The sequence below is a fragment of the Electrona antarctica genome (genome assembly GCF_951216825.1).
Source record: "Electrona antarctica genome assembly, chromosome: 11".
Classification (NCBI taxonomy): Eukaryota; Metazoa; Chordata; class Actinopteri; order Myctophiformes; family Myctophidae; genus Electrona; species Electrona antarctica.
This window is the reverse complement of record NC_136792.1, coordinates 25824609-25896697: the sequence shown is the minus strand read 5'-3', so window position 1 is coordinate 25896697 and position 72089 is coordinate 25824609. Positions and strand designations below refer to the sequence as shown.

At 43.7% G+C, this 72089-nt stretch overlaps 2 protein-coding genes across 2 annotated transcripts; one reads left to right on the top strand and one right to left on the bottom strand.

The window, feature by feature from the left end:
* Window positions 1–12884: 12884 nt before the first annotated feature.
* LOC306932068 (uncharacterized protein) lies at window positions 12885–16346 on the bottom strand (the record flags this gene model as incomplete). Its single annotated transcript, XM_079513773.1, has 1 exon — window positions 12885–16346. One exon carries the CDS (start codon window positions 16344–16346, stop codon window positions 12885–12887), a length of 3462 nt encoding a protein of 1153 aa, XP_079369899.1.
* An 18735-nt stretch (window positions 16347–35081) lies between these two features.
* On the top strand, window positions 35082–63764 carry clip3 (CAP-GLY domain containing linker protein 3; the record flags this gene model as incomplete). The annotated part of the gene is made up of 13 exons (XM_079513636.1): window positions 35082–35484; window positions 44495–44634; window positions 52348–52441; window positions 52692–52853; window positions 54924–55042; window positions 55724–55960; window positions 58580–58715; window positions 58813–58956; window positions 60271–60405; window positions 60756–60879; window positions 62531–62607; window positions 63135–63210; window positions 63710–63764. 13 exons carry the CDS (start codon window positions 35082–35084, stop codon window positions 63762–63764), a joined length of 1902 nt encoding a protein of 633 aa, XP_079369762.1.
* Window positions 63765–72089: the final 8325 nt, after the last annotated feature.

Here is a 72089-nt window from a genome sequence, read left to right as displayed (position 1 = left end):
GAGTCTTTCTGCTGTCACTCCTTGCCATAGCAACAACATGAGCTGAGAGGGGTGGAGCGACAGAGACACCTAGTGGTGAAAAGACGAACAGCAAACAATAAAAACAAAAATCTTTATTTTGGTCTTTCTGTTAAAATCAGTGTGTGCCATGATTCAGGATGATTATGATATGCCTATCATGTATTAAGGCTGCATTGTGCAATATTCCTGACACTGACAAGGCCTGACAACAATACTTAGTTACTGTATAGGGCATCATTGGGACTAATACTGACCAACTTGCATAATGACCACACTCAGGAATGTTGATGACCAAACAGTGGTGAACTCGAGGAAAATGTATATTTTGGGGGGGGGGGGGGTGGATTTCACAAAAAGGCCTTTTTGTGAAATCCACACCCTCCAAAATATACATATACAATGCTTTCACATGTAATGTTTCTGCATAATGTGCCAGATCTGACCCGGCCTTCCAGCTGTCAGATGATCACAATGCACAATCACTCATTCTTGGTTGCACTTCAGAAGCCCTGCCTCTTGGTAGGCTACGAGCAGTGGTGTAAAGTAACTAAGTACATTTACTTAAGTACTGTACTTAAGTACAATTTTGAGGTACTTTTACGTATTTCCAATTTTCACTACTTTTGCTTCTATACTCCACTACATCTCAGAGGCAAATATTGTACTTTTACACTACATGTATTCTTAACTTTAGTTTTAGGGCGAGGTCGCGTGCACGCATCTGCCTGGGTGACCGCAGACTGCTGAGCGACTGGGCGAGCGCTGGTGCTTTGGCATGGGGGATCAACATATGGAATGAATTCTGTACTGGCCATATATGGAGCGTGTCTTGAGTGTACAGGGTTAATGAGGTCAGATCAACATATGGAATGTCAGAACAGGAAGGACAGGTGGGGAGGATCAACATATGGAATGTCAGAACAGGTCAGCTCAATACTGTATATGGAGATAATAGGTCAGATGTAGGGTTGCTGGCCGGCTCCCTACTGTATATGCAGATCTAGATGATGATCCAGTCTTCTCCATGTATGGTTATCCAAGGTTAGATGAGGTCAGTGTCTTTGACCGAAAAATGAAAAATATCTAAAGGTCTCCATGATGTCACGAGGCGTGACCATATATGGAGGCGTGATGTTACCAGGTGTGACCATATATGGAGGTGTGATATGGCCATATATTGACATTCCCATATATGGGGAAGGGCCCCTGGCGATGTTGTATACGTCGTGACTACAAATATGCCCATGGAGATCCCTGATGATGTCGAGGTCGCGCTGCTGGGGCAGAACGCTTTGGCATGGGATCAACTTTGACCAAATATGGACAATGAAAAACAGGTATGGCCAGGGTGCATGGCTATATACAGTATATAGCGTGTCTTGAGTGTAAAGGGTTTGATGATGTCAGACTGACATGATGGACTGACAACCATGGAGATCTAAGGTTCTCCATGTTACGAGATGTCACGTGGTGCGATACCATATATGGAGAGGTATGGAGAGACGTTTTCATAGTAAGCGTGACCTTCGGTCGCAATGATACATAGTAAATATAAATTGTGAGGACGCGTCAAAAGGACATACACACATCAGCAGAAACATAGTGTCTTCAGCTTTGAGACTTAATTCTCTAAATCACATGAATTAAAACATTTGCATAAATTTGAATCATTTTGTATAGAGTAGGCCTAAATATAAACACATATAGGAACAACCGATCAACATTTGGATGACCATAAATGTCCTTCTCAGTAGAAACATCTATTAAAGTTTATGTTACATTTATTCAGTTCCATCAGTAATCCATTCAAATAGTTACAATCATCGAATCTGCTAGCTTTGACCAATTTGAGTTTTAAGGTGGAGGTTTATCCTGTCCATCCTGAATCACTGTCCCAGACAAACACAACGGCACCACCAGGTGGAGCAGCAGAGTAACATCAGCCTTCATCCTCACCTGCTCTTGTGGTCGATGTAATGTAGCAAACAGGTCGGTTCATATTTGTATCAAAGTTTGTGGGAAGGTTGTGCGTCCAGTGCCGTCCACCAATAAGTACAGAGTAAACAACATGTTAAAAATGTGAATATGTGGCACTGAAGGGGAAAAAAAGGGGCTTTTCTCAAAAATTAAATTCTGAAAATGCACATTTGCATTCAACAATTGCTAGTAAATAAACAAAATGGTGTGTGTGTGTGTGTGTGTGTGTGTGTGTGTGTGTGTGTGTGTGTGTGTGTGTGTGCGCGTGCGTGCGTGCGTGCGTGCGTGCGTGCGTGCGTGCGTGCGTGCGCGAGTGAGTGAGTGAGTGTGTAGTTGGGAGGCGGAGGCGTGGGGGGTGCGCTGCCCGGAGGGGTGTAGAAACGAGTGCTTCGCCCCCCATAGCATCTAAATCAGCCTACGGTAGGCCTAAATACATCGGCTATTTGAGAATAGCCGATCTACTTTTTTTACTGTAGGCCTATTTGGCCTATATGTAACATGTATTTCAATTTCACATATAGGGAATTATTATCAGAAAAATGTCTAATCTGAGAATAATTTCCTTATTTCTTCACCAATGTGTTTGTAAAGGTGTCTAGTAACACATCTCACAAAGCTTGAAATTCAATTTCTCCAGGGGAGAACAGCTGCTGAATATCGGGGAACCATTAATAACCTATGAAGGCACAATTTACAAAAGTGTATTCTGCTTTAAGTAGCATGTATCCATTGGAAGCATTTGTTTCGCACAGAAAACACTTCTTGGGCTAAAAATGGCAAGTGGTTATGGCAGTTTTGTAAGAATGCTAAAAGCCTAGGCTAACCAAATCTACCTTCATAGATTGCAACTGGTACAAAATGCTGCCGCACGCCATCTAACAGGTATCAGAAGGCGTGACCACATTTTCCCCGTTCTGGCTTCACTTTGCTTGCTACCTGTATGTTTTCGGATTAAGTTTAAGATTTTTAGCATTCGTTTTTAAATCTTTTCATGGGTTAGCACCATCTTCAGTTGTATGTCCCCACAAGGACATTGAGATCGGTAGGTCAGCTGCTACTTGTTGGGGATGGAGCCTTCATGTGGACTGTGGCTGCCCCTAAACTCTGGAATGAACTCTTGAAACACTTTCCCAAGCAGTGTGAGCTTTATATTTATTTTATTCGTATATTTATTTGTGTTGCTTGAGATCCTATTTCATGCTTACTTGTGTTTTAGCAATAAAACCATTGTTCTCTGAATAGTTTTCTGAATAAACAGAAAAGTTTTCTGAATAAACCTATGTTGCTTTCTATATATATTTATACTGTACTATAGTTAAAATCTAAAATGTTAGCCTTTCCAGGTTTTAACGGGGTAATGTACATTATATCATCGCACCGACATATGTCATATGTAGTCTACATATGACGTGAACTCTCATTTCATTGTCAATGGCAAATGTCACAAGAGTTCAGGACAAAAAAGCTGTATATAGGAGGGGCTATATAGCGCACATAAAAAAAAATGATAACGAGTGAAAAAAATGTAGGGAGTTCCTTGCATACTAGCAGCAGCATGTATTGACCCACATGGCTCTCTCTGTTCTTCTATACATGGTCATGTATGTCAAATTCTGGTTGACAAGTTATCCTCCTTCCCAAATGTGTCCCCTGTTATCAACGGTACAATGTCTGCGTTCATGCGCGTCACCCGGGCTCGAATGACCTCAGTACACACACATGCATACTTCAGTACACACATATGCATACTGTACATACATGTACAGTAGACATACACGTGACACACATGCACGCACACGTATACCCTTGCACAGAGGAAGACAAAAAATGTTTACAAAAATTTGATTTTCGAAATAATGTAAAATGTGTGGTTAGTGGTTAATGCACTTAATATCATATCATCATTATCGTGTCTTAGCTATCACATCTAACAGGGGCTTCACCAGACCATGGTCCCCCTCCCCGCTGATCAGGCACCCGACAAGGGTGGCACACCCGCATTACGGCCGTAGGGGGAGGACCTCACTGTCCGCCTTGTCAGAGCGTGCCGAGCACGTCTTCCACTCCTCCACGTTGAGACGCCAGTCACCACGAAGCCTTATGGGCCTGTTGCTGAGGATGTTCTGCACAGGCACAGAGTCATTGAACGCTACAAAGCCACAGTTAAGGACCTTCCCACCACTCTTGATACTTACTTTCAGGACCATCCCATACTGCTCAAAAAACTTCTTGAGCTCGGCCTCCTGCACGTCGTAAGGGATGTTTCCGACAAACAGTCGGTTGGCGTCCGGGTATCTGGCTCCCTCCACATGTGGCTCTCTTGTCTTCATTGGCTCCACGTTGAGGTACACGTCATCGCGAAGCTGTATTGGCTTCTTGCTGAGGATGTTCTGTACAGACGCTGAGTCATTAAAAGCCACAAAGCAAAAGTTAGGGACCTTGCCACCACTCTTCATTCTAAGCTTCAGGACTGTTCCATACTGCTCAAAGAACTCCTTGAGCTTGGCATCATCTACATCATGAGGAATGTTTCCCACAAACAGTTGGTGGGCATCGGGGTACCAGACCCGTCGCACTTGTGCCTCCTCCTTCTTGGGTTCCCGCAATGGCCTGGGGCCCCTAAGTACAGGTGGAGGGCCTTCAAATCTCTGTGCTAATGACCTCACTGCCCCGCTGGGCGGGAGATGCCTGGCAAGTGACACCGGGCTGTTTACCTTTGGAGCAAAGGGGACGCGAACAGCAGAGGCAGTGGAGGCGGACTCTGTGTTGGAAGCGGGCTCCTCAGCTAGCTGGGGTTCTAGAAGGTTGTCTGCTTTAATTTCCATGGCAGCAGGCTCTACTGCCTTGGGCGCCTCCGCCTCAGGTTCAAGGCTCGTTGCGGCCTTTTTGGAGCGTGAGCGGGTCATTTCCTCCACGTTGAGGCGCCAGTCACCTCGAATCTGTATGGGCCTTTTCCTGAGGGTGTTCCGCACAGATGACGGGTCATTAAACGCCACAAAGCCAAAGTTAAGGACCTTCCCACCATTCTTGATACTGATCTTCATGACTGTCCCATACTGCTCAAAGACCTCCTTGAGCTCTGACTTGAGCACATCATGAGGGATGTTTCCCACAAACAGCTGGTGGGTGTCGGGATACCTGACTCCCCATGCCTGTGCCTCCTTCTTTCCTTCTCGCACTGGTCTAGGGCCTCTAAGTACAGGACGGAGGCTTCCAGGTCTCTGTGCTGCCGTTGGCTTCAGAGCCCCGCTGAGGGGGAGGTTCTTACTGGCGATTGTCGCCCATGGCACTGGGCCGTTTGCCTTTGGAGCAGAGAGGACCTGATTCTCATCTTTGGGCTCCTCAGCTGGCTGGGGCTCCAGTAGGGTGTTTTCGTTCATCTCCACGAGAGCAGACTCAACCTCCTCCTTGGCCCCCTTAGCTTCAGACGTGGCCTCTGACCGCAACACTGAGGGCCTTCTGTTTGCTTCATCCTCTTCCTCCTCACCTGGAAAGTATTTTTCTGAACAGGTTGTCTGGCCATAGACATGAGCAACCCTCTCTTCATTCTGTTCTACCTCTGCCTCAGACCTTTCAGGGGATTCTGTGTCAGAATCCTGGTAACGGGACAAATCGTTGTGAACATAGCACTTGAGCGCTACAGTATCCTTGGGTGCGAGCATGAATGACTGCTCAAACTTCCTCATTAGCTGTTCATTGTTAGAGAGCTCAACCATCACCTGCACGACTTCACTTCTCTCTTCCCCTCTCCTATCTCTCTCCTTTCTCTCTCCTCTCCTGTCATCTCTCTCCTCTACTCTCCTCTCTCTCTTCCAGGTCCAAAAGAAAAGAAAAAATGCAATGAATGCAACTACTCCACCAATAACAGGCGGGGTCGTGTACTTGTCCATCTCTATTTTCTCTCTCCTCTCACTCTCTCCTTTCTTTATTCTCTTTTTCCTCTCTTATCCCTCCCTTGTCTCTCAGTCTCAGTTCTCGTATCTATCCTCTTTCAAATGTTCTCTTCTCTCGTCTCTCTCCCTCTGTGTTGTCTCTGTCTTCTCTATGTCTCTCTTTTTCTCTATCTGTCACTTTCTGCCTCTTTCTCTCTTTCTCTTTCTCCCACTCTGTCTCAGCCTCTACACTTTCTGTCCTGCTCTGTCAGCTCTGAAAGCTGTATGGCTGCCTTTAAAAGGACCACATTCATCAACATGTGATGTCACCACCACCATACGTCACAAAGGGAAAGTTGTGGCACGTGTAACTTCCAAGTCCAAAAACGGTGGCTAAGATGGTAGCAGCATGGTAGATGCTTTTATGCAAGTAGTATCAGTTATTGTCTCCACCAGGCTGAAGGCATGGGGGAGAGTATGCATTGCGTATGCTTTCCATATGTGTGTGTCCCACCGTCTGTGTACATAGTTAGGGAAAGTTAGCGAAATTTGTAAAATAAATACCACTAGCTTTATTCACAAATGTGTTCATATTTGTTCCAACCCAATTTGTTCCAACCCAACTCCCTTTGGAAACATTGTGACAGCTGCTGAAAGTTGGGGTACCATTAACAACAAAATATGTGACGTGTCAAACTAGGGTTTTTGTCTCATGGGGACAGGCATGGGGAGAGAGTATGTTTTGCACTGTGTGTGTGTGTGTGTGTGTGTGTGTGTGTGTGTGTGTGTGTGTGTGTGTGTGTGTGTGTGTGTGTGTGTGTGTGTGTGTGTGTGTGTGTGTGTGTCCGTCCGTCCGTCCGTTACCAGCTAATCTCCGGCACCGTTATCCCTGGATGCAAATGATGAACCTCTGCCCCAAACTTTCCAGAACGGACTGTTATAGCGCCACCAGGAGGCCGCCTTTTGAAAAAAAATTTTTTTGATATTACTCCTCCAGATTCTGTCCAAAAATCCCACAAATCGTTACACACTATCTCTATAGTCATGTGTTCAAGCCGGATCTGTCCGATATTTCATATTCCATCCTAATTGGATTTCAAAGTTTGCAGGATTGGACCGTTTTGAACAAAAAGCCACAAATCATGAAAGCAGCGTGAAATTTACGTGGAATCTTTCACAGACTTTCCTACTAGTCTGAGGAGTATATCCTCAGCCTAGTAGAAAAAAATGCCTCAAATCATCCAATTGCCATCCAAGGCGTAAGAAGAATTGGCACCCTTTTCACATTGGCCTATTATAGCCCCACCAGCAGGCGACAACCTGACCTGCCCTGGTGGAGACCTGTGCCCCGAGGGGCACTTGATCTAGTCATGATTCTGAATCCATTGCGTTTTGCATGAACACATAGCCACACTAGCAAGTGGCTATGGTCACGCACTGGGGTTGTGAAATGATCTGGCGTCACATGGAGAGAAGACCAAACATTTATAGAATGGACGCGCAAGACAAGGAGCAACCGCTGGAGAACATCGGTGAACCTACTGTATGAGCTGTTATCCAGCTCCTCAGCAGGAAACAATGCTGGTTGGTAACCTAAGGACAAGCCACATACTACTACTATGGTGAGACGGAGGGAGCCCGGCTACAAAGTCCAAAGCAATATGGGACCAGGGCCGACTGGGCACTGGCAAGGGAGGGAGGGCAAAATTCAAAAGACCCGACCACCGCGTCAGTCGGCAGATCGACCGACTGGTCGGTCGGTAGTCCGACAGGTCGGTCGGTAAGTCTGACGGTCGGTCAGTAGTCCGAATGGGGGTCTGGAGGTTCGGGGACCCCTGGGGACCCCCAGGGTAACTCTGTTATTTCTCAACCGTTTTGGACGGGGGTGGGCTTGTTGGAATCGTGTCGCCTCTCTGGGTGCGTTTTCTGGGTTTTGGAAGTTCGGGGACCCCTGTGAACCCCCAGGGGGTCATGGTAACTGTCATTTCTCAACCGTTTTAGACGGGGTGGGCTCGTTGGAATCGTGTCGCCTCTCTAGGCGCGTTTTCAGGGTTTTGGAGGTTTGGGGACCCCTGGGGACCTCCAGGGACCCCCACATGGTTGGTAACTGTCATGTCTCAACCTTTTCGGACGGGGGTTGGTCAGTCGACGCAGATTTATAGACAGAAGTTACTGAAATACAATCTATATTATGTTGTAACTTGTACAGTAGCTGTAGCTTTTATTGTTATAGGCTACAATAGTTAGATGATTGGTAAATGATTAACCATGACAATAATGACAACAACATATGTGACCTGGGCCGATTAGAGTCACATAGAACTTGAATTACTTCATGAGGAACACAATATGTATATATTTGAGGTGCACTGTTAAAAGTGCAGGGTGCATAATTGTGAAACCCAATAAAGCTGGTTGTTTGCCACTACGCCACCTTTTTTAACGAGGAGGGTCCTCTGCATAACATTCTTAACTTCGATATAAAGATGCACACAGCACATTAAGACAGTAATATAAATGACACAAGGGAAAACAATATTACTGATTAACAGGTAAATAATAAGGCCATTATGCAACACAAAAAAAGAAAGGAAAAGAACAGTTGACCCCCGTCACACATACACTTTTATTTTGTACTTTCTTGAACCACAAGCACTGCACTAGTCTGATATAATGTAGCCTACATGAGAGACAAAGGGGAAAAAGTCATATAATATAATAGCGACATAATCTGTCTGCCTATTAGCTCTCTTTCAAATGTCAGTGTCAAAACAGAGTCTCGTTTTCTTTAGTTTTTTTTGCTATATTGAAGCCAAGATACTAATGTAATTTCCCATTGATTTCAGTGAATTGTGTTAGCTGTGTTGGTAGCTCTTCGATAGCTGATAGAATCCCGATTGTCTCTTATCTGTAGAGACCGACAGTCCAACAGATGCAAAAGCAGCAACAGGGACGGACCTCTGGTTCTCCCTCAGCGCGGGGCCGGGGGTGGTGGTGAGCAGGGCTGGTGTGATTGCTCCCGGTCAGTCGCTGTAAGCAGTGCTGTGGTGGTAGCCTACCCTACAAGTTTAGGCGTCCAGCCACGTCCTCACGTCGAAAATAAGTTTGCATGTGTTTGAATGTGGAATTCATGAATTATGATGTATTACAGGTCTTCTCCAGCCGTCGAGAATGGCTACAGATGTAAGATTAATCAACAAGGTATCCAAACACACCTTCAACACCCCCCCCCCCCACACACACACACACACACACACACACACAGTCACACACAATGGCAACGGCGTTACATAACAACAACCTTAATGTCATATGTTCTTACGAAAGCACGCAAAAAATAAGTGGACACAACCATAGCCTATAAAACGATCAATCATCAATAAGCTGCGTCGCATCGCGATCGCATGTATATAAATATTATATAAAGATCCTTACCATGGCTGCCTGCATCATACCATGGTCGACCCTGCAAGCTTTTCTTAAAAAGTCCTTCCTTCTCGAAAAAGGCTTTGACTGTAAATCCACCACTAAATCTGTTTCTTCTCCTCCTTTTTCCGCGTTTGTTTGTGAGTTAAATCCATGTTAAATCTGTTAATTTAGCTCCTCAGTCAACCCATAGATGGGAACTCGCGCAGAAAGTTTTAAACACCAGTTCTCTTTTCTCATTGGACAATATTTTTCCCCAGCGATGGGATACAGGCAAGACGCTAACGTCATCAAAGGCCAGCTAGAGTACCCTGGCACTTGAAAGAAACGCCCAGCAGGGCAAACTCGAAATCTGATTGGCTAAGGAACCTGTCAATCTCTATATCGCTCCCATTCAATTCAACAGCAAGGGCCCTCAGTGGAAATCCTGCAGGCCTCACGGTGGAGATTTTTACCCGGAGACAACACAAGGAAAAAATCTTATTGGTTAAAAAAAAACAAGCGCTGTTGTACCTGCACAGAATGGAAGCAGCGCGTCTAGCCTGTCTGAATGAGAGACAATGATGGCTGCAAAATAAATACAATATATTTTCGAAAAAGAAATATTTATTATAAAATATAATTTCTGCATCAGGCAAGTGCAGGGCCAGCAGAGAAGGCCTTGCTGGCCCTGACGGCGCACCACTGCCATAAACATAATAGTGAACAGCGACAAAGTCACGGCGGCCACTGACTGTAGTGGCTACAAAACGTAAACATAAAAGTAAGAGGTGTAGTTTTCACATTCACAGAATTTACCCTAATGGCATCATACCCCAATGACATCATATCCCAGTGACATCATACCAGTTGTGTGTCTTTTATGACAAATTGTGTAGCTGCCATAACAGCTCAATGAGCTCTTTGTGGTCGGAGTAGAGGGGATCTAGCCTTTTACTATTTTGAAAAACGTTCAAATAGACCAGAGGGTCCAGATCTTATGCCTTGCCCCTTATGCCAAAACTATTTAGACATTTTTAGGGGAAAAAGGCCCCTATTGTTTTTCTCTTTTTTTCCCTTATTTTTGCAGTTCTGTGCTGTCCCTTTCCACGAAATTCAGCAATATGGTAGAGGGTAGTCATGGGAAACGGTCAAGAACTGAAGCTGACAGTCATTCGTCAAAGGACCTCTGACCTTTAGATCTCCCAATTATATGATTGTATGAATTATTATACGATCCACTCTATCCACTCCTGGGATTTTTGTAGCCTGGTAACCACTCCCCCTTGAAATTGCATTTCCATTAATTTGTGCGTTAGAGTATGGACCCTGCTGATGCATTGTTGCCTGCGGGAGTACAGCGTTGACAGACAACCCCTTCAGCCAAACAGCGTAACAAAACATATCTTGTCATCTCCAGTCTCCAACCAGTGAACGACTTTCATGGCTTGGCCCCCCATCTTATCGCTGCATGCAGCTATATTTTTAAGGGGTGCTAGCCCCTCCTATGTCCAGCTTTGAGGGTTTGTGTAAACACAAACATTGTCCTAACACAAACATTGAATGCCATTGACAATGAATGGCCAGTTTTGAGTGTTTGTCCTAACAGAAACATCGAATGCCCGCATTGACAATGAATGGCCAGTTTTGAGTGTTTGTCCTAACAGAAACATTGAATGCCTGCATTGATAATGAATGGCCAGTTTTGAGTGTTTGTCCGCACTGAATGCCATTGACAGAATGGCCAGTTTTGAGTGTTTGTGTAAACACAAACATTGAAGTCAAAAGTGAGGACGCAAATTTTGATTGGCCGGAATGAGATGATGCTGATCGATGTATGATGATAAGAGCGGCCCTCACAACACAGGTGCGATTTTTATTTGCAATTTATATGCTGACATTTCACTGAAACACAGTGTACAGCAGTGTGATGCTGCAAGATAGATGCCGTGTCATTGTTCCGACGGTGCATTATTACTAACCCTGTCCCTAACCCTAACCGCATGCGAAGCCGCGTAGACAAAGTAATATAATGGGTTGTAGGAGTTACGGGCAGTCCCCGCAAGATATGTCATGAAGAGTGCTGCCTTCTGCGTCCTTATGCGTACATCTCTGTGATGACATTGCACAGAAACCCTACTTCATTTACATGAGTCCCCCAGCGCTCTATACTATATTGTTGTTGTCGTGCAGAAACCTCTGATCTCCATATTTTAACTCTTGTGTTTTTTCGTAAATTAACGCCCTACTTGATCATTGATTGGCATTGATCGAGTGGCACATTCAATGACGGACATTTGCTATATATTTCTTTAATCCTGAAAGGTAACAGTTTTGGACATGGGGTTTCCACCCGACCGCAACGATATACAGTACATGTAGGTCATCTCCTTTGACAGCAACTCTCAACATGTGCTGAAGGTAGCCGACCTACAAGCTCACCTGCAGCATATGTTGTGAAGAATTGTGAGCTTTTTAAAGTGTTGTGAGCTTGTAGATTTAGAGAAGATTGGCGCATTCGCATCCTATGGGTACCAAATAAGAACAAATGGATACGAACGTGGATATAGGAGAAAAAAAAACAGAGGAAATGTGTTCATACTACATGGCTTGGCAATGCAGCATTGCAGAGTAAAAAAACTAACAAAAACAAGTGGTTCAATATGAAGCACTTGTGGGCATATTGCAACTTTAGAGAATCCATACTTGGATGCATACAATGGGCATACTTGCATTTGACTGTTCAACTATTCTCCTAACTAGCCTATCCAGTGTTCTGCCAGCATCTTAAAATGAAAAGATGTTATCCAGATGGTAACTATAGATTGTATTCAGTCTCTTGAGGCTGAGTGCTGCATCAATTTTCAGTTTTCTGAATGAAGCCCATTGTCTGATGTTAACAGCAGTAGATGTGGGGTACTGGGGGGGGGGGGGGGGGGGGGGGGGATCCTGGCATGATGGAACTGGGTGGAACTGGGTGGAACTGAACTGAGCTGGGCTCGGATGGGCCAGTCCACCCTTAAACCAAGCAAGATACAATTCTACATCAATTCCATATGGAGGTCACATACGGGGGTAAGAGGCTTGGCAGTGGTGAAGATTCAAGGCGTTTTATTTGTCACTGATTTATATTATTGTTGGGACTTGTCCCGCAGATGTGTTGGTGGTTAATGTGAAAGGGGTACATGTCAAATGTCAGGCTGGTGGTGATTACCAGAACTGGCCCATTCTTGACAGCAAAGAGGCACTGGGAGCACAACAGCCGAAGAGACATCGTCAAAGTAAGATGATGGCTACTTCAATGATGAACTGAAAGGTCACTGGAGGTCACTGGTCACTGGAAAGGTCACTGGGTGCCTATCATTCCACGGCATATAAATCAGTACCTTTCTAAGACTTTCCTGTGACATGACACCATCCACCAAGGCAGAGCAGTGAGTGAGACTCCTACAGCTTAGCAGTACCTGCTGTTGTCTCCCTTGGGATGAGTCAGTGAACTGCGGGATTTGCAAACAAGCTTGTAACTATATACTAGGGTTTTAGTGACTTGATTGAGGGGTTTACAGTGCACACCACGTGAGCACTCGGTGAAACTCTTCTTTCCTTCACTCAGGTTGTAGGAAATTCTCTTCTAGCTCTACTATGCTCCACCACAACCTCACCTTCTCCCTCTCTCCCTTCTTCATTCCCCATCAGTTTCTCATCACACTGACGCAGCAGATCTAGGATTTCCTCTTCCTTAAACCATTTCAGAGGATTATTCATTGCCTTCTGAAGTGAGGGAACTTGCCCGAGGAAGGTCTGAAAGGTCTCAGACTGCAGTCTCTCATACTTCTCCAAAAGAAACTTGTCCTCTGGAGGGTAAATTCGTTTGTAGTTACCCAGATGTAGTTTTTCATGCTCCTCCCTGGAGATCTGCTTCTGAACCTGTGCCAAATGCTCATTTAGTTCTTTTTTCCTTTGTTCCAACATATGCTTCTGTTTCTCCCAGCCTGAGAACTGGGAGAACTTCTTCATGTAACCCTGTCCATAGAGCCTTGTCTGAGCCTCCACCTTCTGCTGAACCAGATTACGCTTCCTGTCACTAGCCTTAATGTTGAGCAGTTTAAGGCCATTGAGAAGCATCCCCTTCTTCACGTCATAATCTACCTTCCATTTAGTCCCAAAGCTCGGAGTTCGATTAATCTCCAGCAACCAGGGTTTGAGGTTACGATCCAGGAGGATATCAAAACCCAGCACCTCAAAGCAGACACTGTCACTCCCTGGTGTCTGACCAGGGCGACACATGCGGTAGGCGTGCAATACATGGGGCTCTGCCACAATCAGAGTCTTAACTACCAGTTCAGAGATGTCGACCCAGAACTTGGCCACGTCATAATTCTTGGCACGGAGGAACTCGGTGAACCAGCCAATGGATCTCTTGTAGCCTTTGTCTGCCGTCTCGCCATGCTTGAATTTTTCATTGTGTCTGTTGACCGAGTAGTTTGTTAGGTGCATGTAAAGCTGGCTCAGGTTGCCGTCATGGGGTGCTTGATACTTTTCAGTGCACATTCGCACCAAGCCGTCATTGTAGAGAAAGATGCGTAGTGGATCACAGGAAGTAACCAGGACGTACATGCGTAGGTCAAACTTGTAGCCCTCCAAAAGGAAGGGCTTTTCCAAGTACTCCTGGACAATTAAGTGCTTATGAGCAGGTATGTTAGCACAGTTACGGCTCAAATAGATCCCGCGACCCTCTGCTTCGTTGACAGGTTTGACAATTAATGTCTTCTTCTTGCCTTTCCTGCGCAAATCCATGATGTAGTTCTGGAAGTGATTGTACTCGGAGGGGAGGATCCACACCCTGGGGGTGAAGTTGTACTCATCAGGTTGACACTTGAGCATTTTGGCCATGTTTCTTGCCAGTAAGTCTTTCTGGCAGATCTCTCCCATGCCAGGATAGTGGTTAATTCTCTGGTAATCCTTGAGCTGAGCGATTGTATTCTTCTGCACCACTGTGTCTTTCCAGATGAGGTTGACCACCTTGTCCTTGTCCCAGATCTTGAGAAAATCCATTTCAGAGATAACTGTATGAACAATCTCGAATTTGGTGCCGCCCACATAAGCTGTGACAGTGCACTTCTTCTTGGGGATTCTCTGGTAGAACCCTGTAGATATCCCATTCACGAGGGATGGGCCACCACATATGCCTCCTCCCTGCTCCACCCCTTCCATCTCCTCCTGTTCTTCAGGTGATGAGTAGGAGATTTCACTTTCAGTGCTACTCCCACTGCTGAATTCATGGAGTTCCTCTGGTCTTTGTGTCCTGGTTGTCAGTGAGGCAGCTTGCTCGGCTTGGAAATTCTGATAGGCAGTAGACAGCAGCCCATCATACTTCTTCAAAAGCTTCTTGTCATCTGGAGGGTAAACACATCTGTAGTTCCCCAGATTTTGCTGTTCATGTTCGTGGATGGCCGCCATTTGCTCTGTCAATCTTTCTTTACTCCGTGTCAGCATGTGATTCTGTTTGGCCCTCTCTGAGGAAGTGGCTGACAGCTTCTTCATGGGGTCATGCACATAGAGCCGTTTCTGAGCCTCCAACCTCTGCTGAACCATGTAACACTTCCTATCGCTGGCCTTAAGGTTGAGTAGTTTGAGGGTGCTGAGAAGCACCCCTTTCTTGATGTCATGATCTATCTTCTGATGAGTCCTAAAGCTTGGAGTTCGATTGATCTCCACTAGCCATGGTTTGAGCATACTATCCAGCAAGATATCAAAGCCCAGCACCTCGAAGCAGACGCTGCCACTCCCTGGTGGCTGACCAGGGCGACACCTGCGGTAGGCGTGCAATAGATGGGGTTCTCCCACAATCAGACTCTTCACTACGAGATCAGAGATGTTTCCCCAGAATGTAGCCACATTGTAGTTGTTGGCACGGAGGAACTCAGTGAACCAGGCAATAGATCTCTTGCTGCCTTTGTCTGCTGTCTCGCCATTCATGAAGTTCTCGTTCTGCCTGTTGACTGAGTAGTTGGTTAGGTGCATGTAAAGCTGGCTCAGGTTGGCTTCGTTGGGTGGACGATACTTTTCAGTGCACATTCGCACCAAGCCATCATTGTAGAGGTAGATGCGTAGCGGATCACAGGAAGTAACCAGGACATAGATGCGGAGGTCAAACTTGTAACCCTCTATCAGGAAGGGTTTCTCCAAATACTCCTGGACAATTGTGTGGTCTTGAGCAGGTAGCTTATACAACTTACGGACCAGATAGATTCCGCGGCCCTCTGCTCCGTAGGAAGGTTTGATGATGAACGTCTTCTGCTTGCCTTTCCTGTGTTGCTGTTTGACGTAGTTTTGAAACTGAGTGTACTCATTGGTTAGATTCCACGTCTTAGGAAGGAAGTTGTACTCCTGAGGTTGGCACTTCATCATTTTGGCCATGTTTCTTGCCAGCAAGTCTTTACGGCAGATCTCTGACATGCCGGGGTAGTGGTTAATTCTCTGGTAGTTTCTAAGCTCTGTGATTTTCTCATACTGCACCAGTGAGTCAGTCCAGATGAGGTTGGCCTCATCCGCGCCCCAGGTTTTGCGGAAAGCCATTTCATTGACGACTGTATGAACAATCTCAAATTTGGCCCCAGCCACATTGGCGGTGATGACATTTTTGTTTTTGCGGGAAACTTTCCTCTTCCCACTGCTCTGGTAGAAACTTCCAGGTGGCCCATTCTCGGATTCTCCTTGATCCTCTCCATAATCATTGGGATGAGAGGGTATGTCAGAGGCCAGCGGAGGTGGCCCATTCTCAGATTCACTTTGATCCTTTCCATAATCATTGGGATGAGAGGGCATGTCAGAGGCCAGCGGAGGTGGCCCATTCTCAGATTCACTTTGATCCTTTCCATAATCATTGGGATGAGAGGGTATGTCAGAGGCCAGCGGAGGTGGCCCATTCTCAGATTCTCCTTGATCCTCTCCATAATCATTGGGATGAGAGGGTATTTCAGAGGCCAGCGGAAGATTGAAGTCGCAAGCCTCGCTCTCCCCCAGACTCAGCCGGTGAGTTGTCTGGTCCTCAGTGACTTGTTCAGGCATTAGCTGGCAGAGAGCATTCTAATGTATCGTACTTTATTCTGTGACTCTTGCACACATGCCTGTGCAAGTCAGCTGTATGGCTGTCACTTGCCATTGAAAAACCAAATATTTCGACACTGTTACATCACTGTTACATCACAATAGGCATGTTGTGACATGTGCAACCAACATAAAACAAGCTGTACCAGAAAATTAGTAGGGCATTCCTGCAATATCTGAAGCTGATTTATTACAGTTTCTTGGACCCATGTAATTTATGGTTGTCGGGACAGGTACCTTAAAAAATTAAGTATTTGCAACAAAACAAAGATCTATGCTATTTAAAGTGATCAAAACTGAATAAAAAGAGCCTAAATATAACCAAAATAATACTCTATTGTACTCTATTATACACAATATATACCTCTCCCAATTACAGGGTGGGAGACCCGAAATACGTATGTTATTACAGTATATTCAGTTAATTTCCCCAAAAGATAAAGGTTCAGTTTGAGTGAACAAAATAATGGTTGGTTGTTTATGTAAATATAACTTTATTTAGAAAAGTACAACGTATTGACATTTACTACATAAACACCTATATGTCCACTGTCCATATGTCACCAACAATAGATTGCAAAGGCCTCTAATAGACAGATAAATAGTTTGAGTAAATAGCTGCACTGAGATGTACTCGTTGACTAAATCCATATACACACGGTTAAACACACTCTGAGCCAAGTGCACTTGGCATTAAACACTGCAAAGATCACTGCAAATGAACACTCATCATGAACACCACACAGTAAAAGGGTCAGGTCAGTAATCAATTAAGTGCAAATCTGCAGTATAACCATTAACCAAGTATATCTCTGTCTTTGGCGGTACGTAGCCTAATTGTCTCCACCAGGCCGAAGGCATGGGGAGAGAGTATTTTTTGCACTCCGTCCGTGTGTCCGTGTGTGTGTGTGTGTGTGTCCGTCCTTCCGTCCGTCTGTTACCAGCTAATCTCTGGCACATTTTTTGATATTACTCTTCCAGATTCTGTCCAAAAATCTCACAAATCGTTACACACTATCTCTATGGTCATGTGCTCAAGTCGGATCTGTCCGATATTTCAGATTCCATCCTAATTGGCTATAATTAGCTTTCACAGTTTGCAAGATTGCCCCGTTTTGAACAAAAGCCTCAAATCATGAACGCAGCATGCAATTTACGTGAAATCTTTCACACATTTTCTTACTAGGCTGAGGAATATATCCCACCCTTTTCACATTGGCCTGTTATAGCGCCACCAACAGGTTGATTTTTGCAAAACACATTTTTGGAACAAAATGCCTCAAAAACATGTTTAAATTAATCCTAAACATTTTGCCAAACATCTCACACAGTCCTATCCTCCTGGTGGAGACCTGTGCCCAGAATGGCACAGGTCTAGTTAACCATGTAGTTAAGACAGCAAATGAGGACCCATTTTAAAGCCACTGGGGCTATGTCACTGTATGTATACAGCACAACAAAGGAATAAATAGACTGTCTGACTTAGACTAAATACACTAAAATAGACAACAAAATAAAACTGTTAAAATAACAGTGACAGTAAGGCACAATCTGTAATGGAACAAACAAACATTGAATTGGCCAATTTACCAAGCTATGGTGCTTGTCCGGCTGTCCTCAGAATCAGATTCTGAATACTACTTCGACATAGCCAAATATTCACAACAATACACCAGCACTAATAAACGGCATTCAATGTACTTTGCAATGTTTAGTATGCAAGTTAACACATACCCTGTTAACAGGTGATCAGGCAATCCCAGGTTGTTGGTACAAACAGTATGTTTGATCGGTCATAACACCGTAATGTGTAATACAAACATCATGAGGACTCATTCATTGCATTCATAAATGTGCGCACGTGTTCTCAGTCTCAGTGATTACATGCGTACATATGGGCTCCTAGGCACTGAACCGCCTAGATTCTAGGCATAGTCAGGTCTGAAAGACCCTCTTCTAGGCCCTAGAAGAGGGTCTTTCAGACCCGACTATGACTAGGCCATTTTCTAGACCCTTCTAGACCCTCTTGCATAAACTTTGACCCTCTTTGACCTGATTATAAAAAAATCACACTTGTGGAAAGTGAGGGGCGCTCTTATCATCATACATCATCATACATCACATTCCGTGCTCAGCCAATCAATCAACTGAGCACATTCGTGCGACAGACAGAGAAACAAAGCTGTTTTGAGGGGCTAGCGCCCTTCAAAAAAATAATCAATAATTTAATACAATTGTTTGAATTAATAATATATCCCTCTTTTGGGCATATTATTAGCACACAGCTTTGTGGGTTTGAACTTTGAACGGGCATATTATTAGCACACAGCTTTGTGGGTTTGAACTTTGAACCCTGCCTGGGGTCGATGTCAGCAAGGACACATGTGGTCGCAACGGATGGGTTCAGATCTGAGCAAAGTCTCCTGAGGTGGTGTGTCTGAAGCCTGTCCTGGACAGGAGTTTTGAGACAGATGAGGATTAGCTGAACATTTTCCAAATCATTTGGAAGTTATGAAAATAGAAGATTTGTAGTTGCAGCCCAAATAAATGGATTGTATGGAATGTCATGGGGTGGTGGTGCACTACGGTGTTGTGTGAAATCAGCCCTCAGCTATTCCTGGAAGAAAGCTACACACTACAACACACTACAATACAATTTCAAACAAGGGGGCACCGTTTTACCACTTATTACAAACTTGAAGTACCTAGTACTTATGCATGAGTTCATTTTTAAATAAAACTCTTTTGAAAATAGCAGATCTACAAGCTCACAATGCGTTGCATCGTGATGAATTCTGAGCAGTGAGCTTGTAGATCAGCTATTTTCAAATGGCCGAAATGAAGTGGTTAATGTATGTTTTGTAATAATAAAAATCAGTAACTAAAGTTTGCAGTAAAAGTACGATATTTGGATCCAAGATGTAATGGAGTAGAAATAAAAGTATTGCACATTGAGGAAAAACCTCCAGTAAAAGTACCTAAAAATGTACAGTACTTGAGTCAAATGTATTTAGTTACTTTCCACCACTGCTCAAGCTCCACTGCGGCAAGGTCACAGCAAGAGGAGAGGAGATGGCCCTTATAAGGTCGGACAGTTTGTTCACTCACGTGAGCCATCTATAAGAGCGTGTGTGTGATTGCCCGAGGTTACTTTCACAAGCTGTCACTGGACCGAACGGTGCCAAAGCTCTTCTGCATGCTGCCATTAAGACTGAAGGAATGCCTCCACATACTAGATTTCTTGTCATCACACATCCTTTTAATTATTGAACTCAAGATTTTAATAGATTTCACTGCGGGTCATTATTGTATATATGCATTGACATTGTTCCTGATAAAGTCAGGAACAATGGAAATAGGGAACACATGCCCACCCGGTTATGCAATACACATTATACCTGCTGTCAACGTACCTGTTGTACCCATCTGTCTGTGTCCCTTTTGTGTTCATACACGGAGATCTCTGTAGGCCTCTCTGTCTGTGTGACTTTATTATGGATGGAGGCATCGATCTGTCTGTCCCTATCTCTTTCATGCCCATATATGGAGATCCCTGATGTCATCAGTATATGGCCGTATATGGGCACATCTTTGGATCGGCTGGATCTCCATGCCTATGGGCATATTGACATAAGACATTAGACCTGCTGGTCTTTTTGTTTGTGATTGTTTGTTTCTTTAAAGGACTACTCGGGAAACAATCCAAATAGGGAAGCATGCCTGACCCGGTTATGCAAGACCTGTTGTCTGAGTAGCCATTGTACATGCCTGCCTGTCTGTGTCCCTTTAGTGCCCATGGAGATCTCTGTATCTGTCAGTGTGCCTGTGTCCCTTTTATTACCATATATGGATATCTCAATGCCCATGACCCTTTTATGCCCATATATGGAGATCCCTGATGCCACCAGTATGGCCATATCGGTTGGACAACCCTATATCCGAATGGGATTCATGCATGTGATTCTCTATTGTTGTCTCCACCAGGCCGAAGGCATGGGGAGAGAGTATGTTTTGCACTCCGTCCGTGTGTCCGTCCGTCCTTCCGTCCTTCCGTCCGTCTGTGAACAGCTAATCTCCGGCACAGTTAACCTGGTCGATGCCAAACTTTGCACACACACTCCCTGGATGCCAACGATGAACCTCTGCCCCACATTTTCCAGAACGGCCTGTTATAGCGCCACCATGAGGCAGCTTTCACATTTTTTACCTAAAACTGCACCGATCTGCGTGAAACGTTCCATGCACACTCCCTAGAGGCCAAGGATAAACCCTTGACCTGCATTTTCCGCATCTGCCTTTTATAGCGCCACCAGGAGGCCGACTTTTGTAAAACACATTTTTTGATATTACTCCTCCAGATTCTGTCCACAAATCGTTACACAGTATCTCTATGGTCATGTGCTCAAGTCGGATCTGTCCGATATTTCATATTCCATCCTAATTGGCTATAATTGGCTTTCACAGTTTGCAAGATTGCCCCGTTTTGAACAAAAGCCTAAAATCATGAACGCAGCATGCAATTTACGTGAAATCTTTCACACATTTTCTTACTAGGCTGAGGAATATATCCCACCCTTTTCACATTGGCCTGTTATAGCGCCACCAACAGGTTGATTTTTGCAAAACACATTTTTGGAACAAAATGCCTCAAATCATCCAATTGCCATCAAAGGCGTATGAAGAAATGGCACCCTTTTCACATTGGCCTATTATAGCGCCACCAGGAGGCCACAACCTGACCTGCCCTGGTGGAGACCTGTGCCCCGAGGGGCACTTTTTCTAGTTTTATTTTGTTCTTGAGGGGCACTAGCCATAGAGTTATATAAACTAGAGGACGGACTGCTGATGGAAATAATTTGATCAGTTATAAATTATATTTATCCTCTTTCAGTTATAATTCAGTGTGTGTTGTACAACAATTCAATGTCAGACTTCTCTGACGTCAAATATGGCGTCCCACAAGGATCAGTCCTAGCGGTCCAATTTTGTTCTGTCTGTATATGACCCCATCAGGGGACATCTTCAGAAAATACACCATAAACTTCCACTGCTATGCAGACGACACTCAAATCTACATCCCCATCACAGCAAACGATCAGTCTAACATTCAAAACCTTGAAACCGTCTAACCGAAGTTAAGAACTGGATGAACTTTCTACTCCTCAACTCTGCCAAATCCGAAATGCTGCTAGTCGGCCCAGCCAAACATACTGATCTGTTCAACAACACAACCACAAACCTTGATGGCTGCCCAATAACTCATAAACCAACAGTCAGAAATCTAGGAGTCATTTTTGACTCATCCCTATCATTTATACCCCACATCAAAAGCATCACAAAATCCACCTTTTTCCATCTGCGCAACCTAGCTAGAATCCGTCCAATATTATCACTTCCCGATGCCGAAACTCTGGTTCACGCTTTCATCACTTCAAGGATTGATTACTGCAATGCTCTTTTCTCCGGTCTACCATCAAAAACAACAAACGACCTTAGACTTGTCCAAAATGCTGCAGCCAGAGTACTAACAAGAAAAAGGAAATTCGATCATATCACACCCACACTCATAGAATTACACTGGTTACCCATACAGGCCAGAGCCCACTTCAAGGTGCTCCTCCTGACATTTAAAGCCCTAAATGGACTTGCTCCACCCTACATGTCTAGCTTAATAAAAGCATACATCCCCCCACGACCTCTACGCTCCCAAGATACTGGAAAACTCAGTCACATACCACAATAAAATAACGGTTGGGGGCAGAGCATTCACACATCGTGCCCCCTGTCTCTGGAATGCTCTCCCACAAACAGTAAGAGATGCCAACTCACTAGACATTTTTAAATCTAGACTTAAACCCATCTTTTCTCCCTGCATTATGGTTCCCCCTAGTTTCACTGAAATCACTATATTCACTGTGCTCTGCCCCGTGGTTTCAAAACCCTATATGCTATTTTAATAGATTTTCTGAACGCATTTTTAACTGTGTCCTAATGTATGGTACTTATGTCATCCATGTGTATTGACACATCGTACTATGCTTGTTATTGTGTTATTGTGTTATTGTGCTATTGTATTTTCTGCTTTTTGCTGTGTATTGTTGTGAAGTGCACAGAGACCCCTTGGGGTGATGTTGCACTATAAATAAAAATAAACTGAAACTGAAACTCTTGTCATATTTGTCGTTGTATTTATCGTATGTCTGGTTAGACTCTGATCTAGCCTCAGGGTGTGGTATGGAGGATGGACCCTTCTCATCCAATGAACAAACTACGAACAACAACAAACTGACAGTCCTATTTCTCTGTAATACTGAGCTATTAAGATAATTTATTTGGGGTCAAAAATAACTTTTTTTGGTTGTCATTATAGTTTTAAGGGTTTTGATCCAGACTTTCAGTCGCGAATACAAGCGGCCGAAATGAGTTTTCTTCGACGGGTGGCTGGCATCTCCCTTATAGATAAGGTGAGTCACGAGAAAGAGATTCGGAGTAGAGTCGCTGCTTCTTCGCCTGGAAAGGAGCCAGCTTAGGTGGTTCGGGCATCTGGTTAGGATGCCTCTCGGGCGTCTCCCGAGAGGGAGGCCCTCGAGGAACATCCCACTGGGAGGAGACCCCGGGGCAGACCAAGACGCAGTTGGAGGAAACACATCGACTCGCTGGCCTTGGAACGTCTTGGGATCCCCCAGGTGGAGGTCACTAATATCAATATCTCTGGTGGAGCTGTTGCCCCCGTGACCCGACTGCGGATAAGCGGTTGAAGATGGATGGATGGATGGATGATCCAGGCTTACATTATTTAGTTATTGATCAAAAGTATTCCCACCAGGAAGAATGCTCTACTTCCACATTGTCTTGATTTGGGCACCAAAATGTGGTGACTGTGGCATCATGTGTGTGGCCAAGGCTATGGACTTTTTATGCCGAATTTTCTTCCGTGCATTAAAGTCAATGGCCAAGTCAATGGCAAATGACATAAGTGGATGACTTCATTATCATACATCAGTGGTTCTCAAACAGTGATCCCGGGACCACCAGTGGTCCTTGAGGGGGTTCCAGGTGGTCCCTAGCTAAATGATGGAGAGTTGGTAACCAAATGAACCCTGAGTTAGATCTCATCAGTAAAAAAAATTATAAAATAAAAATGATTAATTTCAATCACCCCAAAAAGGTTATTTCTCTTCTCTTTATATTCTCTCTTTCTTCTTTCTCTTTATTTCTATTTTGTAGCAGTGCCAACCGCTCCAACATGTAACTTTGTGTGTGTCTGTTCCTTATTATTACGCCCCCTTTGACGTCATTGGTCATACATCACCATCAGACATCGTCGTCACCATCAAGGCACCGCTCACTTAATACTGGGTGTGATTTTTTATATTGTCTTTTTTGAGGGGCGCTAGCCCCTCCTGTATAGTTGTGTACCAAAATCTCCTGGAGGGGGCGTCAACATATGTGTCACGTGGTAGCGGCCGCCATACTTGTTGGCTTGTCTGGTTTGTTTACATTGAGCGACTATCCAGTGTGCTTGTATACGTTCTTTTTTTAAACTGACCTCATGGAGACAGCATCAAGGAACCCAGATTGACGAGTTTACAAAAAGACGTAGAATGGCTTGGATCTCGGCTGTACGGCGCACGGGCGCAGAGACATAACGTTCAACAAAGTATCTAAGCACAGCCATGTTTGTTCACAACATTTTCCTTGTCCTTGTAATGTATTTGGGCCCGACGTTCTTTCTATCCATCCTGGTGTTGGTTCACTATGTTGTCGCCAAGAACGAGCTCAATATTTACAAAAACATACCACCGGCACTCTATTCTTGAGTGATGTGGGCTGGAATTTAAAGCCCACGAGAGGGCCGCCCCTAGCTTTTCAGACGCCGCCCCCCTCTTGGTGACGTACACGTTTTTACACGCTATACAGCTTTTGTCCCCACACATCTCAAGATTTGCCATTGACAATGAACGGAGAAAATAGGTCAAAATTCCTCTAAATATGACGTGAAGTAAACATCAAAACATTGACATTATAGGGAAAATGTACGATGTAGACGAGCAAATCTATCAATCACAGGCAACAAGCATTCTGATTGGCCAGTATGAGTTGATGCATGATGATGTAGAATGATAAGAGCGCCCCTCACTTCACACAGGTGTGATTTTTATTTAATAATATATCATTTCGCCTCTTTTTTCTGCATATATGTGCTTGTTTTACAACACTGACACAGCCCTCCCTTTATTTGATCTTTTAAAGGCTTACATTGCGCCGTCACTGTTGACGATTTCTAATTGCCTATACCTATGTAGTCATCAAGCAGGACAGGTACGCATATATCTGCCATGCTGTTGCCCTGGGCCTGCGCAGTGTACATCTGCATGGAAGAGGGGACGTGGGACAAAGCGCTGATCTGCTGCTGATCCGGCATGGGCTGCATGTAGCCAAACTGAGGCTGCGCTGGGTACAGAAAAATCTGCTGCTGCTGGTCGTAGATGTTCTGCGGCTGCAGCATCTGGTAGTGCTGTTGGACGAGCTGCCCCTGTGTCTGGGTCAGGGCGTTGTGGATAGGCTGCAACTGGGTCTGGACATGCTGCACCTGGGTCTGGTACTGCTGCTGCTGCAGCAGCTGCAGCTGAGCCTGATTAATGATGGTGGGAGTGTCAGCTGGCAATATCAGCTGCATGGTGGAGGTTTTGGGCACCATGGACTTGACACTGCTGCTGTTGGCGGTGGGCGGTAGACTGGATCTGTTAAAACTCAGGTTGAAACTATGCTTATTGTGTTGCTCCAGGAAGCTCTCTGACTCAGACATCTCCTTCCTGAAGACTGCGGTGCTCATGCGGTCCTCAGTGGATGGCTCATGCTGCGGTGGCAGGTCTGTGGAGCGGAGACACGTGTCGATGAGGGCTTTGCCCTCCTCGCCTTTGACCACGGACTCAAGCTTGTGGGTGGCCCATGCGTAACGGCGTCCCGTCTCACTGACCAGCAGCACGACAACCTGGGTTCCTGTCAGCGTGGCGAGCTGTTGGGCCTTCTTTATCAAACCATTTTTCCGCTTGCTGAAGACTGTACGTCGCCTGTGGGCGTCATCAATGTATGCATTTTCTAACTTTACACGCCCGCGTGACCTCTTCTTGGGCTTTCTTGCCTGTGGGACTGCAGTCTCCTCCCCTCTTCCACGCATCTTCCTGGGCTGCTTCTTTGCCCGTTGGACTGCTGCTGCCTCCTCCCCTCCTCTCTCACGGTTCGCCGTCCCTCGCCTCCTGCTGGTATTCTTAGTTGAACCCATGGGGTTATCATTCTCTGCCATTGACTTCGATCCATTTCCTGAGCCACTATTTATGGACACGACTCCCTGCATAACAACTGCCGTGCTGTTTAAATCAGTCTCGCTCCCAACAACTCCAGGAATGTTGCGACCTGTACTGTCCCTGTCTAAAACCGGCCCGTTTGCTGCTGATTGTGGCAACACAGTCTGACTCAACATCCTTTTATGGAACTGGGTCCTCGCGTGGTTCACTCTCACTGTTACTTGCACTTCCAAAACATTCAAATAAGTGTGGCTGTGAAGTTGCCTTTTAAAGAGATAAACTCCGCGACGTCACATTTGGTCACAATAAGGTCACAATTCGTGAACATCACCGTGACGTGTCTGCGCAACCTAGCAACAAACGCGCGATGCCAACGCGAACATAAACGAATTAACGGCAGCATGGGTTTGGTTTCCCAGGATAAGGTTTACAACAACGTATAATTATTAGCCGATCTACAAACTCACATCAACTAACTGCTTTTAGCCTTTTACACAAGTAGTCTATATGCCTACATTTCCGGACTTTTACTTGTAACACATACTTAAGTTAGAAATCAGCATTAAACATGACCACTAGATGTCACTGTAACCATCCACCAACCTCTCCAGAGAGAGAGAGAGAGAGAGAGAGAGAGAGAGAGCAGCATCCATTCTCCAGCAGCAGCATCCACTGTCGTTATTCTCTCGTATCTGGACCACACTTCATTTACCAAGAGGAGAGACGTTAACAACAACCAAACAGAGGCTTGTTTTCAGGTAAAAAAAACATTCCTTTCTTAAACACCATCATGTCGGTATATATTTCATTGTTTGGGATTTGTGTTGTTGTTGTCGCTGCGTTAAATGTCTCGTTAAGATGGAGATGCTGAGATTGCAGAGGCGCTGTTGTGTAAAATAAAGGGAGATAGGCTATAATCACATCGTAGCCTATGTTTTTTTCCCCTCCTGGATTACATAATAATTATAATATGATAACGTGCGTGAGAATGAATGCAGTCATCGTTGGCTGTGATAATTTAACTGCGGTCTTAATTTTGTCATTTCTACCAAAGAGCGTCTTTTTCCTCATTGTTTGTCAACGGGGCGTTTTTTCCGTTTAAGTACGCACATTGGCACAAGTCACGAACGGATCACATTTTGAGCTACGCACGCCACACAAAAATATAAAATAATGAACGATGCGTGAATTTTAAATTAATAAACGTGATAGCATGACGTGCTATCGATTTCACATTTCTTTGCATTTGAACTGGATTGTTTTTGTAAGATGGAGGCTGTCTGCTGCTGCCCCAGTCATGGGCTGAGGAGGAGGCCTCCCACCTGCCTATAGGCTCAGTAGCTATACATTATTGAATGTAGACAGTGAGTGAAGTGACTGAAGTGACAATTTAAGATTTAAGGACATTTTTACCTAAAGAAAGAAAGAAAGAAAGAAAGAAAACGACCGTTACTGCATCAAAAGTAGGCTAATCAACTAGCCTATAAAAACTGGTGAAACATAGGCCAAATTGTCAAATAATTAATAGCCTATATATGTATATATGACAGAGGCACTTGTGACTGAGGCGTTGTGAGCTTGTAGATCTGCTATTTTCAAAATTGTTATCTTACCAAGTCTAATTTAATGCCCCAGGTCAAATAGGCCTATGGTTATTTTGGGGAGGTCACCGACTGAAATGGTTGAGAACCATAGTATGGGGGCAGAATTGTGCCAAAACGTACCACTGCCCTTAGCTCTGGTCCATAGCCTTCTACTGCTTCAGTAAGCTATGGGTCTTTCAGTTTTAAAGCTCACATCGAAATCAGACCAGCCTCTCCTCTTTTGTGGAAATCTCATGAACGTTTGACCTACTCACCAATTGTGTCAATAGAAAGCCTACTTTCCTTAGTGGACGCACTCTGAGCACCCCACCACACGTATAAACGGTACTTTTTGGCCAGAAAGGGATTTTTTTTCACCGGAGGAAAAATATTCTCTATGAGGCAGTTCTCTGGGCAATATCGGTAGAGGGCGCGCATTGGAGTAACTAAAAGTGGGGTTTTTTCGGTGGAAACAAAATCCCTTTTTGGCCAAAAAGTACCGTTTATACGTGTGGTGGGGTGCTCAGAGTGCGTCCACTAAGGAAAGTAGGCTTTCTATTGACACAACCCGTCTTTGTTTTGGTGAGTAGGTCAAACGTTCGTGAGATTTCCACAAAAGAGGAGAGGCTGGTCTGATTTCGATGTGAGCTTTAAAACTGAAAGACCCATAGCCTTATACTGAAGCAGTAGAAGGCTATGGACCAGAGCTACACTGCCCTGAGAAAGAGATGAAGCAGGGACTCCCACTACATGTATAAAATTGTGTTGCTGTTTCATAGATTTCATATCCTCAAAGACTTGTTTGACAGCATAATCAGTGTATGTTGGATTCATGATAATGTGTATGTTCAGACATTTAACCCATTTAGACCTGAGGACGATTATTTAATTTTTCTAAATCATGACAGTTTTCTGAAAAAAACATGTTTCTATATCAGTGGTTCTCAAACTTTTTCATGTCAAGGACCCCAAAAATTATATAGGCCTAATTGGCCGCCGGCCCCCATCTGAAGCAAAGATTTGAGTTAAAAACATTTGTACTGAAAGAATATCTATTCAAAGATTTGTGCCGCACTCATTTTGAATGAGTTCAGAATGTGTCAGAATGGGGTGAATGAATGAATGGTTTATTTCGATCTTATGCCGTTAGAACATTACAAGAAGAATCATGTTTAAACTCATTTGACATGATCGAAAAGGTATAGGCGGAAGCTGAACGTTTATTAGTGCCTATCCTTAATACATTGATCAGTTGTAACTAAGAGAAAATTGGAATGAAAACAAAAAACAAAACAAAAACAAAGACAAAAAACAACAACAAAAAAAACAACAAACAAACAACAAACAAACATGGGAAACGAAAGAACAGACACAACACAATTGCGAGCACAGTAATCAAACAGTACGGAAATAAAACAAAAACAATTCAATCAATAATGATTCAGTCATTCACTTTTGTATTTATCCAATATAGCATTTTTGAGCCTTTTTTAAAAATTGTATAACGTTTTACTTTGTTTAATTATATCCGGCAGGTCATTCCATAGTTTCACCCCGCGAACGGAGATACACATACTTTTCAGTGTGGTACTAACACTAGGTTGTTTGAAGTTTAGTACCCCTCTCAGCTCGTACCTCCCATCCCTATCCCTGAACCAATTTTGGATGTTGTCTGGGAGAAGTTTCTGCCTAGCTTTATATAATATCTGTGCGGTTTTGTGATCAATTAAGTCAAAGAATTTTAATGTGTTCAAGAAGAGTTGATTGGTGTGTTTGTGATATCCTACATTGTTGACTAATCTTATTGCTTTTTTCTGCATTATGTTAATTGGTTGAAGGTTACTTCTGTAGGTATTACCCCACACCTCCACACAATAGGTGAGATACAGTATGGTGTAATTAAGGTGCAGTACAGAGTGTTCATAGAGTCAAAGTTTAAAACTTGTCTTGTTTTGCCCAAGATACCAATACTTCTCGCTAGTTTGGAGCGGATGTAAGTTATTTGAGGTTTCCAGGAAAACGTATGATCTATTATCACCCCTAAGAATTTGTTGTCAAATACTCTTTCTAATATGATATTATCGATCTTTATCTCAATATGAGTATTCATCAATGTTTTTTGTTTGCCGAAGACCATGTATTTAGTTTTTTTTAGATTAAGTGATAGTTTATTTTGATCAAACCATTCTTTTAATTTGTCCAGTTCAGTTGAGACCACCTCTTTTTTGGGACATAACATATGGGTATGATTCGCATTATTCTCCCCACATTCCCTCCAACAGCTAGAGTTTAGTGCGTACTTGAATAATAACATTTTGTGGGGGTCCTTGGCATGAAAAGGTTTGAGAACCACTGCATTAGTATGCAGACCCCATCACTGGGATCGGAATCTATAGATTGCATTTCCATTGTCATCATTTGATAAGATTTTTATTTTATTTTTAACTCTGGTACCAAGATATAAGTGCATTCTTTGGCCTGATATGGTCTGTCATTTGTTCCAGAATTATTTTACTGTATGTTCCCATGACGCTATAGTGAACTAGATAATAATATTAGACAGTGTTGGCTAAGTGTAGAAGAGTGATGAGGGAGCAGAAATGCAAACAATAGAGTAAGAGATTTCCTTGAGGTTGACTCGTCGATCATTCTGATTGTTAAGTTAGTTAGGTTCATTTTTCACTAACCTTTGAAGAAGGACCCGGCCGTTATCGTCGTTCCATTTCACAAAAATCTACTTTAAAATGGTGTGATCGTTTGTAATGGTGTTGAAAAAATGCATTGCGCCTCAGTTTCCCAGAAGCCCTAGCAAGCCATGTGACAGATTTTTTTCCGGTCACGTCATCAGAACACGTCACCTATCATCTGTCCGATGGAAACCCTGAAGTCTTAATACGTATTAGAAACGCAAATTAAACAATGAAGACATAACTCGTGGAACTCGTGATTGGGATGGAAGCTAAAGAAGGATAGAGACGCGATAGGCCACTGGGGCCTTGGTTCTATATCGATTAACTCGTGAATGGGAGAGAAAGTTTTTAAGTCAAATGCATGGCAACTAATGTTGTAGTACTTGAGTATGGTCTCGGTCTCGAGTCCGGTCTCAAGTCCACATTTTCATTTACTCAGTCTCGTCTCGGTCTCGCACATAATTTGACTCGGTCTCGGACCAAGGGACTCAGGACTCTCCATCCACGAGTCCACTTGAGTCACGAGTCACTACAATGCAATGAAATAAATGTATTATACCCATATTGTGAGGAGCTCATTAACATTATAAGAGAGCTGTCTGGCGCTTATAGCGAGCTATCTTGTTCAAGGGACAGGACACCCAAAATCACTTTTTCTTAGATTTTAACAAAAATAATTGTGCCCTTTGTGATAGGGAGCAATGATATAGTACAACTTGCTCATAGGCTTCTGGTTTCAGAGCGTTCTGCTGTTTATGTAGCTATTTCTGTGTATTTCCAGGTTTTCTGGTGGAAACAAATATTTGGCGTCTCTCATTATTACACTTAGCTACACTAGAGCGGTGCCCATTGGGCACTGGCCTACTTGGAACGATGCAAGTTGGAAATGCCATCCCAGTTATTATGTCTCTATCCCTTTTATGCCCATATATGGAGTTTTTTTGTCAGGCATGCCCAAATATGGAGACTATGCAGTAGGCAGATGTCAGAACACATTGTGATGTCAGAACAGGCCAGCTCCATAATCCATAATATGGATATTTAGGGGTGATCAGGTGTGATCAATTGGCTAATTTGGGCCCTGCCAAAAGCCTGGTCTTCTGTCAACGTAATTCATCATTTAACCAGCACAGTGTATTTTGTCCATATGAACTTTCAACTTGGCATCCTTATTTTATGCATGTCATAGGCAAACATTTTCTTTATTAAGTTTAAAAAATAGTGATCTTGTAGAGAGGTTGATTTCCCAACCCATCATTAGTGATGATGAGCCATGTAGTTATTGAAAAATAATGCATGATGCATAGGATATTTACCTATAGCATTTTCACTCAAAAGCCAGATTGAAGATTAAAGATTAAATATACGCCATAAAATGGAGAACTTTCTTTCTTTCTTTCCCCATGTCTCATGTGTGCATGTGTATACTGTACTATGTGCATACAGTATTGCTTATTTGCTTGTTGTAAATATTGTGATCACGTTTGTGATGCGTTGCAATCTTGTATATGCTATTTACTGAGCACATCGGAGCGGTGGTGGCTCAGGGCTGGAGTGGCTGGATGGTAAACGCAAGGTTGCCAGTTCGAACCCGGGCTCCCCCAGAGTTAGTGTCGAAGTGTCCTTGAGCAAGACTGAACCCCTAATTGCTCCTGATGGGCTGGTTGGTGCCTTGCATGGTTTCCGCCGCCATCGGTGTGTGAATGGGTGAATGTAATGCACCTATGTAAAGCGCCTTGGATAAAGGCGCTATATAAAAATGCACCATTTACCATTCACAACACTGGCATGCAACTAAGTATATAACTGAGGCTATAACATAATTTCCCAGTACATCCAGATCAGTGATCTGAAGAAAACAAAATGTTTAATTTTCCTTTTGTATCCAGATGTAAGTTAGAGGCATTGTGCCATGGGGAATGCAATAATAATATTACTAAATTTTGATTCATTCGAATTAAATTAAGATTGATCTGACTTTTCAACTGTTACATTGTATATCTAATCTATATTACAGAGTTACAGTAACTATGGATTATGGAAGGGTGGTAGGTTGATGGTAAATGGTAAATGGTGCATTTATATAGCACCTTTATCCAAGGCGCTTTACATAGATTGTGCATTACATTCACCCATTCACACACACATTCATACACCGATTGCGGTGGAAGCCATGCAAGGTACCAACCAGCACATCGGGAGCAATTTGGGGTTCAGTGTCTTGCACAAGGACACTTCGACATTTAGCCAGGAGGAGCCGGGATTTGAACCGCCGACCCATGGAACCGCCAACCCATGGATCATTGGACGACCTGCTCTACCTCTTGAGCCACAGTCCCCCCTTGGGGATGGAGGGATATGGAGGAGGCTATGGTGAAAGACAGGTGGATAGAGGATGGAGCGAGGGATAAGGGATGGATATTAGAGAGGCATGAAGGGTGGGTCTCGGCCTCTTGTCCACTTTGCTAATGTAGAATATAGATTCAATCCAATTAGAAGTGTCAACAGCTCCTGATAGACCGGCTGAATTGTAGCATTTTTAGCCTTGTCATTATGAGTACAGACTAGCACTCAGGCAGTTAGCCTGCTGCCAGTCTTCATATCATCTGGACTGGCTGTCTCTCGATGTCTTCCTGACTATGTATCTGTCTTTCTCTCCTCAGTGACTCTTTCTTTGTCCGTGTTTCTCTGTGAACCTTTATGACTTTCACTCTCTCCTGTACCGTCTCTATATTTGTCTCTCTATTCCTCAGCTCCTTCATGCAAACAGACACAGCCACACGCTGGCGTAGGAGTCAAACATAGCCCATACCTGTGGAGGGAGGGAGGACGACAATTAACCCTTTTAAACCTTCTATTAAATCCTACCAGTTTTTAGGAAAAAAACGTCATATTTAGATTTTTTTAAATGTATATGAATTAATTAATTATTAATTTGACTATAATATAAGCAACATCTAAAATGACTATCCTATATTGAAATTGGTTAATGGGAGGACCGGCCGGCGGGCCAGCGGACCATAGCATCACGCTCATGTCACCATGAGTCCATGACTCAGCCATAATAGAGCGTTGCAGTCCTGCCCCCTTTCATGGCCCGGAAGAGAATTTCCCATAGACGTTTCAGAAAGTATTTATTTAAAGACCATTAACCTTTAAAGAAGAAAAACTTTTCTTCAGTAACCTCAGTTGTATAAGTGACTCGAAGAAGAGAGTCATTTGGGGGTCCCGCCACCTGGTAGCGCAAAAGCACAGTCCCTGGGTGTGTCCCTGGGTTCCTGTGTCCCTGTGTCCGAGCACGAAAATAGCTTTTGGTTGGTTTTCACCACAAATTGTCACTGTTGCGCAGCCAAACACACATACGGTACACATATTAACTGTATATGTGATGATTTCGGGTGTGACAGTACAGTGACCGTACAGTACAGTATAGTAGAGGGACCCCCTGGGGACCCCCACACAGTAACTGTCATTTCATTGACGTGTGTCAATTTCCAGAGGAAATTGACACACGCGTGCCACACCACCACAGGGAGTGCAGTGCTCGGTGTCAAGTCTGTCAGATCGCCGGTTGTCCAGAACCAGCACAAAAGCCTCTGCCCGGGCTCTGGACAGGGCCCCTGCCCAGGCTCTGGACATCTCCATATATGGAGCTGGCCTGTTCTGACATGACAATGATGTTCTGACATGCATTTCCAAGTAGGCCAGTGCCCAATCTATAAATGCACCACGTCTCTGTATGTGTGTATGTACTGTATGTCTGTAATCCACGTAACTCGAGAACCGTTCGCCCCAACCGACACCCCGTGTTCAAATTTGACACACGTGTTCCACACCACCACAGGGAATGCAGTGCCCGGCCTTGAGTCGGTGGGATAGACTGTTGTCCAGAACCAGCACAAAAGCCTCTGCCCGGGATCTGGAAGTAGGCCCAATGGGCACCGCTCTAGTAACTGTTAATGTCCTCGTCATTGTAGCATGCTGAGTGCTACTGTGAGTTCTTACAAACACATGAGATGAGCTTGTTTTGTAATTAAAACTTCTACGCTGTATTGACTATGCAAGCACATGAACAGCAATAACCTTGCTGTGTCTGCTGCTATGTGAAAAGTATACAGTCACATTTTATGGAATCACACTCTGTTCATCCTTGATGCAGCTAATACATCAATGTAAGAAGAGGTTGAATTTGTCAGACCTTTATTGCTTCATATTCTACTGTAGATGTAATATTGCTAATCCCCATTACGGTTTGCAACTACACAGCTTTTAGCATGACTCAATTTACTTCTTGAGATTAATAGAATGCATTAAACCTTTGGCAGACAGTATTGTTTATGGGTTTCTTAGCCAAGGTGTTGACTATGGTATCCACAACACAATAAGCATCATCAATTTAGAGTAGGTGGCTGTGTGAACAGGGAAGAAGATCGCTTTTGACCTTCCATACTTTTATATCTAATTGGGTTCATTATCAGCCTGCTACTTGTATCTCACTTGGAAAATATACTGTAATGTTGAATTTCAACACGTCTTTGTGGATAAATAATGAAGATGACATTGATTTATTGGTCTGCCAGAGAGAATTTGATGTGTGCTTGCCAATGTTGATTTCGTCAACTAAAACTAAGACGAAAAATTGTTGTCGACTACCTTTTTTCACTGACGAAAACTAAATGGAAACTAAATAAAACAACAAATAAAAAATGTTGTTTAATGTTGTTTGACTAAAATGTTCGGAAGGGACTAGTGGACAGGAGATCCAGTGTAAGTCATTTTACACTTGGTTGCATGCTGAAACTAGCAGATCTATAAGCTCACAATGCGTCGTGCTGCAACACGTGAGCTTGTAGATCAGCTATTTTCAGCAAGTGTAAAAATTGTAGTGTAAAAGTCATTACAACGGCATCAAGGCCCAGCAAAACATTTTAGAAACTAATGAAGAGACTAAAACTAAAATCAAAATGTGCTGCCATAAACAACACTGGCACTGCTTGTGTGCGTGTTTACAGAAATGAAGATGGTAACAAAATGGCAGAAAACCGTCTGAATGTTGTATTTGTGTCTCCCTCTCTCCTCCTCAGGCCCAGCAGCAGCAACAACAACAACAACATCATGACTAAAGGGGAGAAGCTGGAGGAGACGGAGGCCCAGCAGAAGGAGAGGCACGACCGGGAGGAGCAGGAGGAGGGCAGGGTGGAGAAGGAGGAGGAGGAGGTGCTGACGGAGGAGGAAGAGGAGGAGGAAGAGGAGGACGAGGAGGAGTACGAGCTGGAGGACGTCGAGAGGGAGGAGGAGGAGGAGGGGAGAGCCGAGGAAGGAGGCGGTGGGGAGGAGCAGGAGGAGAGAGGAGAGGAGGATGTGGAGGCGGTGGACGAGGCGGCGCCCGGAGTGCCGAAGCCAGAGGAGGGAGAGGCGGAGCCGGAGCCGGTGTCAGAGTACCAGAGCCCAGTCCACGAGCCACGCCGCAGACCCATGGTGCACCTGTCCGCACAGGCCCCTCTGCCCCAAGACTATGGTAGGTGGTGCCACCTTAAGTACATGCCATACCAGTGGTTCTCAAAGTGGGTGCCGTGACGCGAGTCCAGGGTTGCCGTAGAATACTTTGATAATATTTGAAATGTATCAATATCACTTCAGTTCAAGGGTAAGTGATATTCTTTGGGTAAAACAAAACATTTTTTGTTAAAAGGTTAAATCACTATATTCTGATAGTAATCATTCCTATAGACTAAAGTGTTTGTTCAGAAACAGTCTCGCTGTCTCTCCAGCTCTTTAATAAACAGAAAATACTGAACCCCAAATTGCTCCCGATGTGCTGGTTGGTACCTTGCATGGCTTCCGCCGCAATCGGTGTATGAATGGGTGAATGTAATGCACAATCTATGTAAAGCGCCTTGGATAAAGGCGCTATATAAATGCACCTATATAAATGCACCATTTACCATTTTAACTCGTTGAGGTCAACACTGTTGTCGGGATCCATGACTGTACGCCAGTGTTTTCAAATCAGGCCCTGTCCTGGCTTGTCTTTCATGGTACACATGCACATTGCGTAGCTCTTGTGCTGCTGATCCTAAACCAGCATAATCATCACACATAATCATCACACAAGGGCGCCTGTGGCTCAGGAGGTAGAGCAGGTCGTCCAATGATCCCTGGGTCGGCGGTTTGAATCCCGGAATCTCCTGTCCACATGTCGAAGTGTCCTTGGGCAAGACATTGAACCCTACATTGCCTCCAATGAGTTGGTTGGTGTTGGCTTGCCACCATTGGTGTGTGAATGTGGGAAGTGAGGACGCTGGCGTCGACTGTTCGCCGCTTCACCTCGCAATGTATGAATGAATGAACCATTGTAAAGCGCTTTGAGCACTTGTAAAAGCGCTATAAAAATGCAATTCATTATTAACACAGCCATTCATTTCACTGCTACACTAACCTGATCAGCATAAACTATCACGCAAGTTAAACCGCACTTCAGTTCATTGCGTTTTCCCTCCGCAGAGAGCACAGCGGACACAGAGAGAGAGAGACACAGTCACACACACACACACACACACATCATCACACATTGATTGAATATTTTATTAACAATAGCAAAAAAAGCTGAAAGTACACACGTCACACACACAGTACGGGTCTTCTCGGATCCACTCGGGTATTACACATATTGATTGACAGACCCGAGTTCTGCGGGGGATACGGACGATTCCGACCCAGTCCGAGTGATTATGATAAAACATGGATCCGACCTGTGTCAGTCTCGGGTCCTTTCAGGTATTCGGAAGAGCTCTAGTACAGTACCACTGATGTCTGGGACCAGGTCCAGACAAGATGAAAAACTCATTTTAAGACACATACACAAGCACACACGCCTACAGATCACTTAGCTCAATGGGATGTCATTGTCAATACATTCTTCCCTCCTCTGTTGTGAATGGCTTTGGATTCCATATGACAGTCAGTGTGGTCGATACAACATTTCATAGCCGGCTATTGATTGTGTTAGGCAGGGTTGCTGCTATTCAGACCGGGCTCATTGGTATTCAGTGGACAAACAGCAGAGTTGGCCAGTTCCTTTATACACTTTGTGTCCATGCGTGCGTAATTGTGCCAGTGTGTGCCTGTGTGCGTGCGAGAAGAATAAGAGACAGTAGGAAAGTTGAGAGGGAGACAGAAGTAGCAGCGCAATAGATATATGTATTTATTCATCATAATAATAATAATTTAACAAAAAAGTATTAACAATGAAAACGGTAGGGTAGGGGAATAAAAGCAGCTTTATTATAGTGCGTTTTCAGAAGAGATTTGAAACAAGGTACAGAGAGAAAAGGCGTTCACTGTATTGGGCCACGAGCCGGTACGGGTACTGGTGGCTCAAAAACAGTGGCCTCAACCTTTAGTTTTTTGTCTGGATAGAAAAAGGCTTCTCTGTTAATGTGGATGTATTTTCTTTAGAATAATTCACATTAAAGCTGCATTCTGTAGGCCCACGTGTTGGAACCCGCGTCTTCCACTTCGGAGACCAAACATCAAAGTTAGTTTGATTTAAACCAAGGTTTGGGCTTGGGCTAGGCTTAAGGTTAGTTTAGATTAATATGTTTTGAACCACTGAGTCCCCACGGACTGTATTTGATCCATGCAATATAGTAGAGCTGGGCAATATCAATATTATATCAATATTGTGTCATGAGACTACATATCTATGGGATTTGGGATATTGTAATAGTGTATAGTTTTAGTTTATGACATATTAACGCCTAATTCTGAATTTGCCTGAATGTTCTAGCTGTAGTATTATTTGCCTTTAACCAATTACTTATATACAGTAAGCATTACTGATGATTATATATCAAAAACCTCATTGGATAAGTATTTTGACAGAACACCTATAGACGAATCCACGGAGTGCTGCCCTGTAGGCAATCATAGCTGCTGTGCATGTTGCGCGGCTGTATTTAAGCGGCGGCGCCACCACAGCTATGGTTGCCGTTCTGCCGATTCGTCTATAGTCATCCCCAGAATCATCACAATATCGATATTGAGGTATTTCGTCAAAGATGTGACAATATATTGTCACATCTTTATCATACAAAGGCACTTTTTTCTTCTTCTTCAATGTAATGGAGATCTTCACTGTGCATTTCCAGTAAGATCCGGCCAACATCCACAGTCAAGAGAAACACTACCTTAACACCCAAGTCATTACAACAGAACTGATTACTGTTACTTAGTGAAATGAAATATCCATATGAGTCAGTCCTGCTGGATTTGCCGTAAGAGAAACTGCAAGCCGTGCACAGTAGTTTTCCGCTAAGATGAGAGGAGTTCCCATCTATAGTTCATTGACACACTTCAGCTCAGATTGACCATAAACCATTTCATTGCAAAGCTTTGATTGATTGATTGATTGAAGAATTTATTAACAGTTTGCAGAATTACAGTACATTTCAAGCACAAACTCAATACAAAGGCTGTTAACTGTGAGTGGACGACCCAATTAAGCATTACACTTGTTTCCAATAGGGTCCACCATGTTCAAATCATCAAAACATTTAGAGACGTACAAATAGACACTTCTATAGACAGAACAGGAATTCATCATAAAGGAGGTAAAAAGGGAAAAGAAACATATACAGTGAGGGGAAAAAAAGGGGTGGGCGGTGGGGGGGATTCACGTTCAGCTCCGTTAAATTGTTTGTTTTCCTTGGAGGAGCTGCGTTGGGTCCCCAAGTCGGCTCCGTGGCCGTACTTTGAGTTGGCTGTGTGGCCGTGACCGTCTCTTGTGTTGTCCTTGCGTTGGGTCCCCAAGTTGGCTCAGTGGCCATACCTTGAGTTGGCTGTGTGGCCGCGACCGTCTCTTGTGTTGTCCTTGCGTTCGTGTTTGAGGGATTCCGATTTTACAGGGGCCAGTTTCGAATTGCAGCCGTCCGTAGGTGCCCTTTGAGAGCGGTTTTGAAAGAGTCAAGGGATTCGCATGTCTTAATGACAGTTGGTAGGGCGTTCCACATTTTGGTGGCATAGGAGCGAAAATAATTTAGTCCCTTGTTTGTGCCGAATCTGGGTTGTACATGGTTCGTTGCACTCCCTCTGGTGTTGTGGGTGTGGACTTCGTTAACATTAAGGAAGTATCTAGACAGGTACATGGGTATCTTGGTGGTGTATCGAATCTTGTGGACCAGACCCATTGCAAGATGCTGTACTCTGTCGTCGACCCTAAGCCATTCCAGCCTGTCGAAGTGGGCAGGGGTGAGGTGGGTTCGGGGGGCTAGGTCAAGTAGGAGCCTGACCAGTTTGTTTTGGGAAGTCTGGAGCCTGGTTTTAAGGGCCTTTGAGGTGCTGTGGTACCAGGAGGTGCATGCATAGTCAAAGAAACCCTGTACAAGGGCTCCTGTTAAGGTCTTCAAGGTGTTTTTGTTGACCAGTGAGGAGATCCTGTAAAGGAATCTTGTTCTATGGTTGACCTTTTTGATTACGTTGGTGGCCATTTTATCACCGGAAAGATTAGCCTCCAGGATGGAACCTAGGTAGGTAATTTCATCTTTACGTGTGATAACATTGTCACCCACTTTAACCAAGAAGCCATTTGCCTTGCTGAGATTACTATTAGAGCCAAAGAGAATGGATTCAGTTTTTCCCAGGTGTAAAGATAGTTTGTTATCAGCGAGCCAGGTGCAGATTCTACCGAGTTCAGAGCTGAGGGCATTTTCAACCTGCAGTTTGTCCCTGTCCGAGACCAGCAGTGCTGAGTCATCTGCGAACAGGAACAAGTTGCAGTCACAAGCTGAAGTCATGTCGTTTACATATATTAGGAACAGTAGAGGCCCTAGTATGCTTCCTTGTGGAACGCCACAGCTCACTGGGAGGGGGGGGACAGTGTTCCGTTCACTTCCACCATCTGTTCTCTCCCCTCCAGGTAGGATTGCATCCAGCTCACTGATGTGCTATCGAAACCAATTGCTTTTAGCTTGTTAACCAGTATGGAGTGGTTCACGGTGTCAAAAGCCTTTTGGAGGTCCAGCATGACCATGCCGCAGTATTTGCCAGCGTCCACCTCTTGTTTGATGTGGTCGCTCAAATAGAGAAGGCATGTGTCAGTGGAGTGGGATGTTCTGAAGCCAGATTGGATCTCGTACAAACTACTTTTCAACCTGTTCATAGACTATTTTTTCCATCACTTTCGAGATGGAACTAAGAATAGAAATAGGGCGGTAGTTGCCGGGGTCTAATTTACTCCCTTTCTTGTGCAAGGGGGTTACTTTGGCCAGTTTGAAATCTTGGGGGACCTGTCCCTGTTTGATGGAGAGGTTTACTATGTGGGTGATGATTGGAGCTATAGAGATGGCTGAGTCTCTGAGAAATTTGGAGGGAATGTTGTCATGGCCTGTGGCCTTGTGGGGTTGGAGGGCACTCAGTTTCTTAATTACCTCATCAGTTGTTACCATAACTAGTTTAAAATCGTCTTTACAAACACCTAGGTTTCTGTAGAAGGTTGTAATGTGCTCTACACCAAAGAGCCCAGAGTGGGAGGGCAGTTTGTTAACCAGAGTTGTTGCTATGTTTGTAAAGAAGATATTCAAGTAGTTGGCCACATCAAGGTTGTCAGTGATGAGAGTGTTGTCCGATTTGATGTTTATGTTTGAAAACCTGGTTTTTAGTTTCTGACCATAGCCTAGTTGATTGTTTAGTAGCTTCCAGAGCTCATGAGGATTGTTTTTGTTTTCCTGTGCTTTATCATTGATGAAGTTACTTTTAGCTGATTTGGTCATGGCAGTTACACTGTTCCTTAGCTTGATTCGTTGGGTATTTAGGTTGTTCAAACGAGCTTGGCGAACACTGTCGAAGCGCTTGGCTAGCTTTGACTTGCATTTTAGAAATTCAGAGCATTTTTTGTCTCTGGCTTTCATTGCAGCCAGTATGTCCGAATTCATCCATGGTTCCGAGCGGGTTTTGCCCCTGGTGGTTCTCAAAGGAGCCATGTTGTTCAGTACTGATGTATATTTGGTTTTGAAGCCAAGCCAAGCTTCTTCGACAAGTGTGCTTTTAAGCTCATCGGACCAATCCAGACTCTCCAATACTTGGTTAAAGACCTCACTAGAGTAGTTTTTGAGGTCCCTTGATATGACTGTTTTGTGGCAGCCGGTCTTAAGTTTTTGTATTTTGCGGGTACAGAATATCATAAAATGATCACTAAGCCCACATACAATAACCCCTTTCTTGGAGATTCTGGATTTGTCCGAGGACAGAATGAGATCAATGACAGTTTGAGTAGAATCACACACTCTAGTGGGTTGGGTAATTAGCTGACTGACACTATGTAGATCACAGAACTTACTGAATGACTTAAACACAGGTGCTTCCTTACGTTGCATGTCTGTATTGTAGTCGCCAATCAGGATTTTCTCTACACATTCCTCCTCAGCTAAGCACCCCTCAAGTATATCATAGAACCCATGTTGGTCAGGCGGTCTGTAGACGGTGCCCACTAATACTGATTTAGCCTTTTTGAAAATGAATTCAACCCACACAGTTTCAATTTCATCATGCTGTAAGTCAGTACGAGTAACATATTCAGTGTCTTTGTGAATATACATACACACACCACCACCATGCCTGTTTCTGTTCTGTCGTTTCTGATCAAAGAATAGTTCTCTATTTCAACTTCTGGGTCTTTGGTTGACTCATCAAGTTTAGTTTCAGAGAAGCTAATGATGTTCGCCTTACCGCATTGAAACATATGCCTGATTTCAGCCATTTTGGGTCCAAGGCTGTTGACGTTCAGGTGAAAGATATGTAGTCCGTTGGCTCTGACTATGGTGCTTATTTCCTCCGTGATGAAGTAGGGGAGCGGAGGGCCATTGTTGATGTCTGTAGTAGCCGCGGGTTGCCGTGGGGGGAGGGTGGGGGTGCGTGGGGGTCGTCGTGGGGTGGCGGGAGTGGGGGAAGGGGTCCCTCGTCCAGGTTTGTTGTGGGCTCTGGTGGGGTTGATTGAGCCATGGTGTCGACTGGAAAAATAGCAGGTAAAGTATCACGGTGTGGCCGATTGGGTCCGTCTCCAGCCGCGTTGTCCCCCGTGGTTGGATGTGGAGACTCGTCACGCCTGTAGATGGTGGTGTTGACCGTGTCTTGTGCCTCGACTGCCGCCGACGTTAGATCACTCCTCCGCATCCTGCTGTTGCCTGGGACGCGCTCGGCTCTTGCGAATATAATATCCACAACCGGGACGTCAGCGTGTATATTCAGCATGGGTGTGCAGGTTGGCTGGTGAGGAAGGATGCCAGCGGAGTTGTTGTCGTTGGTCGTCGCCTGGCTGGTCGACATTGGTGTTGTTGTGTCGACGGCGATTCCATTGTTCTCCACCGCTATCTGTCCACTCCGGAGCAGTCTTGTCATTTGTCGTGTGTTCACGGGACCAGGGTTACTTTCGATGTCGCCAGACAGTAACAAAATAATGAGACAGAAAGATCTCTTCACTTTGCTAAGCTGGAGCTTGTCTCTTCGGGCCAACAAGGACTGAATAGCTCCTAGGCCGTGTCCAGGACGCTTACCATTGTTCACGTTGCTTTCGTCACTGACCAGGTAAAAGTCGCTGTGAGAATCAGGTTGAAAATCCTCTTTTGCGGTTTTGTTTTTCTCCATTTCACCTCGATGTAATCCCCTTGGTATATTAAGATAGGAATCCGTACACCATAGGAGGAGAAAGAGAAAATGTGGAAAAAACCGCGACTTTGAGTCAGAAGACGCGCACGAGCGAGAGAAAACACGTCTTGCCATGGTGAGAGCGGAAGTTGCATTACCCTATTGCATGTTAGTATGGCAGCGTGGCTCTGCTCATGTGATTATCAGATAATCTGAGTACCGAGACACAGGTCTGATATCACATTTGATATCTCCGATTAGCTGTGCAAGACACAGCTCTGATATCAACAACCCCCCCAAAGCAGAGCCAAAGATACAATAATCCATGAACAACACATGATTCAACACAATGAATCTACACAATCGCAAACAATACAATAATATCCCATAACCCCAGGACTAAGAACTACAGGGAGGAGAACTTCACGAGCTGCCTGTCAGCTCAGCATGGAGAGTGAGTAGTGAGCTGGGGCTGCTTAAGAAGGCCGCCTGAATTGCACTGTGGGAATGAGGGCGTGGATGAGATAGCTCGTAGCGAATGAGTGAGAAGGGGGAGGCCTGGAGAGGCAGCTGATTTAAAGAAGCAGTATGAATTACTAAGGGGAACTATATATATATATATAGTTCCATATAGTTAGGCATGTAACGATTCACTCAACTCACGATACGATTCGTATCACGATATGAGGTTCACGATTTTTTTATCTTCCACCCCCCCGAGCTTTTTTCACATTTTTTATTTAACTACATTGCAAAAGAAGTAGCATTACTTTTGACAGTGCAGAAACATACAGTAATTGCCTTCCTTGATGAACATCAACGACCATCATCACCTGGGCACAGTCACAGACACACACAGCTCCCCTCTACAGTGCTCTACTACTGAAAGTGACTCTCATTTCTCTCCAAAAGCACTTGAATATGATGGAATATGACTAAAGCTCACATTTCACATCACACACCTTTTTTTTTGTGAAAATCGATTATTTTATTTTAATAAATCGATTCATATCGGCGGGATTCATATCGATATATATCGATATACGATATATCGTTACATGCCTAATATATAACCTTCTGTCTTCCGTGCCTCAATGAACTATCGCTACGCTTGATTAAATGTTTGCCTCCACTCCTCTGCTGTCATCCTCCTCTCGTCTACCTTTGTGTCATCGCCACGTGCTTTAATTTGATCTGTCACTTTAGCGTTTAATCACATTAACCATTATTTGATACTTTAGCTGTTGATAAATAGCAGATCTACAAGCTTGTAGTGCCGCACTATACAGGCTTGTAGATCTGCTATTTTTGGAAAATCTTTCAAATGTGTGCAAATCTTTGAATATATATTCTTTCACAGCGAACGTTTTTTAACTCAAATATTTGCTTCCGGGGGGTCCCTGGAACAAAATGTTTTCAGCATCTGAAAACAGATTTTGTAGAATGTGGTCTCAGGTCTCATGGGCTAATTCCCTTGTCCTTCCGTCCTGTCCTTCCCTGTCCTCTCTTATGTTTCTCCTGTCCTCTGCTCATCCGTCTTCTGCCCTGTCTCTCGTCTGATTTGCCTCCTCTCTTCTCCTTTTTCCATTTTGTTCTTCAGACCGCCAAGGACCGTGGCTTTATTTCCCACCATACCGACCATAAATAGAAGTCCACAGACACCCAAACCTTTGTTGTGTTCTTGTGTTCTGTTGGATGTTCTTGTCTGTCCTTCTATGTTCCGTTACGCTGATGCACTCAAATTACTGCCAATCAGTCAGTGGTTTGAGATGTTTGAGAATACAATCTATAATGTAAAAGTGCTCTCTCTCTCTCTCTCTCTTTCTCTCTCTCTCTCTCTCTCTCTCTCTCTCTCTCTCTCTCTCTCTCTCTCAATCTCTTCCCTCCAGCCTTTACGTTCTTTGATCCTAATGACCCAGCCTGCTTAGAGATCCTGATGGATCCAAAGACCACCATCCCAGAGCTGTTTGCCATCGTCAGACAGTGGGTTCCTCAGGTCCAGCACAAGATAGACATCATCGGCAACGAGGTTAGGCATGCGCACATGTACACAAACATGCACACACTTTACAATAAAGCAGAAGTGCATTAAAAATCATACTGTATAGGGTCAGCCAAAAATACCACTTCTAGCACGGGACACTGTTGTACGAGTATAAATCAGGCTTGAGGCTCAGTCCTGAGGTCAGTTTATTTATGAACTAAGTAATGGCCCCTACACACTGTAGGAGTTTTAAAGTTGTCGGCGAGTCATCAGATCGTTGTACATTTCACACTGCAGGAGTCTTTTTTTTAAATAATTATATCTTTGTGGCTTTCACACTAAACGATTGATCGCCGACCAGGGATCACACACTGCAAGAGTTCACCAAGATGCAGCGGCTATTTTGTTTTTTTTATTCCAATTCATTTTGACATGCACGTGCAGGATGCGGTGATACAAGCGCGAGACCTTAGACCCACACAGGGCGCATCTCTCTCTCTCTCTCTCTCTCTCTCTCTCTCTCTCTCTCTCTCCCCCCGTGCACGGCACGCCACACACACACAGCAATAGCCATGCAGGCTACACACAGGGCGGCATGTTTGTGATAGCGCTATAGCGAGACAGGACGTTATAATCTTGAGTTTCATTAAATAACTCTGTCTCTCTCCGCTCGCGCACACACACACACACACACACACACACACACACACACACACACACACACACCAGCATGATCGCTGAAAAGTTTGCTCTGCACTGTTGATTCCGAATCCGATGCAGTTTTATCAACATTCATTCAAGTGAAATGCGTAACGGCAATATTGGGCTAATATAGGCTACCAATATGTGGGTAGCCTAAAGGGATTTACCGACGGAATGAAGGTTATATATCTATTATACATTTGAAAACATGTGCCCAAGCCCAGGAAAGGAACATAAAGTCACCAGCTACTACGTCACTGACACGCTGCAACACGCTGCAACACACACTGCAACAACACACTAACACGACACAGTCTTACCCTCCGCGTCGATCCACGGCTATCTCCTCATGTCGCGCCGCACGGCCACACTCAACAACACCCGCGTGAAAACTGTCATTGCACTGCCACTACAGCCGACTCCCGTCCACACTCACAAACAACAGCAATATCAATAATAAACACAAACACGCCACAAGCACCGACACCCCCGCCTAATTTGTTGCCACGTCTATGCAAACAAGCACAGAAAAAATGCCATTCAACACGCTACTTACAACTCGCTTACAATTCGCAGACCTGGCAACACTGCATCCCGTCATTCCACTCTTTTCATTGGCTGCGCCGCCAACATTGTCAAACATTGTTGCCACGTCTATGTAAACAAGGCCGCAAACCCTGACTTCCTACAGCCTACAGCCTATACTTTCACACACTACCACTCGCTTACAATACGTGGACCTGGCAACACTACATCACCCCTTCCCAATGGCTCAAAACCCCACCACGTGACCCACGTGTGTTTCGTGTTACCTTTCACACTTCCGGAAACACTACCGGAAGTTACACGGTACACACACACGCACACACACACACACACACACGTGCGTGCGCGCGCGCACACACACACACACACACACACACACACACACACACACACACACAGTGTACCAAAAGTAGAAGAAGACGAAGAACAACAACACAGGTTCTACACTGATTCTAACTTGGATGGAGAGCGCCGCGATTACATACACAGTTACAATCATGCAAACACGACCGCGTCGACACCTGGCGTGGTACAATCGGGACGAACCGAGGCGCATATATGGATAACAACAACAACACTACACGCACACGCTGCAACAACGCGCTGCAACACAAAACGTAAGTCACGTATGTAACTATGGTTCTATGAATCCTGGATGACTGCTTAACACTGGATGCTTGGCGTCCAGTGTTAAGCACTGCCTCTGGCAGTCAGTAAGGATGAAATAGAACAGCTGTGTACAACGCAGTGTCACTGCAGACACGTGTGTGTGTGTGGTGTGTGCGTGCGTGCGTGCGCGGGGGGGGGGGGATTTTGGATCGCCTCGCGACGCAGCTGAAATGGCACACACACACACACACGCCACAAAACGCTAATAATAATAATAATAATACACAATTACAACACTACACTAATCATAACAACAGTACAGAACAGTACAGTACACATGAGTACAGTACAGAAAGAAAGCTCACATCAGAATATTAATCCATGTAATAATAATAATAATAATAAAACATCATAACACAACACTAATAACTATAATATCAACAGTACAGAGAACAGTACAGTACATCAGAATATTAATCCATGTAATAATAATAATAACAATAAATAAGCACACAACACTAACAACAGTACAGAGAACAGTACAGTACACATGAGTACAGTACAGTACAGTATACTGTTCCTGCGCCTTGCCATGCTCTTTCTATCATAATAATAATAATAAATAACAACACTACACTAATAACAACAATAATATCAACAATACAGCGAACACTACAGTACACATGAGTACAGTACAGTACAGAAAGACAGCTCACATCAGAATATTAATCCATGTAATAATAATAATAATAATAATAATAAATAATAACACAACACTACTAACTATAATATCAACAGTACAGAGAACAGTACAGTACAGTACATCAGAATATTAATCCATGTAATAATAATAATAATAAAAAAACACTAATACAACAGTACAGAGAACAGTACAGTACAGTACACATGACTACAGTACAGTACAAAGCCTTACAGTACAGTACAGTACAGTATACTGTTCCTGCGCCTTGCCATGCTCGCTTTCATACGCACATACACAAAACCAAACAGGGCCACTCAGCCAGCTTGGCAACTTTGCGCTTTCCAAGCAAATGCATACATGAAAACATCATGGGTTGCCATTGCCTTCTTCCCATTTGCGACGCATCGCGTTAGGATGAGCGGGCCAAAGGCCCGCGAAATTCTAGTATATATACATGTAGGTATATCTGATCATCTATACAGTCGACAGACAGACAGACAGACAGACAGACAGATAGACAGCAGTGCTGTGAGCAGTGTGCTCTCATTGGCTGTAATACAGGCCTTATCGGGTCGCAGTCGCAACCCAGTTCATACTGTATGATATCCAGTCGGCGACAGAGTCAAATATCAAACGTGCTAGATGTTCAGAAATGGTCGGGGAGGCGTCGGCGAGCGCTTTTATCGGCGCTGGATCTTCTCGCAGCTCCTTTCACACACAGCGAGCAAAACCTCGCCGATCAAAGCCCGATTTTACGTCAGATTGGGGGTTTTGTCGACGAGCGCCAAAAATGCTCCCCGACAGCATAATCAGAGCAAATATTGGGCAGTGTGTACGAGCCATTAGGTATCCCTGTCTGGCTAGCTGGCCATTGTTGGGAGATAATTCACCAACAGCGTGATTCGCGGAGGTGGTTAATCACCCTGAAGGGTAGCCAGACATTATTCCACGTATTACTGCTACTTGCATAAAATAATAAATAGACGGTTGACACAATAGGGCTATAAGTAACATGGGTTTTATTTAGGCTATTTAGCATACAAAATATGTCCGCTCAAGAAAGTAGTTCCTTCTCTCTTTTACGGCACTGATTGATATGAGCCGAGTGCTCTGAGGCAGGCTTTGATCAAAGCTGCCGTTGATTAGCCATCAGTCTGTTATAGAGCAGAGCAGTCATTATCAAGAAATAACACCCTGATGAATTCAGCGAATGACAAATCAGAATCAAGCATTCAACCAAGCTGTGTAATAAAGTGGGATAACTGCCTCATTTTTGTAAGAAACAAAAGGATGGCCTGAAACATGACACCATGTGCTATAGAAACTCAACACAGACAGAAAGATAGATATTGAGTCCATCTCTCCACCCTTAATGCTACTATAGGACAGCTGGATAGAGCTACTGCTCAAAAGCATAGATAGAGGTTGTGTGCGTGTGTCCGTTCGTGCGTATGTGGGGCTATGAGTGAACATGTAAGATTAACTGTAGCACGTATTCTTTTAAAAAGATGTTTATGGTGGCTCTCTAGTTATGCTCTATTTGTGCTATTTCTGTTCAGTGTTCAGCGCTGTTGGGCTTCTGTAATGGCCGGTCACCAGTGCGTGCGCACGCACGCGTGTGTGTATGTGTGTATGTGTGCGTGCGTGCGTGCGTGCGTGCGTGTGTGTGGTTTTTACTGGCACAACGCCAGTGCTTGTTTAACTCTGAGGCAGTAAAACCGGACCTCTTAGGGTCCACTTTTACACTCTCAGAGTTGCAGTGACACAGAGGAGTATGCAGTTCACTGTGACCCAGTTTCGCAAAAAAGAAAAGCCAGTTAACTGTACGCTACGTCTATGAAAAGCCAGTTAATTGTATGCTAAGTCTATGAAAAGCCACTGTGAGATCTGCCACTTTCACCACATGTCCTTCTGACTTGAATTAAGCACATCAGCATGTTTGGATTACTTGACTCACTTCACTTGAATAGCTCCTATTTGAGGTACGGCCGCTGTCAATGGTGCAATATTCTAACTCTAATTGAATGATGATATAGTGTTGATTTTGACAGCAGATTTTTATTTAGTTTTAGTCAGACTTTTGAACATATTTTATTTACTGTAGTTTTAGTGTTAATCTAGTTTTAGTCGACTAAATATCATGAGATTTTAGTCGACTAAAATGTATTTTGACGATGCCTTGATGGCGTCCTAATGCCTGACTATAGATCGGCTGAAAATAGCCAATCTACAATCTCACAATGTGTTTCAGCATGCAAGCAATACAAGCATAACAATTTAAATCACTTCTTTTAGTTCTACTGGATCTCTTCTCCACTAGTCCCTCCCTAACATTTTGTCTAGTTTTTATTTGTTGACATAATTGTCAATATAGTCTCAGTTTTAGTCATCATAGCTTAGTTTTTTGTGAAAATTGTGACACTAAATCAGGAGAATGAACCACCCTGAGATAATTGATCAGATTCAGTTTTATTGTGTTCCAATTTTATTGTATTTTATTTTTTCACGTCCTGTATTCGTCCTGTGATGTCTCTCTCGTGATTGGATAACATTGGTATCCTGACCTAAAAATGCATTTTCTATTTAATAAAGAGCTGGATAGACAGTCATGATAGTGAAATATAGAGCTATTTAACTCTTGTTTTAACCCAAAAATATCACTTACCAAGTGGTTCTGTTGTTTTGGTGGTAAATGAGCACTCTATCAGAGAGAGAGAGAGAGAGAGAGAGAGAGAGAGAGAGAGAGAGAGAAAGAGAGAGAGAGAGAGAGAGAGAGAGAGAGAGAGAGCTGCAGAGCTCATCTCCAGTGATGGACAGGAAGTGTCAGTGAAGCGTCCTGTCCTCTTAATACACTGCCAGTTCCTGAATGTTAATTTAACGTGCAGGCAGTGGACAAAACAGACCTTAAATCCATAAAACACTCTGCGTTTTGCAGCGCACCACAATCAGTATTTTCCTTTTCTTCATTTTCCGATGGCCTACACGGCCGCTACTACCCGTGGCCGTGGTGGTAAAACTGAGTTTTGATTCTTTGAACAGTCAAAACAAGACGTAAAAGAACCACACTTTTGAAAGAGAGGGCAAGATAGATGGAGTACAGGTGGCATTGGAAATGGCAACACAACACTAAGCAAAACAGCTCCGTCCACACTTTGACTGGAGGTGAGTGAAGTCGCATGCCGGTGAAAGACAACAGTAATCATAAAGATGGGACACATGCCCACGTTAACTTTTACCACTGAAAAATTGAGACTACTTAATCAACTTTCCCGAACCCCGAAGCTGTCCCAGTCATTACTTGCGCAAGCAGAGTGCGCAAGTACTGCGATCGGCTGGGTATGTAATATGTATGTATGTCGGTGTCCTCCACCGGCCAATAGGGGGCCACCATTATTGGTGACGTAACTAATGTACAGTACGTTTCAAGGTTGAATATGCTATTCTAAATCCTCTAGACCCGTTATATGACTATAAAATAGCTCAAGGCTGTATTGCTGATTACTTAGCTTAGGACCCCCGCAGTGGTGTCCGGTTAGAACTTAAACCAGGATGCTTTGACTTCTGCCTTCTCCCTGAAGCCGACCCTCTATATATTCTCCGACCAGGCTTGTCATGATGACTAAGCCAGTTAGATCTATCCATATATGGTTCTATCCATATATGGTTCTACCATATCTATCGATATCAGCACTAGGTCGGCTCAGGCCCAAATATAGGGATTGTCATACTAAACATGTCATATATCATATAGCCCAACGTCCTAGTCAGAGTCTTCGTTACAATGACCTTATACCAACCTTGAAACGTACCTTAGTTACGTCACCAAGAATGGTGGTCACTTATTGGCAGTTGGAGGACACCGACACATACATACATACATACATACATACATACATACATACATACATACATACATACATACATACATACATACATACATACATACATACATACATACATACATACATACATACATACATACATACAGGGAGAGAAAGAAAGTGAGGAAGAGAATGACGCCAGAGGATGAGTGTGTGCTGCTGTAGTATGACTCAGCAGCAGCCCATTGCCTCAGTATACAGACGAAAATGATTCACAAACTGTACAACTCCTAATAGGGTCATAACTGAGGTCCATATAACCTGCATAATTATAAATACTTCTACCTCATTATTATGGTGCAGCTTTGTTGAAAGCTTGACTTTGCTGTTTGCAATTACCTCTTTACATTCCTGCCGAAATGGAAGCTTGTACGGTAAATCGCTAATTGTTTAATTAGTATTTTTGGTGATTGACTTAGTAGTCCACGTTTAAGAAGCGGGATAACATGCACCAGAATACAGAAATGACTAGTAATGGCTGTCTCACTGTATGTTATCCTTTAATTCTTTCTTTCCCAAGTCCGTATATATACGTACATCGACGCTAGGTGGCGTCATATCCCAAGTTTGTATATATACGTGGACTCCGTCTATATAATGGTTGATGCCTACAGAAGCCTTTAACATTGGTCCGGTTCCCATAGCAACGCCCCACCGTTCCAACTATGGGATTGCATATATATTCCGGGCAAACACAGTCTATTTAAAGTGAACGTATGCGATGGCCCCTGGAGCTGGTGTTTATGCTAACAGCTAGCCGCAATTATAGAGTTAAAGATGGAGTGCTGGGATTTTTGTAATTTTTCCAGTTTTTCATGTGTTTATGAGGTGTAGTTGTTATGTGCAATGATGTCTTCCCTTTGTATTTAGGGTTTCTTCTTGGAGGCTGAAACCTTGACCGTCAAACGTGCCAATGAAAATAACAGTAATATAGTGACATCACAATATCATCCCCTCCCCTAACCCCTCCCGCTTTATCATACAATAACAGCTGTGGGTGCGGCTTCAGGTGGATCACCACCCAACACCACCCACCTTGCCTGGTGGGTGGTGTTGGGTGGTGATCCACCTGAACTGAAGCCAGGCATAGTTTAATGAACTGGTGGGCATGTCCACATAAAAACGACATTTTAACAAATACTGTACACTTTTTTGAAAAATAATAATAATTCCTGATGATCATGTTTTAAAATAATCACGGCACTCCATCTTTAAATACATCTTCTCTCTTGTACTTCTCTCCTTTCTCTTTCTCCATCAATCCATCTTTCTCTCCAAGTGAAAATTTCTCCCTGTTCTCTCATCCCTCTCTCCCAGATCCTGAAGCGGGGTTGCCATGTCAACGACCGGGATGGATTGACAGATATGACCCTGCTCCACTACGCTTGTAAGGCTGGAGCGCATGGAGTTGGTAAGTTAGATCAAATATAGACAGACGGACAGACCATTTCACCGCACCCCCATAAGAGCAACGTGCAACCTTTTACAAAGCAGCTGTGATAAGTGCAACCCATGTGGTGAGGCCTCTGCTGGAGTTTGTAGCCTACTTGACAGCAAGTCAGAGTCGATTTGAACCAAATAATGAATGCAATGGATGACAGGCACTAGATTGACTGTTGTATATTCGGTTATGCTTACTTTGTTTGTGATACATGTTGTAGGCGATCCAGCAGCAGCTCTGCGTCTTTCGGCTCAGCTGATCACCCTGGGAGCTGACGTCAGTCTTAGGAGTCGCTGGACCAACATGAACGCTCTGCACTATGCCGCGTACTTTGACGTCCCTGAGCTCATCAGAGTTCTGCTCAAAACAGCCAAACCTAGAGGTACACTGCAGGCACACACACACACACACACACACACACACACACATGCAGTTGTGCACGCAGATACACTAACATATACTGTAAACAACCCTCGTCATTATATGCAGTTATTTCCCTGGCCTTATATAACCACTTCAAGGGGGGCCAAACCCTTGTCTGATTTTGTAGTTTATTTTGGTTTAGGTAAAACTAAACGTTTGCAGCATGAGCCTGCATGTATTGTACAATACACTGTGATGTGGCTACGTCAATCACATTTACAATTGGGGTGTTAGAGATTTTGGTGTCAGTGCTGTCTCTGCTTGCACATTGGTACACCTATGCCTCACTGAAATCTAACACACCCATTATGAAAATGTTTTGCTTCAGTTGCGTTGCTTATTAGCCTGCAATGTTTTTTTGGGGTTTTTTTTAATCTCTTTAGTCTAATAGTCTTTAACATGAACTGGAAAAACTACAAAATCAGCCTATGGTATCACGAGTGTCCATAGCTGAATTGGTAAAGTGACCGCCCGGGAGTCAGAAAGTCCCTGGTTCTCCCCCCGGCCCCAAAGATGTGTCGAAGTGATCCTGAATAGGCCACTTAAACCCTAGTAACTGCCCAGAGCGCGGTATTAAAAGTGGCCATTGCTTCTAATAGTTAGGGTGAGTGAATGCAGAGGAGACATTGTATATACTTTGAGTCCACATACCATCTGTAGGTATGTTTGGGCCTCTGGGGAACAAGGATGCATGCACGCACACGCGCGTGCACACGCACATGTGCACACACACACACACACACACACACACACACACACACACACACACACACACACACACACACACACACACACACACACACAGGTAACCCTAGTATTGATCCAGTGGCATTTTATTTAACCTTCTCCATTGACGTCGCATGTGGTCTTCTCTCCTCACCTGTGTGTCTATTGATTGGCAAAGGATATGGCAAAGGTAAATTTATGCAAAAATATGAATAAATCCAAGTCCAACTTTGTGTCCTGTCTGTGCTGTACTTCCAAGTCCAACACAAGGTCACTGGTTAAATACCTGCAACAGCAACGTGTCGTGTTGAAGTGCCCTTGAGTAAAGTCCTTGAGCAAAGTACGTTTTGACCGTTTTTAATGCTGGAGAACACACTGACGGAGCACTCTCATTTCCACTGTAGAAGCATTATAGAAACCATGAAATGAATAAAAGACAGAATAAAGACAAAGAAAGAAAGAAAGAAAGAAACAGACAAATACCTTTCAATTGAATGATGTGATGTACTGTACATTTTAAATCAGACTTGCTTTGTACTTTATGCAGGGCACAGAAACACAGCCTGTTTTGGGCCAGTTGTCCTGGATAAAGCCTAATTTATACTTCGTCGCACGCCACGTCGAAAATAGCCGACCTACAAGCTCACAGCGGCTTGTTGGTCTGCTATTTTCCATGCCGCCGTGCGACAAAGTACCGGGCTTTTGTACATGAACCATTGCATTGTGCTAGCCTAGTTACGGGCTCCCTGAGACTTTAGCCACTTAAACCCCAACACAGTCCCATGGTAGTTGTGGTGGTGGTAGAGCAGCTTTAATGGGGTGTCATAAAAAATAACGTGTGCGCCCAATTCCCATTAATGGTGCTGTGGTCGGCACATTCACATTGTCACCGCCGGCATAGTAGTCCTCCAGGACATGGTTCACATTCAGCCTTCCTCCCATATCTCTCTCTCTCTCTCTCTCTCTCTCTCTGTCTCTCTCTCTCTCTCTCTCTCTCTCTCTCTCTGTCTCTCCAACACTAATAATTAATCATATTTTGTCCCTCACTCCTTTGCAGTATTTGTTACTGTATATTTAGCCTACAGTATGAAATGTGTCCCCTGCATTTAACTAATTCTAGCAGTGTAAATGGTGCATTTATATAGCGCTTCCAAGGCGCTTTACATAGAAAGCAAAATTGCTTTGTATTTCATGATTCTGTTTCAGCAGTTTGGGTCCTCAGCACCAAGAAATGGATGATGTGCGTTATGTTTTCTTTGAATGTTAACTAAATGACTCACTGCATGCTCTGTGGTCTCCTCAGTGCTGAACTCGACGTGCAGTGACTTCCACCACGGGACAGCCCTGCATATCGCTGCCTCGAACCTCTGCCTGGGCTCCGTCAAGTGTCTCCTGGAGCACGGAGCCAACCCTACCGTCAGAGTGAGAATACTAGCATTGTTCTTTCAGCGTATACATATATACATAATATGTCACGTTTTGTTCGGTCGCAGACTAGACATGAACAGAGAGAGCCCTCCTCCGGTTGAGAACCTTGGCTCTATGGCACTGCCATCTAGGCTGTGTGGGTAACATTAGTTCTGTGAGCTGATCTCCTGCCTCAAAGGGGCTATTTCACACAAGTGTGTTGAAATGGTTGATTCATGCCATAAGAAACAGGAAGAGAACAATGGTATATTATTATGTTTACTCATCAAAAGGATTTGGTTATGCTTTTGAATGACATACTGTATGAGTGGTAACATTGGGTTATCTTAAAATCGTCTCAAATAAACATTGTGGTAAAAAACAAAATGTCCCGGCGATATTGTCATGGAGGTGGCTCTGTATCATTTAGTGACTGATATTCGATACAGTCGATACATGCCATCAATTGATGCTTCATATCCATATGAGTCAAATAGCCGTGCTTGTTTGTTTCTTTTTGGAGCACAGTTCTTATTTGATGCGATATTAAACATTCAGAACTACAGAAATGGGAGCAGTGGAAACCTGTGACCCAGGTAGCATGTGTAAATTACATCAGACTTCGGTGCTCAATTAAATCCTCAATCTCTGTTCCTTCATTCTTCTGCCCCCCCCCCTCTCTTCCTCCTCCTCCAGAATGAAAAGGGCCAGGGGCCGGCCGACGTGGTCCCCGACCCTATGGACATGAGTCTGGATAAGGCGGAGGCGGCCATGGTGGCCAAGGAGCTGAAACAGGTGCTGCTGGACGCAGTGCCACTGAGCTGCAACCTGCCCAGAGCCACCCTGCCCAACTACGACAACATCCCTGGCAACCTGATGCTGAGCTCGCTGGGACTGAAGCTGGGGGACCGCGTGGTGCTGGACGACATGAAGGTATATAGCCCAACGATAGCGTGTTTTGTTTCAAACTCAGAGGTACATAAATACAGTATGACCCAAAGTTTTGATTGTTGGTTGAAGAGCCCGACCGAAACATTGTGCGGATAATGTATAGCCAATACATTATCCGATGAAAGGCCCTTCAAATAAGCATTGGCTTAACTCAGTGTTTAATTAACTCTGATGTCCCTATTCTGTGCATGTTGTTAAATGTGAACATTTTCAGAAATATTGCAAGGGGCCATATTCTTAATTTGTACTCATGTACTGTATGCCAAAAAATTGGACAATCTGCAAGCTGACAATGTGCTGTGGGTCGGGCTTTAAGTGGGTAGCATATTTGGCATTGTGGGTGGACTGAACGGTCTGTTCTCACTGTGTAGCTCCATAAAGACGAGAGCAGTGAAGACAGCTCCTCTCCAACCCCTCCTGCACAGGTTGGTATGGACTGTAATCACTGTATACCCAGCTGGTCACATGTGGAACGTACCTGCTCTACCACACTCACCTGGCGGGTGGAAGCTCATTCACAGGGAAACAAGATTTTACATTAAAATCTAGGTTTTTGTCTGAGATTTGTGTTGAATTTATGTTATTACTAGACCGGTGACCAGCTGTATAGAGTTGGAGATCCATGCCCCACCCGGCTATGCAATACCTGTTGTACCCGTGTCAGAGTACCCATTCCAGTGCGTTCCACCCATCTGTCTGTGTCCCTGTTATGCCCCATATATGGAGATTTCTGTATCTGTCTCTCTGTGTCCCTTTATTCCTATATTTGGAGTTCTGTGTCAGGCATGCCCAAATATGTGTTGTGATGTCAGAACAGGTCAGCTCCATATATGGCAGGGGTCCTGTCCAGAGCCCGGGCAGAGGCCTTTTGTGGCGGTTCTGGACAACCGTGGCTCCGACCGACTCGACACCGGGCACACCTTGTGGGGGTGTGGAACGCGTGTGTCGAATTTGAAGTCGGTGGGGCGAACGGTTCTCGGGTTACGTGGATTACAGACGTGGTGTATTAGTGCATTGGTGAATTTATAGATACATTTTAAATTAATTAATGCGTGAAATGGGCTAAAGTTTGTCAACAAAATGTAACATCTAATTAATGAATCGTACCTGTCCCTGCTAAATAATTAAATATGCCCAATAATGGCATAGTGGTGTTAATATGCTCACCTCACCAGTGTGTTGTATGATAGTGTATGATAGTGTATGATAGTGTATGATAGTGTATGATAGTGCTGTTCTGTACCAGCAAACAATGTTTCAACACTAAATCTTTATCAGGTGAAATATTTTCACCGGAAATAAATGTACCTTTCTGTATACAGTATACACTGTAGGCACAGGTTGATTTCAGTTTCACTTTGAATCTAGAAAAAGGCAACACATACTGTCTAAGCACCTTTCTTTGGGTGTTTACAATGCATTTGTTGGGCAGGATGTGTTGGCAGGATAGTATTTTAGACGATCCGTTCTAGTGAGAAGAACTGGAACATGTCCAAATAATACATTAGTCTCAGTGGTCTTCCGTCATCAATATCAGTGACAGAGGGTCTGACAGGGCAGCATGTCCAGGTTTTTCCAGAGAAAATATCAGGTACGCTTCTGATAGGCCGGGCTGTAACGAAAGTCTGTGGTTGGTCCGTGGTTGGTATAAGGATGGTTGGCTTCATGTCTGTCACACTTTTCTTTTTTGTCTTACGGGACGGGACATTTGATGCCTAGGCAAAAATTGTGAGGCATTTCTTTTCTTCTCAGAATCTGAATGTGGTGACAGTCAGTGTGTAAATTGACACATCTCCCTGAATATATGATATGTTATTATGGTATTTACAAGAACATCCTCTTCCATGTGGTAAAGCAGGTATCATATGTGGTGTGTACTGTAATATGTAATACTGTATGTGTATATACATCATTTGTCCTTAATTCAAACCCTAACATACATTATGCACATATACTGTGATTTGCTCACTGTGCGCTTCTTTGCCCCATATCCCATATCCATATGTTACTAACATACCATAATTACAGTAACATGATGTACGGTATAGGACGTCTGTCTGACACCGTACAGTACAGTACAGTACATACGTAACTTAAGCTATTGTGCAGTGTCAATATTAACTTCAGCTGCTCTGTCTGTCTAAAGCTTTCTCATTTAGTTTAGTTTTTAGTTTTAGTTTTTCTCTCCCGCAAAATACCCTATATACTGTGCTACTGTTTGCTAACTTGACATTGCTCTCTCTAACTCCTTTTATTTGTATTTTATACCATCTCTCTCTTTCTTTATTGTTTCTTTTCATTTTCTCCTCTCTCGTTTCTCTCCTCCCTTACTCTGTCACCTCACCTCATCTCTCTTCCTCCCTGTTGCCTTCTCCCAATGTTTGGCATGTTCTCTGTACATCTATCACTATCCCTCATCCCCCTCATCCCCCTCATCCCCCTCTCTCTCTGTCTCTCTCTCTGTCTCTGTCTGTCTCTCTCTCTCTCTCTCTCTCTCTCTCTCTCTCTCTCTCTCTCTCTCTCTCTCTCTCTCTCTCTCTCTCTCTCTCTCTCTCTCTCTCTCTCTCTCTCTCTCTCTCTCTCTCTCTCTCTCTCTCTCAGACGGGCACTCTGAGATTCTGTGGTACCACAGAGTTTGCCAGTGGTCAGTGGGTGGGAGTGGAGCTTGACGAACCAGAAGGAAAGAATGACGGCAGTGTTGGGGGTGTCCGATACTTCATCTGTCCTCCCAAGCTAGGTAACACCACCTCGTTCCGTCCATGCGCTATGTCCTACAAGGGAAACATGGTTTTAGTCGACGAAAGTAACACTCATGCTCCGTGTATCTCTCCCAGGTCTCTTCGCCCCGGTCTCTAAAATCAACAAGGTGAAGGACCTGCTCCCCTCCTCCGTCACCTCCACCCCCCGCACCCCCCGCATGGACCTGGCGTCACGCATCTCCTCTAAGGCCAAGAAAGAGAAGAAGGAGAAAGAGAAAGGTAGGTAGTTAGGGTTACGAGATGCAGTGTTGTAGAAGTTAAGAAATGTGTGAAGAAATGAAGTCCCCTCACATCTCAAATACAAATCACAAAAGTCACCCTGCACATAATTCTACATTCATTCAAACTCCTAACTCTGACTGGGGAGGGAGTCTGGGAGATCGGTGGGTTATTGAGTCTAATGACCGTGCATCCTGATCCAAGAAGAAAAGGTTGTTATGTATAGCCTGTGGACAATCAAAATCAGTTGGACATATTACATTTTGATGTGGTGTCAAAATTAAACATAATGTTGATATGGCACACTGACTGACTATGTTTAAATAATATTTCCTAAGTCCATCAAATGTAAGAAACATTCTGAAACAATAGGCGTAGTGTGGGGAGAAATTAAATAAATTAAATTAAATTAAATTAAAATGACATATATTAATAGTAATAGCCACATCGTGAACTTGTTGCTTCAATATTCTTGGTGTGTGCAACTACCAGTACACAACTAAGTATGAATCCAACTTTATTAACATAATTAACAATAACAACAATAGAAATGACTGTGATAGGCCTTCGTATTATACCAAATATACAGTATCGTTGTGGGGACGTGAGTGATCGGTTTCTGGATGCGTTTGTTAGAAAGCCACTGCGTAAAAAGAGACACACAGGCACAACAGCAGAGGGAGCTCCACTTATCTCACTCAACACAGCTTGGGCACAAACACGGGTCAAATTCATTCTACTGCTATGACACCAAAATGTAGAATGCCCTTACAACTTCAAAAAGTGTGACTCCTAACCTCCTCCATGACCGGCATAAAATAGCACCTGTCTGCAATTTGTAAAGGGTCCCTCTAAGTAAATAGCCCTGTGTCTGCATGTTGACGGTGCGTTTGCTTCCTTCTCATGGATTAAAGTTCTCAGTCGCCACAACTGATTTCAATCATTTGGATCCTGGAGATGCCAACATTTCTTCTATTTAAGGCAAAGTAGTAAGCTCTCAATGCGACGCATTGAGAGCTTGTAGAATATGCTATCTTTGCTTATTTTAAGATTAGAGCATTTCAAGTGGTCAAACTAGCATTATGTGCTGAAGCATCTTCCATAAAACCATCGTCTTTCATATAAAAGCAAACGTTAAAGCCTCAGACAGAGGTGATTTCTTCACCTGATTGGCAGTATATATTTACTGGCAGGAATAATATGACTAAAACATTATAATTTACATATTGTGTTAACGGCGCTAGTACTGTGGGGGCAAACTGTTTCAGTCATGAGATTTTATTTTTGCTTTAATCCATGCGTTCTACCCCTCAGCCCACAAGAAGAAGAAGACATCGGTGGCCAGTCTGGACCCGGATGGGCTGAACGTGGAGGTGGGAGACCAGGTTCTGGTGGCAGGACAGAAGAACGGCATCGTACGCTTCTATGGCAAGACAGACTTTGCCCCAGGTGTGTTGTGCTGTGGGACGATTATAGCAGCTTTTCACAGGGATTTGAATCTTTAGAGATACACTGGATTTTACATATTTACTGCTGATTATGTGCGTGTGTGTGTGTTTGTGTCTGTGTGTGTGTGTGTGTGTGTGTGTGTGTGTGTGTGTGTGTGTGTGTGTGTGTGTGCGCACGTGTACTCAAATTCCGAGTAGAATGTGAGAAATAGACAAATCGAGAACATTTTCCCTGGTCCTCACAAGAAATGGTTGTAGATCTGCTATTTTCGACTTGAAAATAATACAAGTGTGTGTGTGTGTGTGTGTGTGTGTGTGTGTGTGTGTGTGTGTGCGTGCGTGCGTGTCCAGGTTTGTGGTTTGGTGTTGAACTGGACCAGCCGACAGGGAAACACGATGGCTCGGTGTTCGGCGTTCGCTACTTCAACTGTCTGCCTAAGTATGGCGTGTTTGCCCCGCCCTCCCGTGTCCAAAGGTGAGGACAGTGTTGTAACCGAACACGTTCAAAGAACGATAGTTCACGAACGCGTTCTCATTTGGGCTGAACGTGAACTGAACGTACTGTATTTCTGCCTGATGAACATCATTGTGAACTCGTTCATTTCTGGCGTGTGTGAACGTCACTTTCTCTCGTTCAACTTCGTTCAAGAGTGGGGGGGGAGTGGGGGTTACAGACGTTTGTATCCTGCCACGACGTTATGCTGCTTTCACACGGGCAGATGCAAAGCTACACTAGTACACCTAGTCACAGAACAGTGTCGTCGTTAAGCAGCAGGAGGATCCCACTGGCAGCACCTGTCCGTTTATCATTAGCACAACCACGAACGTCCAACACATATACAATGAATTACTCACCTAATGCTGCCTGCAGGTTCCATGTTTAATTCCAGCGGTGTGTAACCTACATTGTCTAAGTGACAGTTTTCATATTGTAAATAGGGTCGCTAACGTGGGACTAGTACTTTGACAGCTCATCCATCGTAGCTTGTTTACAAGTGAAACGGACTTCCTGTGCAGAAACTGCCTCATCAAAATAAGAGCCACTTGTATTGATTAGTCAACACTAGTTTTATTTCTAAGTCTACTTACAGGACGTTAACATCTCATTTGAGTGCCTGTCAGCATTCTCTAAATCCCTGTCTCTCAGCTGGTGCGCAAATGCGCAAATGGCTATAGCCTAGGCTGTGGCAATAATTTTTTTTTTAAAGAACGAAAAATAACTAAAATCGTTGAACCATGAACTTTAGTTCAAAATGTTGAATTATGAACTATGAACTGAATTAGTTCCTTTTTAAATTTCTGAACTGTGAACTGAACTAGTTCATAAAATAAATGAACTTTCCCAACACTGGGTGAGGAGATACCTTCAAGACATCTCAAGGTTCAAGGTTAGCTTTATTGTCCCTTGCGGGAAATTGGTTTGCAGCCAGGTAATAGTAAAAATACACACATCAAACGACATTCAAAACACTAATTACAAAAGACTAAATCCTAAGAACAGGGGCATCTCAAAGGCTACGTTCACATTTCAGGCCTTCACCACGTTCAACCTGCTGTCCCTATTGTGGGCACAGGTGAAAATTGACAAAGAATCCTCTCCACCATGGCAGAGTCATATGGGTTCAGTTCCACTGCAGTGTATACGGCTTGGCGGATTGTCTATATGAACACGATTGGTCGTGTTCGGGGGAGGGAAATCAGACAGCAAGGGCAGTCATCGTCGCTGTGCTATCGACTCCTATGGGCTGGGACGTACTTCCATACAATTTACATTCACTCTGAAACAAACCAATTCACATGAAATCCTTTTTTTTTCATGATTTTTACCCAGTTTTAGTCGTTATGCCAATTAATTCCTCTGTACACACATTTATATGTTGTCACTGTTGTTGTATCCTACTGACTCACCTGCCAGTGAGGAGCCCCCACCGGGAGGATGTAAGGCCTTCGTCCTACTCCTCCCGCCCAATACTCCTTACTGACAGGTGCTGCCCCAGCCCGTAGGAGTAGGCTACATGCAATGACCAGTATGACCAGTGGGACCTGTGTTGGTACAGAACAGTATCATGATGTGTTGGTACAGTATTGCTAGTGTAAAGTGACATGGTTTGTTATTGCTGTCTCAGAATTGGAGGTCCTGTAGATGGAGAACGACAGACAGAGAACGACAACAACATGGTGAAGAAAGTTCACCAGGTCTCCAGTAAGTACAGCCCACTGTGTGTGTGTGTGTGTGTGTGTGTGTGTGTGTGTGTGTGTGTGTGTGTGTGTGTGTGTGTGTGTGTGTGTGTGTGTGTGTGTGTGTGTGTGTGTGTGTGTGTGTGTGTGTGTGTGTGTGTGTGTGTGTGTGTGTGTGTGTGTGTGTGTGTGTGTGTGTGTGTGTGTGTGTGTGTGTGTAATTTGAAAGCTTTTTAAGTGCCACCCATTGTTTTCCATTGGCACTTGAAACAATGAAATCTTCTCTACTCTTCTGTGTCCTGACCTGTTCTGTGTCCTGACCTGTTCTGTGTCCTGACCTATCCTCTGTGTGTGTGTGTGTGTGTGTGTGTGTGTGTGTGTGTGTGTGTGTGTGTGTGTGTGTGTGTGTGTGTGTGTGTGTGTGTGTGTGTGTGTGTGTGTGTGTGTGTGTGTGCCTGTGTGCGTGCGTGCGTGCCTGTGTGCGTGCGTGCGTGCGTGCGTGCGTGCGTGCGTGCGTGCGTGTGCGTGCGTGTGTGTGTGTGCCTCCTACAGTGGCCCAGCCGCCCAAGCGTAACTTCAATACCATGCGTTCTCCTAAAGACATTACATCTGAGAGCTCCATATCCAGGTACACTACATTACATCAAAGCATAGTCATGTATCTCCAACCTGAATCACAATGATGTACATGTGTTTTGTGTGGAAGGAATAGGCCTTTTAGCCTCAACTACAACATGGCAGGCAGGTAGACAGACATACAGACTAGTCGCTGAATGAATGCAGACACTAGTAGCCAGTAGTGCACTAATGCAGTTTTACAGCAAAATGTGTAAAAACAAATGTGTTCACAATGTGCTCTATTAAATCACAGTGAAGAGAGCTGAGCAATAACGAAAGAGTACAGCCACCAATAGTGCACCAATGCAGTTGTCAGTTTTACAGCTAATATATGTTGGGGGTATTTTGTTTTCATTTTGGGGTACCCAGCCCCCCAAAAGAGAGGTGAGACAGACAGACAGACAGACAGACAGACAGACAGAGACTAGTTGCTGTGCATGGCAAGCTATAGGGCTTTCCACAGCTACCCCACAACACAGCAGGCACTGATCTATCTTGTTCTATTCCAGGTTGCTGTTCTGTTGTTGGTTTCCATGGATGCTGCGTGCTGAGATGCAGACCTAACTCCTTCTCCAGTCTCTCTGCTCATCGGTCATTATTTTGCTTAGTTTTTTTTTTTTCAGTCTCAGACTTATCGCTGTTGTCCAAAGTCAAATGTTACCATGGTGGACCACATCCCTCCTTCCCTTTCTCCTTCTCTTCCTCTCTTTCACTCCAGTCCATTCATAGCTCCATTCTATAGCAAGATCTAGTGCCTTGTATCTCAACAGCAAATGTCCTGCGATCTCTGTAAAACATACAGAGAATGTAATTGTAATTATGAATCCAGTACTCCATTGAAAGCAGTTCTTCCGAGAATTTTTACCTATAATTTGGCCCGCGTTTGTTTTAGGGAGTTCCCAATCGCTCACTTTTGCCAAACTGTCGTAGCTTGTTTCCTTATAAAACCCAGTTGAATTCAGTCTGTCAGGTTGTCTACAATAATAAGGCTAATGCTCACGCTGCTACAAGTTCTATTCTGCTGCTACCAGCCTTGGGTTGAATAGTCAAAATAGGGAAAATAAATGGTTTGTTCCATTCTGTTTATGCCAGATGCCAGATGGGTGGGATTGGTTTTAGGGCTGACAGCAAAGTATTTAAAAAATGGATGGTGTCCTGCGTTGAAAATAGCAGATTTATATATGCTCTTTTCAGTGTGCAATACAGTCATGCTGCCTATCTGGAAAAGTGAACATTGGTTCTCTGACAAAGACAGAAAGGCACAGGCTTGAAATGAATGCAATACGTTGAACACATCAGACATCAAAAGGTGATTACAGCCATTTTGTCATGGAGCATAAAGTCAGTAACATCAGATGTCAAAAAGAAAACAGGGTCAAACGTACGTATTCAGGTTTCTGTCACCATTTTGTATAGCTTTTTTGAACTTCAAATTGACCTAATTTTTCCATTGCGTTTTTTGGTCTCCAGTGATATGTTTCCTTTGTTTTGGAAACAAGTGTCAAATATAATCGTATTTTACCGTAGAGTCAGTCTCAGTTTGATTTGATTTTATACTCTCTGTATTTAAAGACAGTGGATTGATTCTAAAATGAAGCATCAGTAGCAAAGCAGATGTGAAAGCATAGGAAATACACAGATCTAATCACCACCCATATCCCTTGATCAAATTCTGTTCCCAAACAGTAGTGCAGAAAATGACATTCGTGACTAAACACTCAATGGATCATGTCTGTCATTATTAAACAGTATATGACCAATTCAAACCATATGATGTGGTAGGTTTACAAATATATTATGATTATAAAATCTTCACAAGTACCCTTGGATTATTTAACATCATGCTAATCAAACTGACAAACAGCCCTGGAAAGGAAATATTTCCGGTGCAACGTACATTTCTGTCCAATTCCTAGCAAATATTGTTTTGTAGTTGAGTATGATCACTTAAAGTACTACCACTAACCACATCTTCAGTCATTCTCAGCTTTAAAAATAAATATATATATATATATATATATATATATATATATATATATATATATATATAATATGATATAGGCCTATACACAATCAGATGGAAGTTGAATATACTTTATAAAATGCATATGTGAATGATAATCAAAGCCATACAGCTCTATGTGTCTAGACCAAACAGTACCCTCCTCTCCATCTAAATATTTTCTTTTCCTTTATTTGTGCAAGAAAACAACTTTTTTATAAAATATAAAATCTCTAGGCTAGATTTAGATAGAACACCTGCTATTTAAAATGCTTCTTCTCCTTTACCTTCCCTCTATCCTGCCCTTCCTCGTCTTGTCTCCTCTCTTATGTTCTCCTCTCCTCTCTACGCAAATAAGACCTTGGTATGTTTTGTGAACGTGAGCATCCCCACACAAAAACACAAATACTACTTAACCTAACGTTACATGTGCTTAATCTTAATTCTCTCTGATTGCTTGCATTAATTGAAAACATCAATATATAAGCAGTGTACCTGCAGTGTATGTTCTGTGTTTGGCAGTGGTCCATGTCATGTGTTCCTTCTACCACACACTGTAAACACACTAGCACAGAGAGGACAGCGTCTTATGCATCGCTATCATTATAGAACTATACAGTACTATCAGCTGCACCAGGGTGCGAAAGTGACACCATCTACTGGCGAAATGCTGGTAATCTTATACTGGTTTGGCTGGAACGTTTTGAGTACAACACCAGTCACACTGAGGTAATTCCGTTTTTTGTTAAAATCATTGGCTGATGATGTAGTAAATACAGCTGTTAAAGTTTGGAATCCAAGGAGTAAGGGGGGAAATTGGATTATGTACCATTGGAAAGTACGTGTTTAGACTTGTATGAATCATCCTGTAGGTCCAAACTCTGGCTGACACAACTGGTTGCTCCTGCACTCTCTCGTGGATTCAGCTGATTCGCTGCCTGTAGCTGGCCGTGCAGTTTAGCTCAACCACTACACTGTAGTATGTGAAGGTGTTAACAGTGAACACAACACAATACTACAGGGGAGAGAGAGGCTCTGGAATGGCGGCACTTGCCGCTGGGCTTTCTATAGGTGTCGTAGGCCTAATTCAACCAGATACCTGTGATGACGAGGTCCACACTTCCACCCATAACACTACTGCCACATTACAGCTGCATGGCATACTGTATACCTGCAGAATGTCACCTCATGCTTGGTGAACGCTTGTAGATCGGCTATATTTGGAGGAAGAATTGGGCATGGACAGTGAAAGTGGACAGGACAGTGAAAGTAGACAGTGGACACACATGGGCGGACAGTGAAAGTGAAAGGAAAAGATTGCCAGCCTGACATCAGATCGTGGTTAGCAGGTTTTGCTAATGCTTTCATCAGATAGAGCAGTGGTAGGCCTACTTTGGTTTTGAGGGAATGTTAACTTTCTTTTCTGCTAGTGAATTGCATTTACCTGCATGCCACGTAAAACTGCCTCTGTTTGAAACCCAGCCCAGGACTGGAGTTGAAACTACAGGTTTGGAAGTCGCCTGCTGTCGGTACTGAAATATTTTTTCTTCAGACCTTTTTCATTTCCCATATCTTTAATTTGTTTCCTGAACAACCATATTTCAAGTCTTAACTCACTCAGTGCCACAGGACGCCTTTGGACGCCTCCCCTTTAACATACCTACACATAATGGTGGAGGACTTATTCAGTGTGTCCACATGTTGGCATGTGTGACTCATGTTTCCATACTAAAGAGGCTAATGAAAGAAAGCGCCAACACGTTGCCTGTGGCACTGAATGTCTGTTGTCTTTTAACGGCACACTCTCTGGTGTACGTATGTCTTTTGTACAGTGAATGTACAGTTACATTAATATGTCTCAGTGAATCCGTTGACTTTTTAAAGGTGGTCTTCCTACCAACGTGGCAGGATCTCTGGAATGCTCAGTGAAGTGTCATTGTGTCACACGTTGTCATCTTACTATAGGAGCAAAACTCCATTTACTCCATTCCTCAGCCTTTGTTCACCTTAAAGCATTTATTTGTACATGTCTGTGCAGCCTTTTAACGTTGTTAAGTCTAAATGTGCTCTTTAACATCAACAATCATGGAATCATTCTCATGCAAACTAACCTGACACTAATCCAACACGCTAGTTGTTTTTAACATACTCTTTTAGGTCTTAAAATATATAGCCTATATTTTGATAATTTCACAAAGTGTACTTTTTGTTTTACGGTTTTTATTTTGTAGCCTGTAGCCTGTATGTGTTAATAACTTATTCTGTGCTCGGTCGTGCAGTCCACGTGCGTGATACACTCCTGTTTTAAAGTGTGTGAACCCTGATGGACGCTATAGGGTGGGGTTGTGTGGGGTGGGATGGGTGAGAATAAGTATTGGACTTTACACCGCAGTCCTCATCAAAGTGAATAATAATTGCATGCTCTCTCTTTCATTCTATCTTTCTCTGTCTCTTAGTATTTTGGGGTTGTTTGATTATTTTTTATTTTTTCCAACAACAGTGTATCTTCTCATCAGCATGAAAATTATTATAACAATAACAACGATGACCACTCTATGAATATAATAAAGAATTTGATGTTGTTTTCTATACTTGCACTGCCCCATTGTCTCCTTTGCAGTGTGTGTGTGTGTGTGTGTGTGTGTGTGTGTGTGTGTGTGTGTGTGTGTGTGTGTGTGTGTGTGTGTGTGTGTCTGCTGCAGTGACCCATCCCAAGACTTTAAGCATTCTCCTAAAGACCTATCTGAGAGTATATGATTTTTATATATTGCTCAGTCGGTTCAGTTGATTGCCAATTAAAACATAAGCATATAAAGAGACAACACATCGAGTCAGTTCATGTGCATTTATTTCAGCTCAGACAATTAAACAAAGCCAAGTGCTAATAGTCAATAAATAAAATAGCCCTACAGTAAATTCAAACAAACAATTACAGACGTATCACATTGTCGTTGCTTGTAGCATTAGTGCAGCTGTTGTAATTAAAGCAGTGCAGCAAGTCCATTTGGGGATGTTTTGAACCGTGATGACCCAGGCAGCCGCCTGGACAGCGGTCTCCCGTTCAGAGGGATAGCGCCATACATAATGATATACATTATGGCATCATAGGGCTCTGATATGTGATAATATACTGGTAGGCGCAGGGGGCGCTTATATCAGCCATGTCATTGATTTCAGTAGAGGCCGGTGGCCTTAATTGGACGCAGCAGAGGGGCGAGAATACGGAGATGTGTCCACTCAGTTGTTGCAGTTCTTCTTCTTCATGCGAGCCCTGCGGTTCTTAAACCAAACCTGGAAGAAAAGAAAGGAGACTGTTATATTGTATGCTTGTGTGTGGGGGCAGCAATGAATGGTGAATCTGTGCAAAGGCCGACGACGCGCGTCATGCGTAAAGCAAGGAACAGTTTGGCTATAGGTTTTACGCACTCAATTTATAGCCTATATAATCATAATCACTTACCCGAACAGTTTCTTCGGTCAGGCCGGTGTCCCTTGCCAGTTCAGCCCGGGTCTCCACTCCGGGGTAGTCGGTGACCTCAAACAGCTTTTCCAGATGTTTGGTCTGACTTTCGGTGAACATTGTCCTCATCCGGCTCGTTGGACGAGGCTGCGGCCTCTCTGACACATGCTGCTGCTGCTGCTGGTAACTACAGTTATCCAGGTAAGACAACGGCTGTCGCCCTGCCAATACAAAACAACATGCATATAAATTAGTCATAGGCCTACTTTATAGATTATTGCATTAAAAAGGCATATATAGCCTGATCCTGATGACAAGTCAATTCGCCCATGCGTAAAGACTAACCAATGTGCGGGGTCTGAACAGCACAGACCCCAATACCCATAATAATAATAATAATAATAATAATAATAATAGGCTAGTCTACACTTTATTTAGCACTTGTCGAAACAGTAAGTTATAGCTTACATACAAAATAAATAAAATCAATGTGCAGAACGAAAAACACGTGTGCAAAAACATGTAAATTAATTAAAACCATGACATTGCGTAAAGGCCTATAATTTCTTACCTGTGTTCATCGGGAAGCCTGCAGGCCTGCTGTGCAGAGTGTGCACAGAATTCGGATAAAAGCTGAATCCTGCGTGATGCAGACCGTACGCCCCATAGGTCGGGTAGCTGTCCATCCCATGATATGGCCCACTGGCTGCACGGGGCATTGGTGCTGCTGGAGGCCTGGGCACCGACACGCGTCCAACATTACTGGAGTCCAAACAGCCCTGGCCGCTGGAAAGTCCAACGTATACGCCAGGTACATATACAACAGTGTGGGTAGGTGCATGAGGAGGAGACGGTCCAAACCCAGAGCCCATAATGCGATTGATGCTGAAGTTAGAGAACTTGGTGGTCGCTTCCATTGTAGTTTTCAAAAAGTGCCAAAGGAAAAAGTTGTCAGTGTGGAAAAAGTTCAGCGAGCACAAGTCTTCCTATAACCAACCCCTCACCTTTCCAAAGAAGAGTGAACTCTGGACCTGTCCATGTCCAGTCTTATACCCCTGATCCAGTTCAGACATCATCAGCCCATCATCGTTACATCAAACAAGGTGCTCGGCGGGTCGTTAGTGCTCCTTGTGTTCAATGGAAGTCCACTTTGTTGTGTCTTGTCCAGTGAATCGCTCCTGAGTCCTGTCCACTTCAGACAGACATGAAGGGCGACCTGAGCCTTTGGTTCAAAGAACCAGGGACTTTGATCTGATCCAGAATCAAACACGAAACCAGTGATCATCATCTGACTGTCGAATTGTATATGTGTCCACTGATCAAGTTCAGTCGAACTCGAAACGACTTTAATTGATGTTATTTCTTAATGTAAGCTTACTAAGCTTAGCCTACTGTGTCTGATCTTATAGCTGCTTTGAATATTAGATTAGGCATATGTAGACTAGAAAGCTATAGGCTACTGCTGTTACAAAGCAAAAAATGCCCCAAATGCGATTAAGTTAACTTTCAATTAAAGGGAGTAGCTATATTATTTTCCCATCTATTTTGTACGTACGTATAGCCTGTTTGCATTATTTTGTTGATGATATTAGCCAGGTCCTAGACCTATTGTGTTAGCCTATATAATGTATTATGAATTGAATAGGCTACATGTGCATTTCCCGGACCTTTTTGTGTTATCCTTTTAGTCTGGATCCCATGATTGATTGATTGATTGAAAATTGTATTAACAGTTTGCAGAATTACAGTACATTTCAAGCACAAACTCAATACAAAGGCTGTTAACTGTGAGTGGACGACCCAATTAAGCATTACACTTGTTTACAACAGGGTCCACCATGTTCAATTCATCAATAATGTATATGCCTATAGGCATAGTGGAGTGTATAGTGTATATAGCATAAATGTATATAAGGACTATAGGCTATAGCCTAGTCCTAGTCCTTGCACATTTCCTGATCAACTGGTTTGTGAGTAAATTGAAGTTAATTAAAGTGAATGTGCTACTGTCATGTTCATGTGAATGTTATAGACACATATTTGCAAACATAGTTCTGCAGCAAAAAAGCTTATAGCTACTTTTTCTATTGATTTTCTTTCTTTTTTTGCCTTAATTAGGTGGCACCGACCTAATTATTATACATGTGTATATTCTCCTAAGAACCATGGAGTAGCCAATATGCATTATGCTTCATTGATCTGCCATTACCCATCCGATCAGAGAGTTTATTAGGCGACCAAAGCGATTGATCTTCTATTGATCTTCTATTGATCTTCTGATTGATTGATTGAAGAATTTATTAACAGTTTGTAGAATTACAGTACATTTCAAGCACAAACTCAATACAAAGGCTGTTAACTGTGAGTGGACGACCCAATTAAGCATTACACTTGTTTCCAATAGGGTCCACCATGTTCAAATCATCAAAACATTTAGAGACGTACAAATAGACACTTCTATAGACAGAACAGGAATTCATCATAAAGGAGGTAAAAAGGGAAAAGAAACATATACGGTGAGGGGGAAAAAAAGGGGGTGGGCGGTGGGGGGGATTCACGTTCAGCTCCGTTAATTTGTTTGTTTCCTGGGAGGAGCTGCGTTGGGTCCCCAAGTCGGCTCCGTGGCCGTACCTTGAGTTGGCTGTGTGGCCGTGACCGTCTCTTGTGTTGTCCTTGCGTTGGGTCCCAAAGTTGGCTCAGTGGCCATACCTTGAGTTGGCTGTGTGGCCGCGACCGTCTCTTGTGTTGTCCTTGCGTTCGTGTTTGGGGGATTCCGATTTTACAGGGGCCAGTTTCGAATTGCAGCCGTCCGTAGGTGCCCTTTGAGAGCGGTTTTGAAGGAGTCAAGGGATTCGCATGTCTTAATGACAGTTGGTAGGGCGTTCCACATTTTGGTGGCATAGGAGCGAAAATAATTTAGTCCCTTGTTTGTGCCGAATCTGGGTTGTACATGGTTCGTTGCACTCCCTCTGGTGTTGTGGGTGTGGACTTCGTTAACATTAAGGAAGTATCTAGACAGGTACATGGGTATCTTGGTGGTGTATCGAATCTTGTGGACCAGACCCATTGCAAGATGCTGTACTCTGTCGTCGACCCTAAGCCATTCCAGCCTGTCGAAGTGGGCAGGGGTGAGGTGGGTTCGGGGGGCTAGGTCAAGTAGGAGCCTGACCAGTTTGTTTTGGGAAGTCTGGAGCCTGGTTTTAAGGGCCTTTGAGGTGCTGTGGTACCAGGAGGTGCATGCATAGTCAAAGAAACCCTGTACAAGGGCTCCTGTTAAGGTCTTCAAGGTGTTTTTGTTGACCAGTGAGGAGATCCTGTAAAGGAATCTTGTTCTATGGTTGACCTTTTTGATTACGTTGGTGGCCATTTTATCACCGGAAAGATTAGCCTCCAGGATGGAACCTAGGTAGGTAATTTCATCTTTACG